The sequence below is a fragment of the Xiphophorus maculatus genome, chromosome 8 (assembly GCF_002775205.1).
Source record: "Xiphophorus maculatus strain JP 163 A chromosome 8, X_maculatus-5.0-male, whole genome shotgun sequence".
Taxonomy (NCBI): domain Eukaryota; kingdom Metazoa; phylum Chordata; class Actinopteri; order Cyprinodontiformes; family Poeciliidae; genus Xiphophorus; species Xiphophorus maculatus.
Genome location: NC_036450.1, coordinates 19,701,435 through 19,757,190, shown reverse-complemented (window position 1 = coordinate 19,757,190; position 55,756 = coordinate 19,701,435). Strand labels below are relative to the sequence as shown.

Sequence of the window (55,756 nt, the reverse complement as noted above, 5' to 3'; positions counted from 1 at the left end):
TTGTCTAACACAACCGTGACAGTTTAAGACTTAACAAAGCAGCATCTGTACCAATTACTGTTATCTATTTTAGCTTGTTGCTATTCTTAATATATTCACTTTAACCTGGGGTTTCTAGCTCAGATTTAGAAATCATTCTCGCTGTTATGATCATGTTGCCATGACAAACGGCAACATTAGTGCAGAGGCTGAATCAGGTGGTGACAGGTGTAATAATCTAACCATAACCTTAACCACTGAGAACATATTCATAGTCCGCTTTGTTGTTTTTCAGTTGATTGATTGTATGTACACTAAATACACTTAAATGAGGAGCAGATTTACAATTGTGCAAACGCGCTCTCTGCTGACAATTAAATTAGGTATTATGAAATGCCCCCCTGCCAAAGCAAATGATATGGATTGTGCGGAAAAATAAAAAAAGAAAGCTAGTGATAAATTTGAAGCTCGGGAAAACATGGAAAATGTAACTTGTTAGACTTCTTTCCAGTTAAAATTGGATGGGGAAACTATACAACTTGGAAGTGGTTTGCCTGAAATCTTTGTGAATTTGTTTATTTTTTTTAATCAAGCAATGTTTATGTTTAAATTACATGCTACACTGTAATCATGATCAAGAAAGTGTTACATTTTATTTTTATTCTGAGATCATGTTGGAAATCAGAACAATATATTTGTATAAACTACTGTATATTTAACTGAAGTCAGTCCTTATTTGTCTTTCCTAACGGAGTTTAAGGGATGAATCATTTCACTGTCTTTTACAGTCTGCAGCGATGCATTATAAAGATTCATATCTCTGATTTAGAAACACCATCCGGAACACGATTCCTCTCTGATACGGTCATTTGTTGTTGTTAATGTAAGAGGAGTGCCTCGATCTTATCAGGACCTGGAGCTATCTGTTAGGAAAGATGTTTTTTTTTTTTATTCTGGATCTCTCTGTTCACTTCTGCACCTGCTTCATTAAAGAGAGGGCAGCTGCGACGTGATGCAAAAACAGCTGCAAACTATTTGCACCTGCCCAAGCCAATGGACAAGTTTGCATCCGTATGCATTTCTCAATCTTTATTGTGGGTCCTGTGGAGAAATCAGGTGAAATCGAATAATGAATGTAAAAAAAAATGGAGAAGATGGCACCGCTGTGACAGTGTCTTGCTGAGTTGTCCCTGGTTTGTATTGGTGGTGAGCAAAATCTGTCCTAATTTCTTGTTGTTTTCTGAGCAAGCCATATTTACTTATCAAAAACCTTTTTTGTACCTGCAAAAAAGGTCAAAACACATCACAACAAGGTCTGAAATAATTTCAGTTATTCAGAATTCGCTTTATTTGGTAGGTAATATTGCAAATGGACACTAATCATCAATTCTCACATGGCCACAAATACAAACCGATAACAAATTTAAGCAGTGAGTTTCAAAAGTCGTGTCATAAAGCTCCAATGTCTACTGGTGGGAAAGAAGACCAGAAAGGCTAAGTTTGAATTCTAGTTTAATTAAAGTGTTGCTACTTTCTTTATGGGGCTTTTTCATTTTGGATCAAAAAGTTATTGATTGATAATAGAAATGAATGCTTGCTATAGAAACTCTACAAAGTTACAGTCATCTGGAAATGTTTGGAAGCAAGAATATCTTCTATGAACTTTACTTTGAAAAATTATGTGCATCAATAATATTATTTTATTTAAGTATATTTCACAAATTGCTTAGACGTGTCTGAACCACAGCTGCTCAGGATCTCAACTGGACATGAATCAGAAATGAGACTGAAGGTTTCTGTTGTCGGGACTGTTATCGGCGTCGATGCTGAATGCGGCTGTATTTGCTTTGTGAACAATTGATTGACACGATTCGATGGGTTTTAGAGGAGAAACAGGCCCAGAGCATCACAGGTCCTCCACTATGCTTAACAATGAACGTTTATGTCGCCCGTCTGACCTAAACACACTGGTTCCGACTTAAGTGACTGTAGCTTTTAGCAATCTTAACAAATTAGGAGTTGTGTGATATGGTTAATTGTATTATATTTCTAAAACAACTTTTTGGCATTTAGATATTTTTGAATAGATCTAGTTATTTCTTACTTATTAAAATGTTTCTAGACATTTTATTAAGTAAGACATTTCTCAGTTCTGCTTATGTCAGAATTGAGTAAAGAAAAGGAAGGGTGTGTGCCAATATGTGACCCATTTCCTCACAGACATGTGAGGTTCCTGTCCATCTGGCCTAAACTGCAGTTCCTTGGGAAGACATTCATCTTTCATTTCCCCCCACAGTGACTTTTTTAAATTTTTTTAGAGATATGTAAATTGGAGATTGAATAGTTTCAGACTGAAAATAAACTTCAGCAAGCTGAGCTGAATCTAATTTGAGACTTTTTGCACATCGTTAGCAGGACGGACAAAAGTGTGTATGTTATGTTATTTTAACATAACACGTTATTTTAAAAGAGGCTTCGACTTTTTGAGCTGCTGAAGTTCTAAATGTAAACATCGACGTCCCTTTTAAAATATCAATTCCATCTACATTATTCTTTATCCTCTATTCAGGGTACGTAAAACTGAATATTTCTTCTACAGTATCTGGCAAGAAATAATAAATTCTAAAATGCACAAAGTACATAGCTGTCCCAAAACAAACAAACAAATCCCCCAAGAAGTAGAAAACATAGCATTTAAAAAATGTTTTCAGAAAGTTTTATGAAAGTAAAAATCATCTTTTGGAATTATTTCATTTTAGGATCTCTTTGTTCAAAAGAAAAAAGCAAGTTTTAACTCTCAATATAACTGATTTGGATCCTTATTGCTCACTTGTACATCATGAATCCAATCTTCATGAGCACATGCTATTAATGATTAATTTATAGGTACTAACTTAAAACTCAAATAAATGTTTAAGGGCGTTTATATCTGCACATGTCTGTTTTCTCATTTCCCACAACTGAGATTAATTTCAAAAGGTGAAGTTAAGAACTCAAACTGTAAAAACATGTAGATTCATTTACCTCTTTAAACACTAAGAATGTTTTCTTATTAATCCTTCATCCCTGGAGGCGTACCACAGGTTTCAAAACACACCAAACTTCTACCTGAGGGGAGCAAAAAGCAAACTTTGTCTAAACAAGCCACCAATCAGACATCTGATTGGCACCCTTTGCTGGGAAAATGATTAGCTGAGCTTCAGAGTATTCCAGGTTTTCCCCAGGCACCTGGGTTTTCCCACAGACCTTAGCCAACAAATTAAAAGAGGTCATTTATAGAGACACACCAAACGTCTGCTGTTTATTTGTCTGGTATTAGGTGTTTGTGGCTGAAAATGTTCTTGGCAGAGTTGCTCCTAAAAGGCAAAAGCTGAGATAATTGCAGAGCATTAAACTCAATTTGCACTGAATTAGAGCTGCAAACTTCTTTCCTATCCTAGAGGTGTAGGGGTCATCGTTTCAACTTCAATCTCAGCCAAAAAAATAAAAAATGTCTGTTTTGAATTAACATGAAAAGCGGTGATATGTTTATTTTTATACTGGACAAATAGTGGGGAAATTAAGAATGCAACCTTGATTGTTACACTAGATAAATATTCTCGGGGCGGTTATTCTGCAGGGGACCTTGAAAATGCACCCCTGATGTTGTTGGGTTTTAGCATACCTTCTATGACCAAAACCGCTGATAAAGTTAAATTTACTTGCTTTCCTTAACATTTAAAAAAAACATAAACAAAGAAACAGCAGGATAGAATCATAAAAAAGTATCAAACCAAGTTGTAGGTGGTTTCAAAGGCAATTATTGGAAATTAAAAAGAAGGATGTGCATGTAAAACAGATCAATTTCAGAGGTTGAGTGCATTTAGAAAAAGAAACTAATTGAATTTTCCATCGTTAAACTTTATGTTGATTATACCGATTTTTTTTATTCCTGCTTTTTCGATAATTGTGTTAATGAGTTGGACAATAAGTGCCAGGCACAGTTTCATCTCAACGTGCTTGCAGAAGTTAATGCAAATTAACCATCTATGCTGGACATTAGCCCTATGTTTAGACCAGTGGACATTTCCTGCCCTGTCCATGTTAAATAATTATGATTTGTTTTGCAGTACACCGCTGACTCACACATTTATGCTTAGCAGCTGATGAATTATTACTTTTGTAAATGTACAGACCTTGTTTGCAAGCGGTTGCCGAGTTACGGATTCAGAAAAACATAGAACAGAGCACAGAAACCTATTTCTCTTTCCACTCACCTTTGACCTCCACTAATTCCTTCTTTGTGCCATTTCATGCTGCGCGAAAATCCAATTATTGAGGATATTTGCATTTTACTGCACACAGCTGTCTAATGTTACTAAGAATTAAACAATAATAAGCCACAGGAGAAACATGAGAGAATTTAGATTTACTTATGTGGAGTTGTAAAGGAGTATTTTTTCAGAATATTTCTACTGATATTATTCATTTAAAATAAAATAGAACAATTGTATCATTTTAGAAGTAAACTGTCACATATTAAACAAGATGCTTGAGTATTTTATTTTTAAATGGGACAGCTCTAGTAGATAAATCTACTGCAGTTATAAACAGTGCTTTGAAGAAGAATTTGCATCGTTTAGCTTTTGCAAATTTTGTCACACATTGGATTTAGGTCTGGACTTTGACTAGGCCGTATGCTTTCTGTTGCACCTCCCAATGTGTGTTTAGGGTCTCTGTCCGTGCTAAAGGAATTCCTGCCCCAACCTTTTCTGCAACCCTCAACTGATTTTCTAGGGTGAAAATTGTAATAAATAGCATCCGTATCACCATATTGAAAAACAAAGCTATTCGTCCGCGTGCGTTCCAGGCCGAGGGGGAAAGGCGTGATCCACTTTTCTACAACTTTCTAGAATAGAATAGAATAGAATAGAATTACTTTATTCATCCCAGCAGGGAAATTATTTGACCTCCTTTCCTGACGGACAGGTGAGGTTTCTGTCCATCTGGCAAAAACGATGGTTCCCTGGAAAGACCTTCATCTTTCACACCCTAACTAACATCTGACAGGAAAGGGATGTGTGTCATCACCATGAAGAGCATTTCGTTGTGAGGCCTGTCAGAAGCTTAGCCACCCCGTTCCCCGATTTAATCTGTGTTGTTTTCTGCATGAGAAACAAATGATCCATGATGTGTCGCTTAAATTTATTTCACATCCCAACAAATCTGATGCCATCATCACAGGTGAGTGAGGGAAGAAATAAGTCAGATAGCAAGAATTAAAATAGTTGAATAAAGTTTAAAAACAAGGCTAATGGGTTAGCATCATTGAGTTGCACGGACTACATCTTTGTTTGGCTGCGTCAGAACAGGTAAATAAAAGTAGGCAACAGATCGTTCTGTTCTGCAAACCTTTTTGCCGTTTCAGATAAATACTGGCAGTGCTTCGTGTTGACAACAGCAGATTCTTTCTTAACGGCACTTTCCCATGACTGTTTCAACTTTGATGGTGGTATTTGTACTATAAATATTAGGATAAATAGAATATAAAAATAATAAAAAAAAACATTCTGTTTCTGTTTTTGCCAAAACACAAAGGCAAAAAATTCAGGTGCATCATTGTTGCAGATGCATAATATCTGGCTGCAGAAAGCTTTAGTTTGAGTTTATTTAACCAGCGGGGGGAAGTGATATGTTTTCACCTAATCAGTCTTTAAATTTACAATTTTCTATGCATCCAGCATAAAACTTTAGGACAGCCCAGATAATGATGATGTCGTTCTATTCTTGTTATTGGTTAATTCACAACACTTGTGGTAAATTGAGGCACACCTGACTTTGCATTTTAAGGGCCTTAAACACTTTGCTTCCTTGTGTAACAACACGGGAGAGCTAAAGGTAGGTTGGCCCTCCGTGCGCTTCATATGTTGAGTGTGAGCATACGTTGATAATTGGATACAATTCCTAGATGCCTGAAATCATCATGGTCATCTGTTCAAACAGTGATATGAACAGTACAGGAATGTCCAGCCATTATAATTTGAGATAGGTTCCGAATCCCAGATAAACGTCCCACAACAAAGACATTTCCACTCAGAGAGGAAAGAGCCACTCATTTTTGGTGGTGTGTGTTGTAGCCTGGTGAAACTAAAATTAAAGTGCTTGGTTACATAATGACCATTGCTACATTTGGAGGGGAATAAAAGAAGAAACTTCAAATGTGAAGTACGGAGGTGGCAGCATCATCTCATCTCATCATCTCAAGACAGATCAGGCAGAAAACTGAATCTTGAGAACAAATTGAGCTTCCAGTTGGAGGATACCTCCCAATTAGAATAGAGACAATAAAGTTAAAGTTTTTGAAGTCGCCAGTGAATTAAATATGCCATTTTCTAAATTCTGAATAAATAAATAAATATATATATATATATTGCATATACTGCATTTAGCATAACTGATTAAAACAGAATACTATTATTATTCTTATTTAACGTCAGATAGAGGAAGAAAAACAAGGGAGTGGGTCTTATCGTACAGTGTATGTGAAAAACAGGTTTCAACTGGATTTAGGTCTGAACTCATCCCTTGCCAGTTTACCCAGCCTGAATTTATACATGACCTCATGGGAGAATGTTTTACAGCATGTGCGGAGTAATAAAAATATGAGCTGATTCACATGACCTTAATGAGAAAGGCAGTAAAATGACTTCAAATCGAGTTATCACTCTGTGGTAGAGTTGCACAGAAAATGTACGACATGGCAGACAGAATATGCTACATCTTCTAGAGCGGACACGTTTGTTCGTTTTCCTTTCAGAACACCAAACAGCCGTTGGCTCATACAGACAGAGTGATGAAATATTTCCTGGAATAAAAAAAACATAGCACTTCCCATTTGAAGTGGCCTGCCTTCACAGGGGACTTCCTGACTATGACACCGGCCTGCAAAGGTTGTTCGCAGCAGCCCAAAATTCAGGGAGAGTTCTGCTGAAGCGGTATCTCTCAGATCTTGAAAAACAAGCACCGCAGTATGGAAAACTGAAAGCTAATGAATGTCTCCCGGTATGTCCAACCTGTGTCACTGGCATTCATGCGTGAAAGGAGATAGCGTTAGAGGAGCGCACCGTCACAGTTTATCAGGAGGTCTTTTTTTTTTTTTTTCGCCAATACACAGCTCGCTGTGTTGATTGTTTTTGCAACTCAGCGACATCTTTCAAAAATATATGCAAAGCCTTCAACTGTTGCCCCAGATGCTAAGGCTGCTAGTACATTACTAACGTCCGTGCAGGTCATGTTGGAGGGAATATCCGCGCAGTCCACCTGCTGGTTCTCACACTGAATCCAACAGCCTGAAACAGAAAGCTTGTTTGAGATTACTACACAGCTGGATCAACTGATGTTTGTGTGAAATCTAAATACATGATGTTGACTGACACGAAAGCTAAATGTAAGACAGTAGTCGGGTATGGAGACAAATGTAATGTTGTCTTTAACAACATCATGACACTACACTTTTAAAAAAAACTGAGTAGTCTCATGGTTTTAATTCACTATAATGTATTATGTCGGCTGTAGATCCATCCTGAGCATCTTGTGCACCTGCCCTATAACTGCACCTAATTCACAAAGCAGGTAGCTCTGATTGAGTGCTGGTGCAAAATGTTATTCTCTTGCATGCGGCCAAAGTTATTTTTTTCTCTCAAAGATGTTCTGACACAAACAGAAGTGGTGCAAAAGTGACAAAAGATAGAGAATTTTTTTTTTCCCTCACAGAAACTTTCAGTTCCTGTCGGTATAAGAACCACTCACTCTGTATAAGAAATGAATCCAAGTGTAGATGGTGGTTTTTAAATTATTAAAGGACGTGGATATTTTTTTTACACACAGGAAAACAAGGTAGAACAACTTATTCCTTTCACCAATTTACAGGAAAACACAACAAATATGAAAGTTTACACAAATTTGAACAGCTACAATTAGTGATATACTGTGAGAATAGAGAAGTACTTTCATGACTGTGGTATTTTTTCCATATATTTTTTTTCACCTGGTAAAAAAGATGTCTTTATGTTCCAACCTGGGCTACATGTTGGTTCTCTTCCAGTGAGTCTCAGATAGTCGGATCACTTTCAGAAACCTCCGACACGACGGTCCTGAGTGCGTCAGAGCACCCAGCGTAACGAGGACGGAGTGAAATACTTTGCTTTCTGTTCATTAATCTCCAAAATATTAAGCATTGCATTATAGTTTTTTTTATCATAAGTATGTTCTTAGCAAAAATATAACAACATGATTGTACACTTCATGGAAACCTTGTTTAGGATGACATCTGACGCTCTTCTGAGATTGATGTGCACAATGCTGTGAAAACTAATTTTCTCCTTATATTTTCTGTTTTTGACTTTTTTTTTACAGGTTTCAAACAATCAAACAAATATACACAGAGGAAATTAAAAATTCCTTTTTTGAATATTGATTTGATTTAAGGGGAAAAGTTCATTTTATTCTTCTAACAGTATACTTTATTATGTTTGTACAAATTAAATATGTTATCGTAAAGTGATTATGCATTGTCCAAACATGAAAATTGTATTAAAAGAACAATAAAGCCTTCACTTTAAACACGGCACTTTTTATTGTAAGAACATAACATATAATTAAATCTATCAATCTATATTTAGAAGCCTCAAGAGAAACTATTCCTACATCACAGCTCTCGGTGTGCCCTGATGCATCTGTTGCAAAAGCTCCAAATTTGATCATTCTGTTTGACTTTTTCTCTTTTTTATATTCGCATTACAAGTTTCTCTTAACCTGGAGAGAGCGGATGTCAGTGAAAGTATTAAAGAGTTAAAAAGTGTCAGGTTTGAATCCTCAGTGGACTCTAAGTTTGTTTCAGTTCCTTGATCTCATTTCCTGTTTGGACAGTTTAGGCACATTTTGGTTCTAAGGTGCTTTACTTTTGAATATTTCTCTCTCTAGCTCCTCAGTGACTAAATTAAGTAGATTGAATTGCTTAACTAAACCGGTGTGATTTTCTGTGGCAGACCTGCACGACATCATTCTGAAATGAAAAATTCAAGACAAATCTTTTTTATATATATGCAGATAAAAATCAAATAAGTCAGATATAATCCAGTCCAATCAATTACCTTCAGGAGTCCGATAAGTAAGTACAGTTCACCTCTGTGTAATTTATTCTCAATATTAGCACGGCTGTTCTGTGGAGGCCTTAAAGCAGTGGTCTCAAACTCCAGTCCTCCAGGGCCAGTGTCCTGCAACTTTTAGATGCATCTCTGCTTCAGCACACCTGGCTCCAATATTGTCTCATTAGCAGGGCTTTGTAGATCTTGACTACATGCTAGCGAGGGAGTCATTTAATTCAAGCGTGTTGGACAAGGAACATGTCTAAAAGTTGCGGTTTGAGGCCACTGCCTTAGAGGTTTGAAGGAGAGCATTGGTGTTCAAACAGCATAAAGATCAAAGAACACACCAGAAATAATTAAAGCAGGGTGACATTGTGAAGCAACATCTCAGAATTTGAACATCTCAATCAGACAATTATGAAAAAGTACAACTGCAAATCCCTTCGGAGAAGTTGATACGTAAAAGTTTTAGTATGTTCTGGACCCAAAATGGACGCCACGACTGAGAAAATGTTAAACAGTCTTTGTTGACAACAGCTGAGATAATGTGTGAAAAGAAACGTGATTGCTTCTTGGGGCAGCTTTCAGGTCAGACTCTACAAAAGAGACAGGGCAATTAGTGATTCGTAAGACAAACAGGAAGTGAAGGCTACCAACAAGAGATGGTTTCCCAAGCTTTCCTTTTCTGAGAATCGGAACCTTACTGGATTGGAATACTTTACGTTTTGAGAGCGACGTGTCTGTTTATCAGGGATTGTTTCACAAGAAATGGCAGCACAAAGAAGCAAACTCTTTACGATGGAAACTGGGGCAGAGAATCCACAGACGGCAGGAACTCAGGTAGCAAGATTTGCTTATTTCTACTCACCACTGCAATGGCCTGGTTTCACCATGAGAACGTGAATGGTCACTTTGTTCGTAATCCTTTGTTCAGCAGTTGGATAAACGGTTCGGGTTGAGGACAGAGAAGGGCGGTGAGCCAGAACAATCCAATATGGATGAGATAGAAATCTGGTGACATGAAACAGGAGTCGAAGACACAGGCAGAGATACAATCAGAGCAGACAGGGAGCAGGAAAAGGTAAGGGTCAGAGGTCAGGCACGAGGTGAGGATATCAGGCATCGATGCTTAAAGGCTGTGACAAGGATGATGACATACGATCTTGAACTGAGTGAGCGCAGAGCAGGAGTTTGTATAGACAGAAGCACATGTTAGCCTTCAGCAGGAACAGGAAGAGCAGTGAGCTAATCAGCCTGTCAGGGAGGAATCGCATCCGCCTGCACTGACAAACTGGGCAGAAATAAAAACAATCAGAGAAACATCCTGTATAGTGTCAGTAGGTGAGCTGTAGAGGTCCACAGCTCAGGTGGAACCCTACAGCTTCTCTGTTAAGAGGACAACTATTAGTGGGGAAATCCAGCCTCTGTTGAAAAATGATACATGAAAGTCATGGGCACACAGACGGCGTGGAGGAAATTTAATCACCTTGAACAAGCTACCACTGTAGTGAAATAAGATGGTGGCAGCTTTACGCAGCGGGAAAGGTTTACATTTTATTCTTAACTCGTGAAAACACCACAAACACTTCCAGCTGTAATGGCAGAGATTAGTAGTTGCACAAAGCATTGACTCTTGGGGGACAATTTTTGTTTGTTTAATTTTTAGTTACATTTTTTTTAAGCTAATGCGTCCTTTTCCTTCTGCTCCATAAGTATGTCCTACTGTGTTTTAAATGATCTTATAAAATCCCAATAGAGCACAAAGGGGATTGTGTATATTAACATGACCAAATGTTTATAGGTGTGAATATTTTTGTAATTGTAGTTAATTGAGATTTTTCTGGATGTTTGATTAATTTAATTACAAGATATCCAGATGGTTAAGGTCAAAATGTCCACTGTGTGTGCTGAAGAGGACACTTGGTAAACCCACTGAGACCTCTCTTGTACTCCTATAATCACCAGTTTGTTTTTTTGTTAATCATTTGCCAAATTCTCTTTGCCTTGTTCTTAGTTTGTGAAACGCCTCCTTGCTCCTGTGTTTGCCGGAAGATCAACATGTCTTTGGTGTCCTTTCCCCTCTTCACATCATAATTCACCGTTGTGTTTCCGCCTGACTGCTCCTGTGTCCTCCTCTTACTAAGGCTAAGTCAACACGGCCGAAACGTATATGTCTGTGTACGTCATTGCACCTGGGTGAACGGGAGGACTCGGACACAAAGCAGGATTACTGGCTTAGCGCAGCGGGTTTGGCTTTCAAATCCAGTTTCTCCTAAAAGCGCTTCGCTTTTCATCAGGGCACACAGGCATGGCAGCTTATGCTTGAAATCGACACCGTTTTGAAGCAGGTTATGTTCAAACTAAGCAGCCGGGCTGTCTTAGGTGACAGCTGATCTCACTTAAAGGATTTTCATTAACCTCTTGGGAATTCTTGAAGCGAATGATACTGTGTGGAATAAATTATATTTTGCAGAATGTCCTCACATGTTCAGGTCTTGCTGTGCAACATTTACCCAATTGAATAATTGCCATATTGTTCTGCTGCATTTCTTAATTTTTCTTTTGAATAGGTTTAACCAAAGTGTAAATTGATTTGAAATCGTCAAGGTTTGGCTAAGCACATTTCTTCCTTCATGTACATATGCTTCACCTGATTTTAATATTGCAAAGAACAAAACCTCAGCAAACTGAAGCTGATTTTCCACATCAGCATATTTGATGGAACAGGTTTTAGCATCGTTACCAGTGCTGACCCAGCTTTTGATCTTGGATTTACTGTTATTCTTTACAAGCGTTGACTCCAAATTGATCAGATTTTAACCAAAAGAGGAAAGATTTAAGTATTACATAGGAACTGTGATGGTGTGGTTTTGTTTTTGTTCCAAGTGCCCTGGAAATCTTGTGCAAATAGATGGCTTCATGAACTCTGAAAGTTAAAAATCTTGTTAAAAAAACTGAATCTCGGTCAGTATTTAAGCAGAATAATGATCCAAAAATCTAAATTTTTGTTGTAAAAAGTGAATTTATGGCCTTTTATATGTCTTTGCCAAGTGTGCTAAAAGACCCATAGGTTGCTGTAGATGGGCTGGTGTCAAACCTTTTCTTGAAGGAATGTCCTTGTTTATTAACAAAAGCAGAATGGAAAGAACTGCTCCCTGATAAGGCTCTAAACAGATTAATTGATAAGCCAGGCTTTACAAAGACCACAAACACGCTCTTAGATTGGTTTGTTTGTGTTTTCTTTCTTTAGAAAATGTGATTCTAAGTAGATTCTTCTCAGCGCCAGAACACATTAGACTGCATGTCCGATTTGTTTCAGCACTAAATTATCTTTTTTTTATGTTTGTTTTTTTACATGTGAGAATCACATCAGCACTTGCAGTCCAGGAAAGAGATAATGAGAGATGAGCAGGGTTTGAGGTTGTGTTTATTTTGCTTGATAAGGAGCAAAATTAGTGCTTGAATCAGGAGCCAGAGCTACACTTGCACCACTTTGACCAGTGCAGTAGCCACGAACATTTTATTGTTAACAGCAGAAAATTGCAATTTTCCCAGTTTATCATCTACAGTACACCATCAAAATGGATGTGCGAGACTATATTTAAAACGACTTCCTTTCTGCTGAACTCATTACGTTTGATGATTCCAAAGAAAATTGTTCTCAGCAACCTTTTCTTAAGAACTAATCTTGGAACATTAGGAATCCCTTGAGACAATGAGCAGGTTCTGGACTAAATCCATTTCACAGAATGAGCAGCAGAGATCAAATCCAATCACTCCTATTCTATTCATGTGCTGCATTTGTATTTTGCGCCAAGATCATGTACTGCATGACTGAACTGGACTGAATAAAACAGAAAATAATTCAGTGTTCTTCTTTTTGTTTGTTTGTTTTTTGAAACACAAATCTGAACGGTGTGGTGTGGGAACCACATTTCTTCATAAGTAGGTCACTCAGGGTGTGTCCCTGTGAGGTTTACTCATCTGGAAATTGTTCTCCATTGTGATTTTTCAAATCAACTTGGTCAAACTGGACGGGAACTGGGTGTGAGCAACATTTGTTAAAGTCTTGCCAGATTTTTGAGTGCAGTTAAACGCAAATCTTATTGGGTATTTCAAACATATGAGCATTTCTATTGTAGCGACATGTTTAGTGATGTCCAGCTGAAAAATGAACCTTAACCCCTGGTAGCAGCTTTCTCCATTTTGTCTTCTAGAATTATTGTATATTTTGTTTCATTGTCCTCTCAACAAACCTGTCCCTGCTTTCAATGAACTGCTAAAATCTGTGGAACTGAAATTTTCCAAATTCCAATTTAAATGTGCCTTATTTTTATATTCAAAAATAAAGTGTAACACTCAGAGTCTATGATGTTATGTATTCTAAAAAATATATAAATAAAAATACCTCTTTGTCTTTGGAAGTGATGCAGGCCCACAGCATCACAGATCCTCCACTGTGTTTTCATAGTGGGCATGCGATGCTTTCAAACATATTATTCTCATACCCACCTGGAGTGTTTGTTGTCAAAAAGTTAAACTCAGTCTCAGCTGACCACAGCACACAGATCTAGTTAGATTTGAGCTTAGCGAACTCTGCATGTTTACATTTGTGATGGTTGGACAGAAATTGTTTTGTTGCTGACAACCAGTTAGCATGTGCATAGTATTTATCAGTGGACTCAAACTGCATTCCTCGAGGGCCAGAGTCCTGCATCTTTTAGATGTGTCCCTTGTCCTACACGCTTGAATTAAATGACTCACCTGCCTCACTAGCATCCAGTCAAGCTCTACAGAGCTCTGCGAGTGAGCTAATATTGGAGCCAGGTGCACAGACATGTGAAAGATGCAGGACACCAGCCCTTGACGCGTGAAGTATGAGTCCCCTTATTTAATGATTGTTATGGAGACTTCTTGACCCAAAGATGGCGCTGTAGATCTCTAAGTATGAGCTTTGGACATGTTTTCTGCTGTTACTGTCCTCCAAAGTGCCAAGATAACATTTTGTCACCATTTATTCTTGGGTATCACACTTCCAGCTGCTTTAATTTTTTTTCTTTTTCTTCTTTTTTATTGACACTGCGGCTTTCTGATGTTCACTTTTTACCCATTGTTTCAAAAATCCCCTACCATTAAAGACTTATTCAGCAAACAACAACAAATCTGTGAAAATTAGTGTCCGTGCGAATTCAGCTGTCAAGCTGAATTTGTGAACGTTGATTGTTGGCATCATTATTGTTTTCTGTTCATGTGCTGCGCAGTCGATCAGATACAACAAAAGGGGCCATTAGTACAAAATCGAGCAGCAGACCACATCTGTTCCATTTATCTGTGGGAAAGGGGTTGAAACTCAGGGTGGAGGCTCTGATGCCCCCTCCTAGCCACAAAAATATCCACGCTAACCTTCTGTTTGTGATCTGTGAAAGATAAATGCTTTCCCAGAGAAGGGAGGGAAATTTAATGCCACTGCGGCCGAGTGCATTTGGGGCTGAGTCTGATGACAGATCTTTTAAGACCGACAACTCTGCGTGTCGGAGGGCGAAAATTTATGCAAGATTGTTGGAGAGGCATGGTGCTGTTCATTATTTTTGACAGGAGGGATTGGAATGTACGTATTATGTAATATATGTGTTATTGTTAATGGATTAAGGTTATTATTCAGCTAATTTTGTCCATGGAGTACTTCCAGAGAAATGTAGCCCAATCCAAAGTCTCCGGATTTATTTTAAATGCATTTAGAGACGCGCTACACCAGTATTTACCTGTCCAGTCACCCTGACATAGGAATTTTGATTGTAACAAACGATGTTCTCTTCTTTACCAGCAATGCTTGATGTGGTCCCACTCAGTTTGAGCTACAGGAGATTAATGAGAAGCATAATTGTGGTTCTTGAGGATAAACTTAGAAAACATGATACGCCAATCAGCTTTTTTTTTCTTTTTTTTTTGTTTGGGGTCAGAGAGTGCACATTTTGTTTTTCAAAAACTATTCCCAGTGATTCTTATCTTTATAAAAAAAAACAAAAAAAAAAACGTCCCTCCGCACTAATCCCACTGTAGACTTGGAAATAAACAGAGTTCCGTCACGTATTGGCAGGTCTAGACGGATGAAACGTGCACAATGCAGATCCTGCGTTGCTGCTTTGGGGATATGATGGGGGCGAGGGGGAAAGTACAGCAAGAGACAAACTGACCATTGAAGAGGTCAGTTTGACTTATTAAATGCTGACAGATGTGAGACGCAGGTCATCTGTCAGAAACATCCATGGCCCTCGGAAGAGCGGGATCCATCTAAAGTTCATACAAATGCTCTCTCTGCTTACATGTGCGTATGACAGTCTTACTGACGTGTGTATAATACCACAAAGCAACTGTGCACATCACATTTCAACTCGTCTTAACATCCTTGACACTGAAAACATTTGGCAAATTTCAACTTGACTTTGAGTGGTTCCATCTTGTAGATGGGAGTATGCTCAGTGTTGCTGTCCTGCTGGAAGCTGAGCCTTCGCTCCTCTCTCAAATCGTTTTGCAGCCTTTAGCAGATTTTTTTTTCATTGCAGTATTTAGCTCCATGCATCTTCCCACGATGCTGCCACCATCATGTTTCATTCTGGGATTCTGGGGTTGATCTGTAGATGTTGTTAGTTTTCGGCCTCACAAAGAGTTTTCTTATTGGCTTAATAAAGTTACATTTTGGTCTCATCAGACCACATGTTTGTTGTGCTTTCCACCTAAAAAGCCTTCACTTTCAGTTTTTTATTTTTCCTGTTTTACAAACACTAGGAAACATTACAGAGCGATTAAAAAAGACTGAGAGGTCAGCTCTGGCTGCTAATCTATGCAGATGCTGAACTCCGTTCGCCTGCTTCAGTGTCAGAGCATCACCAGTAACCTAAATCTATTCAAATATCCTTGGAGGTGCTGCCTAATGCTGAACAAGCAGAATGTTACCTTCCCTCCTATTGGGACTTTGCACTGCAGAAGGAAATCAATAAACATTTCATCGAGCAAATAAAACGGTTTTAGGTAGAAGGGAGGATAATTTACAGTTTCTGCTATAAAATTGTAGTCAGGAGAAATTGAGTAGCTTAAAGTCCGTCGATAATTTTATCTACAACGCTGAAGATTGTGCTCTTTTTTTTTTTTTTTTTTTTTACAGCAAGATGTGCACTTTCTGCAGTTTGGTGTCCGACCTCTGGCTTTACCAGATAAGCACCTCTGTCCATTTCATATTCTTCCTCTTGAGTCCATGGCAGAGAGGGGATGCCATGGATCCCCTCTCTTTGGTTTTCATTGCTACAACCGTGCGGTGGGTGAACCTCCGAGCATTGCTGACAGCTACCTGAACAGCCTCATTGGGCAGGTCAATGAAATAAAGTTTTCCAAACGAAAGCTTATTTTGCGTGTGCACCCACGTCGTGTGAATGCGTGAGTGGGAGGTTTGTAGGAAACTTTTGGATGAACATCAGTCAGCTTGTTGGCAGATAACTTGAAGCAAAGCAGTCAGATAAGATACAGCTGAGCCTTTGAAGTGATAGGAACCAGGATGGAGAGCCAAAGAGCGGCAGACAGGACAGAATTGATGTTGTGTTGGAACAGAGCAACACGCATTTTAAGTATGTGAGATAAGCACAGTTGGATCTGGGCGGATAAATAGGAGGACTTGCAGAGTGTAGCAAAGTTATAACCATAAACTAACAAACATATAGTGTTTAATACATGCATTTGATACGGCTATTTCTTTAAAAGAGGCAGAGGTGCAGGAGGAAGAAGGGAGTGATCCGATACCCGCTGGGTTGCAGGTTCAAACCCCCATTCTGTTGATCTGAGTAGCTGTGACCTTGAGCAAGACACTTCACTGGCTGCTGGTGCAGGTCAGAGGCGCCGACGCATGGCAGCCTCCGTTCTGTCAGTCTGCCCCAGGGCAGCTGTGGCTACAATAAACACACACCATAAGCGTGTGAATGTGTGTCTGAATGCATTTGAACTATTTTCTATAAAAATTCAAAAGGCTTGGGAAACGTGTGCTGTGAGTGAAAATATATTTTGCCCTCTCACGGATGTCTTGCGGTTTTGCTATTTTGTGAAATATTTAAGGTTTTACAATAAAATTTTAATACCTAGCAAAGAAAATCTGGTTCATACAAAATGTAGTTTTATAAATGTAGTTTTATTAAGTGGAAAAGAAAACACTAGTTTTCCAAACCAACTGGCCAAAAGCCGTAATTGGCCAGCTTGGTACAAGAAAAGCAGACTGGGCTTTTCTTGTACCAAGCTCTGCTCCTTGTGCCTGTATGTTATTTTGACTGCAACGCTCTGATGTCATCCGAGTGCCAGCCTGGTACGTGTCCACAGATATCAAGAAGAAGGAGAACATTGTGAGGCCTCACTATCTGGAACTGTTGACTCCAGCTCAAACAAAAGAGCTCTGACCTGGAAGAGCAAAAGGAGTAAAAGCTGAGTCTTAAAAGCAATGGACAATAGTTTGTATGTTTTCATATTGCAAAATTATTTGCTAATATACAATTGTAATTGTATTTTTGTACACTTCGAAAAAGTGAGATGAAGCTATTAACATCACACTAGATCCAGAAATTCGGAAAACTTTATTAATCCCAGAAGGCGATTCAATTGTAGTTAAACCCCTTTGTTACAAAGACTAAAGACTACATCATAGTTAAAAAGACATCAAGCCAGAAATCTAGCAATGCCGTCAACATGCCAGTGACACAGTGCAGCTCAGATGAGTCCAGTGTCAGGTTTCCCAATTACACTAATAAAAAAACAGTAAACAGGAAATATTCGACCTGCAGGGCTCATAGAGTTTGTGGTAGGGGATAAAAGCCCAATGGGGAAGATTTTATGAAAGGCAAATAAATAGTTTAAAACCCTTGTTTGCAACTGACTACAATTGCTTTAGCAATCAATAACTTGGAAGCTGAAGGAATAAAGGAATTTCCATATGGTTTTGTTTTCTAAAAACGACCATGAAAACACAGACTGACGGACATGAGGGAGACGTATCCTGCCAATACGTGATCTGGTTGGGTCATAATTATTCTCACCGTTTAGACAGCTCTGATTTTATATCGGATATAACTGTAAGAACACCTTCCTCCAAGTTACCCTCTTGTCTCTTAATGCCACAGAATATTTTCCAATAAAGTCTCGGGAATTATCAATTTTTTTTGTTTTTTTTTTGTTAAATTTGTGATCTTTTTGGTCAGCAGTGATTTTCTCAAATCATGATCACTGAGCTTAAATGAATTAAGTGGGTCCTGTTGTGTTTGAGATGTGCTGGGTTATTTTTTCATCTCCTGGATGAGTCAGCTTGGGGGCCGTAGCCTGGGAGAGTTTCCACTGTTCCATGTTTTCTCTATTTCTAGATGATGGTGTGGTTCATTATTGTTCACACTTTCCAAAATGACAGATGTTAGTGACTTTTGTTTCTCATTTGGCATTTCCTTTGAATGTGGCATAAGGTGTCACTTTCCTGGTCATTTAGACTACTTGTCCATATCCGTGTTGACAGAAAGGATATAAAATCTGGCAGTAAAATAAAGAATGCTTAACCAAATCTCACTTTTGATTTATGCAAGTTCTTGCGTAAATCAAGGTTAATAATTGTAAGTTTAGTTGTATTAAGTGGTTTTAACTTTGGACCATAACCAAAGTTCAATACCCAGGACACATCTAAAGGTTGCAGGACACTGGCCCTTGATACCTGATATTTGAGGACCCCTGATCAAAAACATGTGGAGCAGTGTCTCATTACTACAACAATGGTGAATGCATTTTTAAAACACTTTAGACATTGCTCACATCAACTGTTAGCTGTCGGCCACGGTGGAAATGTGTCATCACTCTGTAAACCTGACCAACATTTGATGCTTTCTGAATTGGAAACAAAGTTTGGCACTGCACATGAGTCCAAGGGTTTTCTGACTCACATGTGTGGCATAGATAAATGGCAGTAAATTATGGAATAGGATCATTCATAATTTATTTGCATAGAACACAAAAGGAAAAAAGAATAAATATGAGTTATAGTACATGCAGAGAATTCTGTCCTGCAATCATTTTATAGGTACATTTTATTCTCATAAATAAGTAATTCTGCACAGGCTTTTCTCTCCCCCAAACATCCTAATTATGAAGATTTTTATCGTGCTTGAGTTTCCCACCGATGTGTCATCATAATAGGCATTAAAGCACTGTGGTGATGTCCCTAGAGCTCTGATGGGGATTGGCATAGACAGTAAATTTAAATTTGTTCCTTTTCGTGCTGCAGCGCTTCAGCGCCACCCTGTGGTAGTTCCAAACTTTTACACAATCAAGAACACATAAGGTCTTCTCTGCTTGAAACTTATGTCTGAGTCAAAAAATAAAGAAATTGAAAAAGAGTAATATTCTGAGTGGCTGTTTGTGGTGAAATAAAGGTAGCTGACAATATTGTAAAGATCCAGATAATATTTATTCCCTCCTTTAGTCAAACCTTGTTCAATAAAGGTGACAAAAGGGGAAAAAAGTAAAAAGCTTTTGATTCAAAATTCATAAACAAAAACTGATGTTCCTCAAAGACGAATCAGCCAAAAGTAATCAAAATAAAAACATTGTTAAAACCGTAATGTAAATGATCTCTACAGGGAATGACAGAGTTTGTATTCAGGAATCAGTTGTATACCAACTCAAGCACACCTGTTCTTATTTAATAAGGCACTGCTTAGCTCACAGATGTCCAGCTCCAGTCATCAAGGGCCGATGTCCAGCCAGTTTTAGATGTTTATCTGCTCCAACACAGCTGATTCAAATGGCCCAACTCCCTCCTCATGAAGTTCTGCAATGCTGCTGCTACTGACCATCATTTGGTTCAGGTGTGTTGTACCAGAGAGAGAACGAAAACATGCAAATAATGGTCTCTGAGGACTATTGGATACAAGCTGCGCAGTGATGGAGAGGAGGTCAATATGTGCGTGAGTTCCTCAAAAATTAGGGTTATCCACCCCATGCTGATTAATGAGCTCCTTCTAGGACAAGTCAATACTTGATTTAGATTTTTTCTTATTATTTATTTATTTATTTTTTGCAATATTCAAGACCATGTGTGAAATGTCAAGATTTTATCTGGAATTTAGGGGAAATATTGTCAAAAGGCTATAGAGCTAAAAGCAAAAACTGATATTTTCTGCAGTGGTCTCTTATTTTCTTCCCCAGGGTTTTTGTTATGTTTTGAACAGACTTGTCAGATAAAGAAATTATTAGAAAGTCACACAATGATGCACGATGCACAAGTTTTCAGCCTGAATTGATACTGTATGTGTCATGCTCTTCATAGTTCTGTCTTGGCGAAAGGGATTTAATTTACTATTAAAGAACGTATAGTTTTTCTGCAGTTCTTAAAGATTACCACAAGAGGGTGCTGTTATTAAACGTTGATTCTGAACATGTACCACCAAAACTACCAGTACTATACAGATTATGGGTAAAAGGAAAATATTTTCATTTAGAGGTAAGAGGGTTTGTCTTATTTTTATCACTAAAAACATCCAACTATTTTTATTTTTTTTGTAATTTCATTATAATTATATGTGACCTCATAGTAAAACATTTGACCCACTGGCCTGCTGTGAGCTAGTGGGTATTTCTTTCTTTCTGTTTTAATCAAAAAATGAATTAATCGCGAAAAGCTACTTTAACTTGTCTTTTACAAGATTCTCCTGAGGCATTTATTGTAATTTTTTTTAATCAACTTTCACGGTTGTGCGTCTCTGTTTTAATTGTTTCTCATGTTGATGTGATCTAACAGCTGGGATGGTTTGTTGACATTTATAATTTTACATCAAAGTATTAAATCAAAGCCAGGATTTTTGCTGAACCAAGACGTTTTTAATATTTAAAAAGATTAAGAAGTCAATTGAGTTGTAAGTGGACTAAAGCATTTTGTGCTAGTGGGCTGAGTAGATGTTTAAATGTCATAAGGAAAATGTTTGCTCCCACCAAAATGTCCGAGAGAGCCAGGAACACCCAGCTCTCCGAGGAGCAAAACTATCTGCACTTTGAAAAGTAAGACAAACAGATTCTGAGGCGTTTAAGTTTAAATTAAATCCAAGAAGCAACGGAGCAGAAATGTGTTGGCTGAAGCAGTCTGCTAGGCAGCCAGTGTCTTACTGCACAGGAGTCGACAATCACAAATAGAACAGGGTTTAGCTGTGTGCCCACACACACACACACACACACACTGTTAACTGTGCAGTTAGCTTGTCTCTGTGCAGCACGTCTAGTAAAGCAGGTCAGACTCTTTTTTTTTTTTCTGCTTGGCATTTGTAAATCATTCAGTGCTTTAGCCTAACAATAGGCTTCCAAACAATGTATTAAGAAAGGGCAAATAGATGAACAGTTTTGATATTTTTAATGATGTGTTGAATATATATCATAGCTGCTTGTAAAATATCCTAAGCTAGGTTTTCACATATCTTTCATCCAGTCAGAAATCTTTGTTTAGCCAAATACATGAGAGCCAAAGCATTGCAAAATGATAAAAATAGCATTAACTTTGAATACCCTCATTAAACCTGTGCAACCAAGTTGTCCCAAGTTTACTTGCATTTCAACGTTGTTGTGTTGCATATTTGCCCTTCATTTCAAAGGTATATAGAAATGAGAAAAAGGTACATTGCTTTTGGTAAAGAACCCTTTAAAATCAAGCTTCATGGTTTTAAAAGACGGAGACGGTTGATATCCGTCTCTCTACGGGAGTTTGTCTCTGTGTTGCCTGTTTGTGATGAGATGGGGTTGGGCTGCTGCTGCTGATGGACCGGCAACCTGCCAGCAGTGAACTTCTTTTAGTGACCACTGAAGATAGCCACCAGCCCCCTTCCTTGCTGAATCCTGCATAGTTATGACTGTCTCATAATTTACGCAAGGGCGACGCAATGGTTGCAGCAAAAAAAAAAAATGTTTTCAATCTCCTTCTGCACTCTGCCAGCGTTCTGTCTGCACTAATGAAGATCCACTATCCTCAGCATTCCTAATGCGTTAAGAAGCTGCAGCAGCTGTTTTCTGATTAATTCAGCTAATAATTTGATACACTGATCATTCCCTGATAGTTAGATGTTCATTACCTACGGAAAAATCCAGCCAGTGTAAGATGATGTCACACTGCAACCACCCTTTCATTAAAACACTCACGTCATGTTCAAAGCACATGTTTAGAAGAAGTGACACATACTTCAGAGACAGAAGTTGTTTTCATAAAGTATTCTTTAGTCTCCCTTTGGACTCATATAAAGGACATTTTTAAATACTCAACTTGTGGCAAAGTTAGGTGGCAGGAAGAGTGGGGTCAAACATTACTTTCAGTAGTGATATTTCTAAAGTAGGGGACTGCATGTGAAAAAATAAATGAAATATTAGTAATCTATGCAAAAAAAAAAATAGGAGGTAAAAAGTATTTATTAAAATGCCTTTAACTGAGCTGATTGTAATGTTTATACAGATTTGCTCAGAGATGTTCCTGGTGTATTGAATTTCTCTGTGTCCCTGACTCACTCAGCACATTACACTGTAAACTGAACAGGGCAGAGAACCAAAGTGCTTTGGTTGATGTTTTTTGATGAACCCAAAAGACTTTGAGCTGTTTTGAATTATTAAAATCCCTCCATTTCAGTTTTAAGACATTGTGTCTCTGAGCAAACGCAGATGTGTAAGCAAAACCCTCACTGTTCAGTCTATCAACCACTGACCTAAAATCAACAACACTCCTCAGCCCCCATCCTCACACATCCACCTCACCCCTGCCTCTGTCTTAGAGACTACTGGTGGCACCTTGTTGTATTTTTAATGTCTCCTCATTTTCCAGAGGTGTGTAATAAATGTTTTATACAACCCCCCATGGCCTTGGGAGACTGAGAGCAACCCCAGCCCACCAGGCCACACAGGCTGTGAAATATTCACATTCAGCAGCCTGCACTGCAAAGTCAATAACACACCAGCAGTGAACCCCCCATCTGTATTCTGACACAACACAAAGGACCAAAGAAAACCTAAGAAAAAGTCAAGATTCATGTGCACATCTTTGCATGTATGATTATGCCAACTCATTGTTTAAGGTTTTCTGCATTTACGCATTTGATCTTGTTTCTTTAACACCAGCATCAATATTATCGAGACCGACCACAACCCCCGAACACTGCAAGACTCCCCCCAGCAGGATTATGTAGCCCTTCTTTGTGCAAAACCTGTGCACAGCTAAAGATGCCTAAGGCATTGATTCCTCCTGATAATTCCCAGTCCCATCGAGCATCCCTGGTATGCTCTGCAGGAAGACTCAGAAGATCGGCTGCTGATTTTTCAGAGACAAACTCCCCATGAACCATTCTCATCTCTAAGGCTGATGGAGAAGAGACAGTTGTCTGTGTAACAATATGAATAATAAACCACATGTCACGTTCCAGAAAACTTTATTGTATTTTAGCTGGGTTTTGTGTGATAGACCAACATAAACTTATCACTGGTAAAGTAGAAAGAAAGGGATACATGCATACTTTTTTCCACAAATAAGCCTTTTAGAGCTTCTCCGCACCAGCGTTGCCTTTAAGTTTTCAAGGCTAATCACAGACTCTTTAGAAATTTTGTTTACGACTTTGGGGCACTGTAACGCATGAAAGTAATTTGATTAAAACCTTTAACAGTAGCTCTGGCTGGATGTTTAGTTTGACATTTAGTGACATTTTGAGAATTAATTCTCACTAACAACACCGACCTGGGCAGTGCTGCTGAAGGGTGGACCCCTCCACCCTACTCTAACATTTTTGCAGCCTCTGGCAGTTTTTCTTCAGACTCTGCCCATCTCCCCATCAACTCAGACCGTTTTCCCTCTATGAGGATGCTCTGAGCATGAGTCTGCCACCAGTGTGGATGGTGGATGACTGTTTCATCTGACTGGAACTCCTTTTTCCACATTGTCTCCAATATAGGTTGTGTACACTTTAAACGGGATTTCTTATTTCCTTTTCTTCAGAGTTCAAACATTAGGATATTGTTAAACTGCCTTACCCGGCTGTAAAGGAAATCTGTATTGGTCTTTATGATGCTGCTTGTCTTCTATTGCTTTACCATAAACTTCTATGGCCTTCACAAAACAGCTGGATTTATACCGAGATTTACTATCTAGGTGATAATTGGTTGCACTGAAATGTGAGGTATCAGAGTAAAGGAGGCTTGCCACAGTTTAAATACTATATTATTTTATTTTTGTATTTATTTATTATAGTTTTTATTTCTTCAAAGTTGAAAACAATATATAATTTTCATTTCGCTTCAAATTTATCCCATACTGTGATTATTATCTCTTTTTTTTTTCAAGAAAATACAATGACAGTTGTGGTTATTACACTGCGAGAAGTGGGGGTTTTTTTGTTTGTTTTTTTCAGTGCTCTTCCATTCTCCTCTGGGGAAAACCGAGAAACTTTTAACGCTCTTATCAAAGGCTAGGATTTCACTGCTTTTACCATCTACAGACAGGGAAATACACATACACACACTCCCACACACGCTTTCACACACTTCCTGTCTAATGAAACATGACAGAGGAGAAGCCTGTGATCTCAGTGCTTTTCATTTGCAATTCATTGTAGTTGCCCATCTTTAACCTTCTCTCTGATCAGATGTTTCTTTCATATAAACACTTGTTGTGTGCTGGGAGGAAGCTTTCCACAATCAAAGAGAATCTCTCGAAGCTCCCTGTTAGACTGGGGGATTGAAGCACAATGCTGCATGTCTTCCTGCATTACAGCATATAACAAAAGGAAAACTCATCATTCAGGACATCTAGTAGAACAGAATATTTTTAAGTAACTGTGGAAAAGTCATCATACCCCTTGAATATTTTCCCAATTTCTGTATTTTATTTTGTAAAAAAAAACAAACAACACAATGTAATGCATAGTTATGAATTCTTACGGTTTTCATAAGTCTTTTGGTAAACAGAATCTTTATGATGAGCTTTTTCATTCAGCATCACGGATACCAGAGATCACTTCTTCTACAGCTCCTGTGGTAAAATCGGTATAACTGTTAGTTGCACACTTTGCAAATCTGGCATTTATGAAGTGCTCAAAATTGACCAAAATTGAAGTTTTTGGTATATATGCTTGGAAAAGCAACGCTATTACATAAGCATGACACACCCAAATTGTGGTGGCAGCATCATGCCGTGGTGAGGTTGTTCTTCAACAGGGTTGGGGAAGCTGGTCAGAGTTGATTAAAAGAAATAGTTTGAAGTTTGTGGTTTGTAGTCTAAAATATATAAAAGGGATTAGAGAGGTGTGAAAACACTTTTTGAGAAACTGGGCAGCATAAAATATTAAGAATTTCAACACATTTTTTTTTTGTTAAGTTCATAAAATCAATGATTTTCAATCAATAAACTGAATTCCCACAACACAGTTTACGAGTGGGGCCTCAGTTCAGGGCATTTTGTTTGCCATTTTTGTTTTTTCCTTTTTTTTTCCCTTTCAGACTTATAAAAGTGTCTCGATTTAACTTGGAGATTTTTTCATACACATAAATCACATACCCAAGGATCTGACAATAGTTCTAACATGTTTTGTTTTTGTCTGTTGTGATTAAAAAAGTAATAAAATGATACAATTGTCAAAGTGTAGCTGCTGTTTAAACTGTTGAACAGAAATCTTTCAGGTATTAACTTTGCTTTCCTTGTTTCTTTGATGGCGCTTTTCGTTGGGGAATTTATTTTTTATTACTGTTTTTTTTTTTTTTTTTTTTTTGTCTTCTGCCAGTGGAATGTTAGTATGTGAGGGACAAATGATAACTCCAGCTCCACGGTGAATATGCGAAAACCATCATCTCGCTGACTTCCGGCGGCATTTGATTCGTCGCGTATGACATCAGCTGTGGAGTGAGTGTGCAGAAAAAAAGAAAAGCCCCGGCGCCCTCTTCTCTCCCCGGTTACTGAGCATGACACAATGTCTGCCGGTATAAAAAGCTAGAGCCACTCCTATCAGCGCTCCACTCGCATGTCTGGCTCTTTTGCGAGGAGTAGGCTAAGATAGAAAAAATAGAAGAAGAGGGGAGGGGACAGGCTGCTGGTGGGATCCATAGGATAAGCGCAGACACGTATAGAAAACAGAAAGGAGAGGATGGCCACGCTAGTAGAATCTGCAGAAATGGAGACCTTGGCCGCCCAGAGCAACACCACCGGGGCTTCTCCGACGTCCTCCAGCCCCTCACAGCACTTCAACGACAGCAAATTTTACCTGCTGGTGGTCATCGGGGAGATCATATCAGAAGATCACCTCAAGTGTGCCATTGCGGACATAGAGAAAGGTGAGGTGGAGCTCATGACTTTACATTTTTCCCCATCTGTTTGCTTTGCAGGACTTTACTCACGGCGCAAATTACGCGGATGTAAAGACCCTCACCCACTTCTCTTAGGGTTTAATTTTACGATGATTTTACTCAATATATCAGCGCACCACCTTATAGGATCTGAGCCGTTTGCATCAGTGGGGTTTCCTTTGTATCCCTCTCGGCCTGGTTGTTGTCATCCACACCTGGGAGACAGCTGACGGTAATGATTCAGCACCATATCTGGACATTGCGTCAGAAATCAGCGCATCATCGCTACAAGTCCAGTGCAGCTGCGATTATGTCCCCTTATTGGGGCTCTTTGCAGATGCGTAGGCTTTTGTTCCTCACTCCACAGTCAGAGCTGACAGCAGGGTGGTGGTGGGGGGGGATGTGGCCGCTCATTTTGTGCTCGGAGTTTGCGCTACCCTTTGTGTCCTCAGACTGATCTGATTTCCCTGTAAATCAATCAATCCCCTCGTGCATCCTGCGGGAGCATGTTTCCATCATCATCATCATCCTTATCCCGCATCCAGGTCTCTCATCCCCACACCGGCTTGTGGGCGTGGCTCAGTCCGCACTGCGGTCCCTACGGAAAGCCATGAGGACCCATCTTTGGGCTGAGTGGGGCGGGTGTTTTTTTAAAATTATTATTATTATTTGAAATACAGTTGCTGCCGAGGCCTGCCTTCTGGGTCAGAGTGCATTGTGTTGTTTTGAAGAGGAGTAGGAGGAGAACAATATGGCGCAGTAACTGTGTAGGAGGAAGATCAAGTTCTTTTTATACACTAAGACCATCACAGAGCTTTCTATAAAGGACATCCTGACTTTCTTGTTATCTTAAAATGCTGATTATGCTTCTTCATAAGGAACACCTTTTTTTAATTTGGATAAGCTGTGGTAGTGCCACCCTAAATTTCTATGTTTTGGTCATGTTCATTGTAAACATGGACACTTAAAGCTTATTCTTGGCCTTGTTAAATTAGAGTGAAAAAAAATGTGTGCACTATAAAAATGAATGTTGGACTGTATTTAATGTTGGATATTAAAATTGTTGAACTTTTAATAATGCATTCCAGTTTGTGAATTTTATGTTTATTTATTTTTTTATTCTTTAGCTACTTCATTTTTAAAACAAAGCCTTTATAAACATTGTGATTAGAATTTATATTAAATAGTCAAAGTTTAGGCTGGTAGTCTGTATGAGTTGTATTATCATGGAATGATGATAATTAACAACTAAGTTAACAACTCTCTGTGAGAGTTTCTGTGCTACAAGAAGAATTTGAGTTGATTCTTCAGCTTTAGCTAGCTTAGCGACAATGCTAATGCTAAAGTAAAATTTGCTAGCAAGCTGGGTTTTTAAGTCTTAATTAAGCAATTGTTGTTATTCTACTGCCCAGCCATATGATGTTAATGTTAATGCTTATGTGTATTTAACATTTCTTTCACATGTTATAGGTCATCCATGAATATTGATTAATAACCTAATATAATGTAGAAATTGTTACATCAATGTAACTGGTAAAATTCTTACCATGTGTTTCATCAGTGTAATTACTCCTATGTTAAACTTATGTTATTTTTCACATTTAATGATGTTATCATTGTGTTCCAACAAACTATCGTTGAAATAGAGCCTCATTCCTCAAACAAATTTGCCATTTGAGTTCCAAAAACATATTTTTTTTAAATTATTTTTTTTAATCATGAGGTTATTGCAAGGCATAATTTATTCACTTAGAAAACAAATGATCAAGCTAAGCAATAAAACTGGTGCAACAATTTGCCTGCATTTTTTGGGGGGGTTATTTCAATTAATATTTCTGGATAGAAGTGAGGTAAACTCATCAAATTCCAAATACTTGTTAGAAATATATTTGATTATCTGATTTGTCCTCCCATCTTAAAAACAAGAAATTAAGAATAAATTTGCAATGAAGACAGAAAATGTCTCTGAAATGGTAATAAGCTTTTGAAATTTGTTTTTACCAATTCGGTAAAATCAACCTTTTCTCCAGCATCCATCCAGTTAGATGGATTTTCCTTTGGCAGCACCTGTTTCAGACGTTATATATATATATATATATATATATATATATATATATATATATATATATATATATATATATATACATTCAGTACTGTAGATCGGATGATACTATGATTCAGCACAACTGAGGCCATCATCGCCTTGGGCATTATAGATATTTCCTACTATGGATCCCTTTGCTCGTGTCAAATCTGTAGCAAGTCTAGACACGATCGCTCCAAGATTTTCCAATGAACCGGAAGCAGAGGATCAACATCATAGACGTGTGGGTGGAGAGGTTTCTAAGTGTTATACATGCTGTGTGATCTGAATGATTCCTACGCAGAAGATCAATTTCTCTGTGTGTTCCAGGGATCCGTTCATGGGACACCAACCTCATCGACTGCAACCTGGACCAGGAGCTCAAGCTGTTTGTCTCCAGACACTCGGCTCGATTCTCCGCAGACGTCAAAGGTAAACTGGAGCTAAGATTGAGTGTGTGCTGGTATAATTTCACACATGCTGCTTAGTTTCCTGCACAGATGGGAGACGGATTAAAGGGAAAAGACGGGAATTCCAATCTTTCCCTACTGTGTGGGGAGCTGCTGGCTCTGTGGGCGGCATTTTACTGGCAAGGTTTGTGTCCATTTGTCCTCTTAGAGGGATCGATTGCTGTAGATGAACAGAAAGATTTAGATTTTTATCAAGGAATATGGGGTTTCTGTGAGGTCAGTCTCTCTTCCCAAAAGCTGTTGCCAAGATTTAAAAAATGTTCATCTGAGAGCTTAATGAATGAGTCCAAAAAATTATGTTGTTGAAAAGATTTTCGACTTGAAATCTTACTAAATTAAAAATGGTAATTAAGATGCAGTCTTTGTGGCTTTTCCAATTTATAGATAACTTGAAAATCATTCACATCCCACGCTGATTTAAGTTTAATATAGTCTTTTAATTTGTCCCACATTTTCATTTAGATTGTAAATAATGTGAACTTTTTGGGATGATTTAGGCAGGGTCCAAAAATGAACCTGAAAGAGAATCTTTGGAAGAAGCCTGTTGATTATTGAGAAGGGAATTAAATGAATAATAAAAAATTATCATTTTATTTGTTTTTAATAAAATGTAACTAGAAAACAGATTTGTTTTGTTTTGTTTTAGGTTGAATAAAAAAAAACATCTAAATTTGCCAGGGGGATGCATAAATTGAACATTATATCCATCAATATTTTTCTCTTTCATTTTGGACAAAGAGTTTGTTTGTCTGGAAATAAAAACCTCTCAATTGCTACACATTAAAAATGATAAATCCAGGTTATAAAAACAACAATATTCTCTGAATTGTTTAAACCTTCAATTTCGCAATAAAAGCTGTTTTGTAGTTTACAGTTGTACAGACTATCATGAGATGAATGGGAGAAGATTTTGCATATCTAGGATTTTCCTACAAGGTGAATCTTAGAGGCTGATCAGCCACGCCCGTTGCTGCTGGATGCTGCAGGGGTTGGCTGTTCAGATGAGTACAAAGCAAAGTGCAGCTGTGTTGCCTCTGTTCAGTCTAAAGCGCCTTCTTTAGTGAATCCCACCCAAGCCGTTATCTTTCTGTCTGTTTATTTATTTCTTGGCACAGTAACACAATAACTAATGGGAACATATTTTTCCAGGCGTTGGTGATGAAATCTTCGGCGTCTTAATAAAACGACTGCAAAGACATCTTAGCAAACCTGTTATGTGGATTTAGTTATTTATTTATTTTTTTTCATCTTAAGTGGCTTGGACAGAAAACCAAGAAAAAACAACTGATTGATGTCGTTGGCTTGTCTTTTCTATGCAACTGAGGTCTGTCTGAAAAAGGGCGTGGTCGAGGGACACACTGTCAGACTACAGAGCTTTCAGCACAAAAAAAGGCACATCACCAGACTGCAATGTGACTACAATCATTACGAGCTGATTGTAGTTGTGTTAATGATAACATATTTTTAACTAAAGTCCAGTGACACTAGATTGAGAACCCCCATGCCATAAAAGTATTCAAAACAGCTCATTTCTCATCATTTCATGCTTCTGTTTCAGCTAGAAACTGAAGCAACCTTCACTCAGATTTGCCCTCTCAACTTTTTGTGATGTAGTGCTTTAACATTTCTACCCTTTGCAAAGTAAAAATCAAATAGCCACTGCAAAGACAGAGCAGCTCCATTAAACCAACCCAGACATGTGGTCTGTCAGTGTGTAACATGGCCTTGACCCTCGGCGGCAATGAAAGCTTCTGTCTGTCTCTGCTTCACGCTGGAAATGACCAGCAGGATTTAACACTTCCTTGACGCGACCTACCCTCATCCAGCCAACAAACGCAGCAGATGAAAGGACAAGTTCTATTTTGTCCTGAAATTATTGCTAAAGATCTAGACTACACCAAATGCAGAAATCAATCTAAAATGAAGTTTAGTGGCGCTCCAGTTTTCCCCATCCTATCCTCCATTCCTTGCTCTCCATTTTTCTCCCGATGTGCTGTTGCCTGGATGCACAGTTGATTTGGGAGTAATTAGCAGCGCGGGATCCCCAGTGGCGAGGGTCTGTCCGTGAGCATAAAGAGGGAGGGGGAGGTTGTAAAAGCGAGAGAAGAGGCAAGCAGGGGACCAGGGGGAGGTGACTGCAAGGGGGATAAAATGCAAAAGATTAGGGGGAAAGATGAAGATGAAGACAAAATGACAGATTAAAATCTGATAAAGAAGCCATGGCTTTATCACCCATAGCTGTCTAAGAGTAAAAGTCGGATTAATATATTTTCTTGTACTGTTTACTGTGGAAATTCAAATCTTTTCTCAAATTGAATTTGAACTCAACTCTAAAATGATTAAATCATGTTCTTAAAACCTTTTGTTTAAAATTTGCTTTGTTCTGAGAATTACTGGAGATTTTTGCCACTTGAGTCAGTTGTGATCTCATGCAATAATAATATAGCTTAAAGGAACAAAACAAGGTTGTTTTATTTTTTACGGCAAAATAAATGGTGCAAAAATATTTTCTGTTATACTTCATGGTTATGAGAACTTAGAAATTTGTAGGCTCTCATTCTTTAGTTTAAATAATGAAAATAATTTAAATAGTATCTTAGCTTATATTTTACAAGCTAAGATACATTTAGCTTGTATCTTATGGTTGTTATGGCGACCTAGTGACCCCCCAGCAAGATGCAACTCTTTGCTGTAATCTTCTAAAACAAATCAGTGTGAGATGTTTTATTTTATGTCAATAGGTTTGGAGGGTGCTGTGTATCCCACAAGAAAAAGGTTGTTGGACAAAACAAAAACATTAATCACAATGGTTTTTAAATAAATTAGCATAATCCATAATAACCTTTTACAGAAGCAGCTTCTCATCAATCTAAAAGCCAAAGTGTAAATCTGCTTATCCCAAAATGTCAACCAAATAGTCTCCAAGCAACCACTGCATCCCTCACTTATAGTCATCTGAAGAAAAGCAATTAACGCCAATAAAGAAAAAAAAAAAAAAGAATTTTATTTAATATCTTCCCGTTTTTCAGCAGTCATATAGCTTTAAGCACCTTCACTGGTACAGGAACAGTATTTAGAAGAACCCAGGGATCAGCTGCAACCATCCATCAGCCTGACGGAGGACAGAGCATCCATTACGATGTGTGCAGGAAGCCTTGACCCTTACCAGGAGCCCCTCAGTCTCCTCCTGCTGGATATTAGATGCTTCAGCTATAGATTTCCCAGCCCTGTGCTTTAGGTGGAGAAAATAATGAAACCTCAGTGTTGTCTCTATACCTCTACTCCATTAAGGATGCTTGCTTGCCTCTGGGATTTCAAGTGTTTTTGGTTATAATTAGTTAGTTTGAAAATAGGTCATAAAAGAATATGAAAATTGCTTGTGGAACTGTGACCAGATGATGGAAACAAAAATGAGATAATTTTTTGTTTTACTTTTCTTTTTCTAAAAGGGTTTGATAGGATATAATGAGTTAACACCAAACGACAATGACTGCTCTAGATGCTCTTGATAAGCTTCAATAACATGGTGCAGTGGATTGATGGATTGATCAGTAAGTCAGGCCACTCAAAAGCAGCGGCGGTGCCATTATCTCCATGAACTGGCCATGTTAGATGTGCTGGTTCTCTTTCTAACCCGGTTGTTTGGGGACACAGGAACAAGCGATACTGAAAGTCCGTTGGGATAAAGCCAAAGAAAAAGAGAATGAATCTGAGTGGATGTTATGATGAATTTCCTTTACCATCCTGAAATATGTAAGAAAGCCAAACAGAAGCAGTAGGCAGCTATTGTAAGAATTGGTTTTATTTTTTGTTGTGGTGCCATCCTGATCAATGTTCCCATCCGGTTCAGTCCGGAGCGGGATCGCTGTGCCAGCCTCGCATTTTCTATTCAGCCCGAAGGAGAATGCTTGGCGATGCATGTCGCATTACCTTGACTCCTGCTGAGACAGAGTCTCTCTGGTTGTTTTTATTTTGATCAAAGTAATGGCAGAGTCGAACGAGCTTCACGGCAGAATCTGTCATTTCTGATGAAGTGGCTCAGACTAACAGTGATGGTGGCTGCCTTGTGGCATTCCATGTTATTTAAGGGTTTCTGTGTTTTATGTTTCATACCAGTAGCTGGTGCGGAACTAACGGCGAGAGGCATCGGGAAATGAGATGCTCCTTATAAATACATTATCGATCACAGATTTATATATTGTTTGGGTATAGAAGCATGAGTGGGATGAAAATTAGCCTAGGGAGATTGCTTATTCTCCTATTTCACTGACACTGTGATAAGAGTTTTCTCGTTTGTTCTCGGAAGAGCTCAGATCATCAGTTTGGACTGCTACTTTCTCAGAACAAGTCACAGCGATCCTGGCCAACCCGACACTTGACTCCAGTTGAGATCAAGCTTTCATCATACTGACGCAAAAATGATACTCTCACATTTGGCTCTTTGATCTTGCTGAGCACCAACCACACCCAAAAACACCACTACTAATTTCCCAAACACTGATTGTGGTCACATAGCTTGCCAACCTATTTCTAGTCCAGCTATATCTTCTGGTATAGACTTTGAAAAGCAAAAACATATATACAATTGAAAACAGATCTTTACATACATTGAATATAAAGTTATTTTTGTAATTCTCATAGTCTGATATTAAACTAAACATTCCCTGTTTTGCATCAATTATAATGGCCAATATAAAGAGTAAAAGTATTACAATCACTTACATGCATTTCATCATAATTTGTTAGCAAAAGCCATTGTTTTTACTTTGAATGCTTAATCTGTGAGTTCAAACATAAAAAGAGGGACTGTGGGATTGATTCAGTAAAGGTTCACTAGGAACTGTTTCCACCCACCCCCACTAACCCCTAATCAACACATTCATTATCAAAATCAATCACCAAGAACCAGAGATGATTGAGAGCCTTTCACTTATAGTCCCATTGTTGTCCAGATTGACAGATTTGCTATGTGAAAAGAAATGTTAGATAATCCCTAAAGGAGAAACTATATTGATGTTTAAAATTAAACCATTAAAACGAGGCAAACTGTTGAAATTGTTCTTCTTTTTGCCATGATACTCTCAAAGGCTGAAACACAGATCTTTGCAGTTCCTACATCTTTTCTAATCAACAATATTTGCTTAATTCCTTATATGTTTGTTTCTGATATTTGTTTTCATTCTGGTATTTTATTTTCTCTTTATTAGTTTAATTTAAAATGTCTTGGTCCAAAAATGTAACTATGAGTTAAAACATTAATTTCCAGTGTTTATGTAATTTTAAGATTACAATGAGTAAAGGGTATTTTGTGCTGTTTATATTACACGATAAATATAGTAATATGATTTTATTTACAGTTTTAATATGAGAACCTTTTCTTCACATTTTTTTTCCATATAAGTACATTGTGAACATACTAAAAGAGTTTCTATGAGCTAAATATTGAATAAAAAACTCCCAAAATAAAACTTATTGTATTTGAACTTGTTTAAATATATTACATTTTATGAATTTTTTTGCAATTTCATTGTAGCATATCTTAGCGTCATTGTGTGGTTGTCCTGTTTTTTAATTTACAGAGCTGTTTTTGAAATATTAAATGTATGATACTAGCAGATTTTTAAACCGCTGTAATAATTAATCTTACTTTTGTTTTAAGAGAAATTTTGTCATTCAACAGCATGGACACCTATTTCCAAGAAAGAGAAATTTAATCTTGAGACAGTTTTTAATGTCAAGAACTCATATTAAAAAATGTGCTGTCCTTCCCCCTTCAGAGATCTCATCCATCTTGCTGATGAAGAGCTTCCCACTGCAGAGGCCGTTAACATTTACACAGTCACGTTGTTGCTGTCAGGACAACCATAGTTGATAAATTAGATGATAAACTCATTTGGGCACAGCTCCTCCTAACAATAACAGAGTTCAGTGTGACTTTGAAAGGCTTTTTGTTTGTTCATTGTGATTCTGAAACAAACAGAATCATGATTATTTTCTTGTTTAATCACCAAAATGTTTGCTTAAATTATCAAACCAAAAGTACAAAAAGTCAAGATGTTGAATGTTATTTACATGACTTAAAGGTTAAAGTGAATCTCCCATGATAGGTAGCATCAAACAAACAATACAACCAGGCAAAGATAACTTAAGTGAACAAAAAACTGTTTTTGTTATCCAGAAATCACTAAAGTAGCATTAGTCTGATAACATAAAGATGGCAAAAATATCATAGCAAAAGAATAGATGACAACTAGAAAATTCCTGAAGAAATTTAACCGGGGCCTGCCAAAGTGTGCCTGTCGGTTTGGACCCAGTGTTCGGATGCTAAAAATTAGCATCAATGCTAAGATTAGCTACTGCGCAAGACAGTGACCTGACCTGAGAGAAAAAGATAATGCAAGGTAATATTATTGCATCACCTATGGCGGTGCACTAGTGGAGGGCAGTGAAGTGCTAATGTTTGTGCTAATGTTAATGTACTGCCTTGCTATGAAAGGCAGCGCACTAACCTAAGAGAGAAAGATAATACAGGCTAAAATTATTGCACCGCCTACGGCCGTGCACTAACCAGAGGGGAGTATTAAGGCTTTTATTTTGAAATTTTAAGTATACTTCATTTTAAATGTCCAAACTAATCCCATGAGTAACAGTGATTGGGTTAAATCGTTTCTATAATGCCCAAAAGAGCAATTACCTGATGTAAAAATTGTCAATGCTTTTATTTTGAAATGTTTAATAAGCTTCATTTTAAATGGCCACACTAATCCCATGTGTAACAATGGTTGGGTAAAATCAATTATAAAATGCCCAAAACACAAGTAGTTCTAAAGGCCAGCTCAGTCCTCCTCTGTAGTAACTGACAGTTCCGCCATGTTGTAGTCCTAACCTTGAGTCATTGTAGTTCTAAAGAGCAGCCCAGCTGTCGCGTGATGAAGCAGACAGGAAGAGACAGAATTCCAGTAGTTTGAAGTAGTTTGTTTTTCTGAAAGATCTGAGAGGAATATTCAGGCTTTTATTTTGAAATGTTCAGTAAGCTTCATTTTAAATGTCCAAACTAATCCCATGAGTAACAGCGATTGGGTGAAATCAGTTATATAATGCCCGAAAGAGCAATTACCTGATGTAAAAACTGTCAAGGCTTTTATTTTGACATTTTTATTAAGATTAATTTAAAATGGCCACACTAATCCCATGTGTAACAATGGTTGGGTAAAATCAGCTATAAAATGCCCAAAACACAAGTAGTTCTAAAGGCAGACTCAGTCCTCCTCTGTAGTAACTGACAGTTCTGCCATGTCGTAGTTCTAACCTGCATGTTCTGCCATAGTTAGAACTACAGTGATGCGTTTTTGTAGTCCTAATCAGCTGCACTGCTCTGTCCTGTTCTTTGTTCTGTTGCTATGGTAATGAAGCCTGTCTGTCAGACACTCAGGGCTGACAGAATTCCATTTCTTTGAGCCAGCCAGTTTGACTGAAAAAAGCAGTCCTAACAACTCCTTCCCGTTCGGGAACCGTGATACGTACTTGAAAACCGTTTGAAGCATCTGAGAGGGCTATTTGTCATCTCCAATAGTACCGCGATTCATATTCTCTACCTCACTCACAGTAATAACAGCGATGAGAGAAAGATGGTGTGTGCTGAGCTCAGAAATTTTTCAGAAATGCATGGAAGTCAATCTGTGACTATCCTCAGAGGGATATTGAGGCTTTTATCTTGAAATTTTCAGTAAGCTTCATATAGAATTGTTGTTTAGGTTAAATGAGTTATTTACTGGCAAAACAGCCAGTAGTTCTACATGGCAGCTCAGCCCTCTGTTTTAATTCAGTGTTAGTTAGAACTAGAGATATGGCGTTTTTGTAGTCCTATCTATTAGCATTAGGTTAAAGGCTAAAGCTAATAGATAGGCACTATCTGCGCAAGCCAGTGCCTTAACCTGAAATAACAAGATAATGCAGGCTAATATTAGGCCCCAATAAAGAGAAGTTTTATTAGGTGTGGAACAATAGGTGCCTGCCATGCAAGACATTCTTGTTTTAACCTTCTTGTTTTCAAGAAGGTTAGGGATACAAATTTTCTAACCTTGAAATGTTGAAGATTTTAGAAATTTGGAATGAAGATGATGTCATGGAAAAGAGAACTTCCAACTACAAACACTTGTTTGGATTCTTGTTGGAAAGAAAGAAAATGGTTAAAATACTAGTGGAAGCCATTTTTAAAAAAAAAAAATAGTACTTAACAGTTGATTTCTTTTTACATAAAATCATGGTAAGTCTGGCTATTTTTAGACCAGGGGTCACCAACCTTTTTGAGACTGGGAGCTACTTCACAGGTTCAGAGTAACACGAAGGGCTACTTGTTTAATACAGACATAAATTTTCTTTACAACAAAAATTCATTTAAGTAAATATGATTACATGCTGCCTGATCATATTAATGTTAGGGACTATGCACAATAGTTATCAGTAAGGACAGCTATGGTTAATTGCTATATTGTGGTCAGAGTTTTAAGTTGGTGAGGTGGGGAACGCCGTAGCCTAAATCTTATAGGTCAGTTTTCTTTTTCTGTGAGTTAAAAATGATGACTGGAGTTTGAACCACTCATCATTTGAACCTCAGGTTCTGCCTGAGCTTTTTACAGTGCGCGGTTCTGGCGGGTTGTCGGTTTATTAGCTTTTTTGTGATTTTGTGAACTGAACAGCTGACGGGTCACCTGCGGGCTGACACAAGCAGATGTCGAAAAAAAATGTCTGACAGATTGGAAGGTACAAAACTATCACTGCACCTGACCTGCAGGAGCACAACCACCTCTCCAACGCGCAAACATCGGCACAAAACTAAACCACTAAAGCAGCGCACCCTTTTATTTCTTTTTTCTTTTTTTTTACACAAACGATGCTAAATAATAAAGACATTGAAGCGAAGCAGTGAGATCCACGGAAAGAGGAGGATTGGCGAAATCTTATAACTACGGGAGGTTCAAACTCCACTCATCATTTTTAGCTCACAGAAAAAGCAAACTGACCAATAAGATTTAGGCTTTGGGTGCCCTTTGACCCCCACAGACTCACACTGATGCGCGCTACATACAAGATGTTTTGGCACAAAAGAACTTTTTCTTCTCCATAATTTTGTTATTAGTAAACAGGGTTGGATAATAGAAATACAATAACTTTTCTTTTTTTAATTTAAAGGAAAATCTCTCAGTGCGTCCAGCTGTACAGCTGCTGCTGCAACAATCCAAACTCTCAGTCACTTGTGGGCAATTTAGAATCACACAGAAAAGCTCCAAAAGGGAATCAAACTCAAAACTCTGAACTAAGAACTTCTGATCACATAATAGCAATTAACCATAGCTGCCATGGTAAATTATTACTGATAACTACTGTCAGTAGTCCCTAACATTAACATGATCAGGCAGCATGTAATCATATATATATATATATATATATATATATATATATATATATATATATATATATATATAGCCAAGACAATTTATGTCTGTATCAGACAAGTAGCCCTTCGTGTTACTCTGGACCCGTGAAGTAGCTCCCAGTCTCTAAAAGGTTGGTGACCCCTGATCTAAGGAATCTGGGTGAATGAGAAAGACAACGGTATACTTTAAACTTCTACTTTAATAATTCTGTCTTTTCCACTTTTCCTTCTCTAATGTCTCCTCCCACTTAGTTAATTAAGAAAACAGAGAAATAAATATATGGTAAACTGCTCTAATATTCCCTAAGTAAACATGCTCTGATCTGCATCCAGAAGAGCTTAGAAAGTTCTCAATTAACTATTGTTCTATTGTCTTTTCTGCAAAGAAAATGTAAAGCATAACTTATTTTAAATACTTCATGTGAATAGCTGCACATTTAATATGCATGTCTTAAAAGTCTTAACTGTGACATTTGTAAAGCATTTCTTGAGGAAACAATGATAGTTCCCCTCTCTGCTGTCGCTATCCCCAAACATCCTGGTACCAGCAACCCCCCAAGCTCCCCTCTCTGCTGTCGCTATCCCCAAACATCCTGGTACCAGCAACCCCCCAAGCGCCCCTCTCTGCTGGCGCTATCCCCAAACATCCTGGTACCAGCAACCCCCCAAGCTCCCCTCTCTGCTGTCGCTATCCCCAAACATCCTGGTACCAGCAACCCCCCAAGCTCCCCTCTCTGCTGGCGCTATCCCCAAACATCCTGGTACCAGCAACCCCCCAAGCTCCCCTCTCTGCTGGCGCTATCCTCAAACATCCTGGTACCAGCTACCCCCCAAGTTCTCCTCTCTGCTGTCGCTAACCCCACAGCGTTATGGTACCAGCTGTCGTTACGCAATAGTCAGCCCCGCCCTCAACCTCACAACATCCAAGGAGTGACTACTGACCAGCTCTCCGTCCAACGGGTCCAAAAAATCTCTAAGCCTTCGAGTATTACCCTGAAGCAAGTCTAGTAGAGATGATCTATCTAAGCTGGTGTGGAAGGAGACTCAACTAGCCTTTAACTACCTACAGTCCAAGAGTTATGGCCTTTTCCAGTTAAGAAGCAATCAGCTGAGTAGCCCTCACACCTGCACAACCTCAATAACCACTCCAATTAACGGTAGCGCCCCCTCTAAGTACAACGTGCGCTTGTTACAGACTAGTCAAAATCCTCTTTGAAATAGAAGCAAAGCAGACCTGGCTGTTGTCCTTCGAACACTTCAGATCTTCATCACTCAGTCACCTTTGTCTTTTCTCCAAGTCTGTTGCTGCAACTTTGAGATCCTAGGGTTGAGGCAGAGTAAGGCAGCCAAATCAGGAACCAGGGCTGAGGGTCAAGGGGTCTTGTCCCTTCTGGCGGTGCGAAGTCTCAACTTCCCCATGGCTCCAGGGTGCCAGACCTCTCTTCTTGGTCCCCTTGGCCTTATATACCCTTTCAACCCATGCCTCTATAAGGCGTACGTGACCTCTTGAGCATGCAACTACCTCATCGGAAAGTCCCAGCCATTCCCACATATACCCTGCTTCCCTCCCTTACTTTCCTCGTGACCATCTTAGTTTCAGATCCTTAATTGGGACACAGCTCTGGGGCAAGTCCAGACATGTTCGGACTTGCCTTTTTCCCTTGCCTCTGTATCTAACACATTGTTTGATTATTACTTCAATTACAGTTTTATATATGGTGTATGATCATCATAAGTAAATTCAAAATATCTTGTCCCATAATCATCAAAAAATCAAAATGCAAGATTCACTTGCTCAGGCCTTCATGATCTGTTGTCTGCATTAGTCTGGAATGATCCCACCTCCTCATACCAGTTTTCACAACACAGTGACCCCCCAATACTTACGTCCAGTTACCTGAAATTTTTTTCAGTTATTAAAAAATCCAGGGTGGCACCCAGTACCTCAGCGTTCCCGAATTATACATGTCAACAAAAATACGCCCAACTCTCCGGAATATATTCGGTTTTGGTGTTTCTTCCTCCTGTGTTTGATCAATTTGTGGCTCAATCTTGGTTTTTTCCACCCTGGATTCCATTCTGTCTATCTTGATTTTTAAAGCCACGATCTCCTTATTTAATTCCTCGTTCTCCCTAGTAAGGCACAGCAGTTTTTCTGACTTTTCTTTTAAAGATTTTTCCGCGTCATTTTTTACCATGGCCCGCTTCCGTTCTAGTTTAATTGTTAATTGTTGCATGTTGCAATAATCATTTTGCATTCTTTCAATTGTTGTTCTCGCTTCCTCCAATTCCAAATTAACTTTAATCATTTGTTTTTTATAATACCCATTCGAACTTATGAGTTTGCAATTCTCTACATGCCAATTTGTTGAGTCATCGGTCCTGTTCAGTCTCTCTAGTTTCCTCTTCAGACTCTCCACTGTTTTCTGAAGCTGCTCATTTTCACTGTTCAGCTTCATCTGGTTCTTCTGGAGAATCTCTAACTTTTGTAACGTGAAATCTTTCTCCGCCATTGTTTCTTTCTCGTTCGAACCTTAAACTGCAAATGAATTTCTCTGTGGAATCTGGGAATACAAAGACAGTCACCAGTGATGTCACAAACAGGATGTGTGACATCACAGTTCAACATCATAGCCACAAGAAGTCTGTTGGGTGTGGGGGGGAAGGGGGGATGTTTTAAAAAAAAAAAAACTTTATTAACACTGTATAACGACAGAGAGAAACATTTGTTCTGCCTCAAGAAAAAACAAATACAGATAAACATGTTCAAGAAAAAGAAAAAGCTAAGGGGCTTCGGTTCCCAACTGTACATTCAAAGCAATACAGATTTCAATTGTTTTAATATCTATTTTTTGTCTTTGATGGTCGGGATATAAAACTTAACTTCATGGTAAAATGCAGCAAGGCATGGCTTCCCCTACCTGGAACAGTGAATATGATATTTAGCTAGTGACAATAAAGGATTTATCAGAAACTCTGAATTGTTGAGCTTCTAGTGAGGCCAAGTAAGAATCTTCCCATAACAGCATAAATTGTGCTTCTATGTTGTTGTGGATAAAGTCACATGTATTGCTAACTAAGGCTAGGCACCTGACTACAAATATGGTAATAGGCAGTCAGAAAGGTTCGGCTGAGGAGCCGAGTGTGAATAAAACACCAAGAGACAGGTAGTAAGTTTAAGTTATTGTATTCAAGCTTACAGTTTTGCATAAATTTATGGACCAGTTCGGCAAACATCAAAGAAGCTCATAAACCGACGACCCACCAGAACCGCACACGGTAAAAAGCTCTGCCAGGATCCAAACAACTGCTCTCTTAGAACTACGGGAGGTTCAAACTCCTGTCATTCATTTTTATGTCGTGTCTCCCAGTCCTCCCTCATCGCCCCCTGGTGGTCCCAGTGCTCCCTTGTCCCTTCGCAAGTCAGTCACTGCTCTCCTTATGCATTGCTATGGGCAGGCCCCAATTATCTTGAGACATTTTATTTAAATTGAATGGAAACAAAAATCAAAGAAGGCAAAACATATATATGTATCACCACATGCTTTTTGAGGAATTAGGAAGCTACAGCAGAAAAAAGCTTCTGATCCCAGCAAACAAAGAGGGCTGAGACTTCAGAGAGGACCAGCAGCAAGTTCTATACCCATACCAACTTATACCAAGTTGTATTACCTATGCTGAAACGTTTTCTAAAAAAAACACACAGATGCAGACTATTCAGGCAAAAACTTCTTCTGTTTGACAGTTTTTTTCCCATAGTGTTTCACAGTTGTTGCTTTAAGTTTTATCGTGACTCTGCTTCCTGTCTTCTACATAATAAGTAGATAAATACATGAATAAGTAAATTAATAAAATTTGCATCATTCACTAAGAGAGCAATAATGTTAACGTACAATGTTTTTTGTGAGCCATATGAGCCAAGAGCTGCCTGCTTTTTCCTATCTTTTACTCATGTTGGTTTATCTGACGCCCCATTAAAGGTAGATTCAAATGTGAAGTTAAAAGTTTTCTGAAACATCAACTTCCGTCAAATCTATATGTAGGCTATTTCTCATTTGCAATACATCCTGTTACATACTTTGCACGTGCCTTAGAATGAATGATGTACAATTGACAGTGTGATACCATCATTTTTTTTTCTTATGACATACTTAATCGTTGCTTGACCAATTCAATTTGAGCCAGCTGGCATTACAAACTAACTTAATTGTAATACAACTGAGATTGAATTGGAATGTATGTAACCTGTCTTTACAGCTAGATTGATTTGAAAAAATTGTTTCTATATGAAATAGAAATGTTTGTTTTGATATGTCTTGTTGTAAACCAGCTCTGTATAAATAAACTCAGTAATTTGACTACGAAACGTTGCCGTTTTAGGAAAGCAGACTGATGCAAATATGGTTTATCCAAAACTTGAGGTCATCCATCATCGACGGCCTGCTTGTGTGCATCCATGTAGGCAAAATCACACTCGCAGCTCTTTAACCAACTGTGTCATGTACATGCGTGATTTAGAGACAGATTTTAAACAGAGGCACTCAGGATCATTAAACTCAGTGGATGCTGCGTTTTGCCTTTAGCACATCCCATGACAACACAATTCTGTCAACTCCTGTGCATAACCTTTTTTGTTGCTGTAGTAATTGCCGATTAAGAGTCTGTTAGAAAAACAAGAATAAGTCAAGTGTGGAGGTTGAAACTGAGAGACACCGTAAGAGGATGGCAAAGGAAAGAAAAGAAAATGAGTAAGCTCCGAAATAAAACAATCTTGTATCTGAAAAGTAAGACAGAGAAAACTGGACAAATAAGACAATAAAACTACAGATAGTCAGAATCAACTATTGCTGATGACAGGCTATTGTAATCAATCTATTAGAGAAAAAGCAATCATATAAGCATTCATGGCTAGATTTAATAGAATTTGTTAAAGAGCTCCAACAAGAACACAAGCATTCACCTGCTTTCACATCAATATTTAAATATCAAAGTACATCAAGTCTATCATCAAGTGTCAAAGAGTTTTAAAGAAAGCGTAAACTTCCAAACAGTCACATCGTGCCTCAAACAAAAACAGCCAAAGCGGTTCGCTTCAGCCTTCCTGTGATTTTTGATCTCAGAGGGGTTCAACTCCTGAAGAGCCTGACGTCCTGTCACCATGGCCACCCTGAGTGTTATGCATGAAGCCCACTTTAATTTGAATCTCCATGCACAGAAAACTTTCTGCTGCCTTTGTTGGTTTTCAGGAAGAGGCACAATCCCTTGGTGAAACTAAAAACAAACATTTATTCATCCATTATAATTATAAGGCTATTAAGTCGTTGTAATGTCAATTGATTATTGAAAGAAATTCACAATAGAGGGACCAGTCTCTCTATAAGAAAAATTTAAAACTGAACACATAAACACCCATTAATGATAAGAAGCAACAGGAGGAATGACTGCTTAGAAAGACACAGACCGATCGGATGCGTATCCGATTCAAAGGTGATCTAACGTCCTGGTGGGATTCATCCAACCTGAATGTCATTGATACTCGACAAACGTCACTATTCTGCGTCCTGATACGTGTAAGCAGGAAGAAAAGCAACAACCATGGCGTACTGTAAGCCCAGATCTGAAATTTTAGTCAAATACATGGGAGACAGCCTCAGAAAATCCTGTCGCATGACTTTGCTCTGAAGCACCGTGACAGAAAACCGTACGGTCTAGATAAATTTCGAAAACATTTTACCGGAGCAGGCATGCATATCAATGTCAGGACCGATTTTGATACCAATCGTGCGATATTTGTGGGCGTGATGGCGTGATTTCAAAATTATTTTGGGGTCAAAAATTCTCTTCATTTCTCACTCTAGCAGAGGGGCAATCAGTCTGAGGCACACTCTAATTTTAGGAAAAATGAAAAACGTTGGGTCGCTTAGAGACAAATTGTGGACAAACCGTAATTGGTATGGACGAGCCGTCTTCACTTTCGAAGAAATCACGGACATATCTACAAAATGAAATTTGAATGGTATTTCTACGTGAATTCGTGATGACACAGAAAATCCTCAAAAATAGGGTATTTCCAGGATTTTTCCCATTGACTTATAATGGGGTTTTTTCCGTAGTTTTTTGCGAATTATGTCGCCACGTTAAGCCCAAATCCCACCAAAAGTAATAGCTCCAATGGCGTGAATTTTCTGCACGTTTTGATACCTCATTTGTAGGTGTGCACCCAGCGGTATGAGCCGCATTAACGGTTACGGATGAAAAATAAAGAATTGGGAGAATAGCAATAGGTTCCTGCCATTGCTTTGCATGGCAGGCCCCAAATATAGTCATTGACATCTATCAGCCTGGAAAAATTCACAAACCATTCTTAAGGACTCCAGAGAACCAAAGTGAACCATTATTCTGGTTTACAGAAAATACGGGAATGTAGAGCATCGTTCTAAAAATGTGGCAGGCTCACAAAAATTACTCCAAAACCAATGGCTCATACAGGAGGTAAAAAAAAACAAAACAAAGCAGAACATCGAAAGGACTGCAGGCCTCACTTGCTGCAGTTAAGGCAAGTGTTCATGAAATAGAAAGAGAACTGGACCAAAACGGCCATAGCAACAACCTCTACAGTTCAGAAATAACACAAATACCTTGTGCATGATGCATGGGAAACCAAGGGGAATATTTTTTTCACTTCATATAATGTGTCATTTACTCATGTTAACCTTTGACGGATTATCTGAAACATCAACAAAAACACAGAGAATGAATCTCTTAGGAAGCAAATACATATAGCCCAAATCGTCACTGATTATATTTTGTCATTTGGTTCTTTTCAGGGCAACGAATTCTTCACCATAAAAGTAACATCCTCGAGACGGTTGTGCTCATTAACCCTTCAGATGAAGCCGTCAGCACCGAGGTAAAATGAGCCAAATCCGCAGCTGGCATCGTCTCATTTCCGTTTATCTTCCTCTGTTGTCTTTTTTTATTTAAAAAGAATCACATAATTAGCTTGACTTCCTATTGTTTTGTCCATTAAGACGTTCTCAGACGATTTACTGCGCGACAAGAATGATTGCTCTAGTAGTTAATGCTGGTGGCTGGTATGAAAAAGACGGGAGAAATTAAATCTACAGGGAGGATTAATGCTTCATTATGCAGCTTATCTATGTTTTTGGTTCTTAGCACTTCAGCAGAGGTCAAACATGAGTTTATTTTGTGTCATTGCTCTAACTGGCGCCTCCAGCCCCTCATCTATGTCTATAGTCTAATATCCATTAATAATATGCCACAGCACTGCAAGAATGACTGGGCTTGTCGCCAGAGTGGCTAATGCTGCTGAGGTGGCGCAAAATACAAGGAGGGAGGGAAAGGCAGATACAGTAGACGGATGAGTGGACAGTGAGAGAGTGCGTCAGCTAATTAGCTAATGGATCTGACTGACACATAACTGGTGGTGTCTAAGACAAACCTCACTGCTAAGCTGATTGCAATAAGCTTAGCAACAATAAGGCTTAGCATTAATGTACCCCTCCCTGTTATGCTCGCATGTGTCACCACTTGTCTTTCTAAAAAAAGTAAGTGGAAATTCATTGTTACTTAGGCAGTTCAAGATGTTGTAATTTATCTTTTGTTTTTTCTCCCCAACTATATTCCTATCACTACAGCTGTTATTTTTGCTTTCTCTCTCTCTCAATTTGCAGGCTCGCTTAATGATCTCTGACACAGCCAGACACAAGCTACTGGTCCTCTCAGGGCAGTGCTCAGAAAAAACGGGGGAACTGATTCTTCAGTCTGGATCTTTCTCTTTCTGCAATTTCATAGACATATTCACTGATCAAGAGGTGAGGCTACATGCAAAAACATATCAATATGACTTATGTCTTGCACGGCTAAGGTGACCTGAAACAAGACGAAAATCATTACAATGAATGCATAATTCATTGTGTTCATTGTCTATATTAAATATGATGTGACTCAATTGGAAATAAATAAAAGAAGAAATCTTGGAAATTTATGATGAAATTATTTTATTTATCTTGTTGCTTGATTTCAATATTATTTATTGAGATATTAAAGTCTACATGCCCCAATGTGTTTCAAATGGGCAGCAGTGACATGCTATATAAAATCTAATACACAGGTGGGTCTAAATTATTCCTGAAGCATTTATTTAGGGTAAAGTAAAACATGCACTAACCTGCTAAAAGAGCATTCAGCAACTTTAAAAAAAACAACATTAAAGTGGCTTTGGAACTTGCCATTATCATTATGTTTTGAAGATGGAGTTGAACAGTGAATGGAGCAAAACTCAGCTAATGTATTCATAAAAATAAAAATGTATAAAAATGTAAGACTATTGATGTTGAAGAATTATTACAGTGAACATCATCGATTATCATGACTGGCAGAGTTCATTTATGTGGAAATGGCCATGGTCTTTGGTCTTTTCATTTCAGACCATATTGTATGACAGTAGGTCAGGAACCAGGTACAGTAGCTTGACAGTAAAACTGATCACTACACTTTCCAAACATCACCAAAAATCTCTACAGTGATACTCTGCTAACAGTGGCATTATAATTATAAAAGTATAGATGACAGTTGGAGGATCAGATGTAGTCTAAATTCAAATGTTGTGAAAAAGATTGTAGTGTTTGTTTTAAGATTTACTGAGATATACAATGTGGATTCATTTCTTGTTCAAAAATAAAACTCCATTTATTTATTTTCCTTGCACAGATTGGTGAATTACTCAGCACTATCCCTCCAGCAAACAAAGCCAACCTTACACTCTCCTGCCCTGAACAAGGAGATTGGAAAAACTCCAACTTGGACAAACACAACCTACAGGACTTCATCAACATGAAACTAAACTCGGCTCTCATCCTCCCAGAAATGGAGGGTCTCTCAGAGTTCACTGAGTATTTATCAGAATCAGTAGAAATCCCTTCTCCTTTTGACATGTTGGAGCCCCCAACCTCAGGTGGATTTCTCAAACTTTCTAAGCCATGCTGTTATATTTTCCCCGGTGGTCGAGGAGACTCTGCTCTCTTTGCTGTAAATGGCTTCAACATGCTCATTAACGGTGGCTCCGACAGGAGGTCGTGCTTCTGGAAGCTGGTGAGACATCTAGATCGGGTAGACTCCATCCTCTTGACTCATATTGGTGAAGACAATTTGCCAGGCATCAACAGTATGCTGCAGAGGAAAATTGCAGAGCTTGAGGAGGAGCAATCGCAGGGTTCGACAGCTAACAGTGACTGGGTGAAGAACATGATTTCTCCAGATATTGGCATTGTCTTTGTGAATTTTCCCGAGAACCTGGAAAACCCTGAACCTGATTACAAAGTGCGTAGGAATGTTGAGGAGGCAGCATTCACCCAGTTGTTCCTCAACAAGCTAAATTTAAGGATCGAGCCTTTGCAGAAGCCTGTAGGAAACACTATAGAACCAATCACACTTTTTCAGAAAATGGGTGTTGGGAGGCTTGAAATGTATGTGTTCAATCCTTCAAAAAACAGCAAGGAGATGCAGCACTTTATGAAGCAGTGGACAGGAAGTGAAAATGACACTACCTCCATTCTTCTACCAAATGGAAAAGAGTCCGAATTCCCTCTTTCCTACTTGACTTCAATCTCTTCACTCATTGTGTGGCATCCCGCAAATCCCTCCGATAAGGTTGTACGGGTTCTATTTCCTGGAAATGCCATCCAGGACCACATATTTGAAGGCTTAGAGAAGCTAAAGCATTTAGAGTTCCTGAAACAGCCAGTTGTCACTCAAAAAACTATGCCTTCCAGTATCCCATCCACACCAACGCTGAAGCAAGCAAAGATGAAACACAGAACGGACAGTAAAGAGAGCCTAAAGTCTACCCCAAAGCCATCACCAAGCAAAGCCATGCGAAAGATTTCAAAGGAGGAAACACCAGAGAAGGCAAAGACAGACACAGAATCAATTAATGAGAAAACACTGAAGTTAGATAAAAAGGAAAAGATCCCCTTGAAAAAGGAAAAGGCAAAGCCACAGGAGAAAGAACCAAAAGCAAATGCAGATCAAACTGGACAAAATGAAACTCCCGAAAAAAAATCTGAAGCAAAGTCCAAAATGGAAAAAATTAAAAAGGCCAAACCATCAGCAGAAAAGAAAAATGAGGTTAAAAAAGAAGCAGCAAGGAAGGATGAAGCTAAAAAGGAAGAAAAAATAAAGAAGGACGAGACAAAGAAAGTTTTAAAAAAGGATACAAGAAGAGATTCTCCAATGAAGGAGAAGAAGGAAGAAAAGAAGGAACAAAAGAAAGATGCAAAAAGACTCTCCAAAGATGTTAAAAAGACTTCCAATGCAGCTGAGGAAAATAATCTAAAACCAAAGCCACTGAAAAAGGATGACTCTTCAAAGAGAGATCTGGGAGCTCCATCCAAGTTAAAAGATAAAGGAAAGTCGAAGGTGATAAAAAAAGAAACGAAGGTAGAAACCAAACTAGCAGCAAGTACTGCCATTGTTGCAGAAGACCCAGAGGCAGAAAGATTTCTGATGTCCTCCCCAGAAGACCTCACAAAAGACTTTGAGGAACTTAGAGCTGAAGAGTTTGTTGAGGATGATGCAACTGTACAGCAAGATGAGGAGAAAGCAGCTTTGGTGGCCCAAAATGAACAAGTGATACAGACCAAAGAGTCCCCTGAAGGATTAGAGTCTGTGGATGAGGGCATAACAACAGAGGCAGAAGGTGACAGTGGAGGGACTCCAGATGAGCAAGTCCTGAAAGGCAAGCTCAATGGCAATGCTTGTGAGAAGTTTGAGGATGAGGGCACTGTAATGGAGGAGACATCTGAGGGAGGGGACTATGATGACAAAGCAGAGACAGAGGAGACTTATGCGCCACAGGAAGCAGAATCAGATAAAAATAACCACCAAAATGAGCACCAAGCCAAATATGATAAACTGGAACAAAGAGATGAAACAGAGGACAATGATGATATCACAAATAAAAATGTAGTAGAGGAGCATCTAAGTCCTAACACAACAGAGAAGCAAAAACTCTTTGAATCAGCTTCACCCAAAGTGTCTTCCCCAATTTCTCCTGCTGCATGTACCCAGGATGAAATCCCTCTTGTTGGCTTTGAGAGCTTCACAACTTCAGATGAAGAGAACCGAGATGACCCACCAGAAGAGTATACAGTCACATCAGGTTACACGCAGTCCACTATGGAAATCTCCAGTTTGCCCACTCCCATGGATGAGATGTTGACTCCCAGGGACATTTTGAGTGATGAAACACCCAATGATGAGACAGGATCTCCATCACAGGATGCTGAAAGGTTTGGGAAATCAGAGTCAGGAGAGTTTGAGAAAAAGAACCTCTCTCCACTTCAAGATATACCGGGTACAGGTTTTTCTCAGAGTGATGTCACAGAAGGCCAAGACTACCACCATTCTGCTTTAACAGTATCCCCCCCTTTACCTCTAAAAGAAGATCAATCCTGTGAAGAGCTTCCATCAGGTGGAAAAGCTGAAGAATTTCCATCTGATCAAGAGTCAAATGAAAGACATGACTCAGTCAAGCTTAGTTTGGTATCCACAACATCTCCTGTTGTTCGTTCTCCCTCAGTGGAAGTTAAGAACATCATTCATTCTTCTTCAACGATGGGTGCTCCAATAGAACTGTCATCCACCCTGGCAAGTTGCACCCAAGCTGCAGCTGATTCCTACAAGAGCCCTGATGACAAACCTTTGGAAGGAGCTATTTCGCCTCAGTCCTCTGGTCACACACCTTACTATCAGTCACCAGTTGATGAGAAAGTAGAAACTCTACCACCTCTTTCAGATGAAAGCTCACAGGGTCCAGTTATTGTGGAGGTCACAAGTGATAAAGAAGACTCCTACAGTAGAGTTACTCCTGAGCCTAATGATCCAGTAGTAGAACAATCATCACCAGTAGATAGGACAGATTCCGCTCCAAGAAGCCCATCTATACCTGAGCCTGAATCCCCACAGGAGTCATCACCCATCGATGCAGAAGCTAAGAAACAGGAAGAGATCAGCCATTCACTGTTGTCCTCAGCACCACTGAACAAACATGAATCTGACTCTGGGGCTTTTACAACTTTTAAAGAAGAGAGTAAAATGTCTATTTCGGAGGGCACTACATCAGACAAGTCTGAAACTCCCCTGGAAGAAGTGGTTGCAGAAGATACATTTTCACACTTGGCCTCAGCATCCACAGCTTCTCTGGCCACTAGTTCGTTGCCAGAACCGACTACTGGTTCTCCTTCTCTGCATGCTGAGGTAGGCTCACCTCACTCAACAGAGGTTGATGACTCTTTGTCTGTCTCAGTGGTTCAGACTCCAACCACCTTTCATGAGGCAGAGGGATCACCAACTAAGGAAGACAGTCCAAGGCCTATGTCTATCTCCCCAGAAATCTCACCCAAGACTAAAAGCAAAATGCAGACACAGGACACAAAATCTCCAGAGCATTCCACTATGTCTTTAGAGTTTGGCCAGGAGTCACCCGATCATTCCTTAGCCCTGGATTTCAGTAAGCAATCTCCAGAGCACCAGTCACTGGGCAGCAATTCTCATGCTACAGAAAATGGTCCAACTGAAGTGGACTACAGTCCCTCAGATGTAACAGAGGTAAAGGCATCTAGAGAACCAAAATGTGCAGAAAACCCCTTGCTTTTAGAAGGAGGTGATTCAGCCCGAGCCACTTCGGCAACCCCTTCAGATGCATCTCAGTCTTCTGTTACAACTCCATGTCAAATGACAGAGAACCTACATGCTGCTGTGGAGCAGACAGATAAGTCTCCATCCACCCCAAGGGCCTCATCTCTCACTCTGTCTCCCCATTCCAATGAACCCTCCCCAGTGTTAGGAGGTCCCCCAGCTAATACAAGCATCAGTCCAGTCTTGGAAACAACAGCCGAATTGGATTCAGAGCAGAAACCTGACAAGTCACCATCACCTCCCAAAGCCCCTTCTCCATCTACATCTTTCAATATTTCAAAAGAAGATATTCCTTCCCCCAAAACAGAAATGAATCCATTCAAATGTGATGACTCTATACTTGAAAAAAATTCTACAAGTCCAAAAGTTCCTTCACCATCAGAACTACCTCTCTCCTTTGAGCCTTACGATTTTAATTCTCCCTGTGGCTCTAGGGAACCAGACTCCCTTAAAAAGAGCCCCTGTGCTCCATCTAAGACAGATGTTGATCTTTGCCTTGTGAAATCTTGTGAGTACCGTCACCCCAAGACTGAGTTGTCACCATCATTCATCAACCCAAACCCTTTAGAATACTTTATTAATGAAGAAAACGCCTTGGATGAGGAGAAACCCCTGGCCAAGTCAGGTGGTGGACCCCCGCCACCAGGAGGTAAGCTTTCTGCCAAGCAATGTGAGGATACCCCACCCACATCCATCAGTGAATCTGCCCCATCACAGACAGACTCAGACGTACCTCCGGGAACAGAAGAGTGCCCTTCCATCACAGCAGATGCAAACATTGACTCTGAAGATGACTCTGAAACTTTGCCCAGTGACAGAACTCTGACATACAGGCATGCTGATCCACCTCCACTGACACTCAGGGACTCTGCTCCAACTTCAGGTAATCATGATGTTTGTATGGTGGACCCGGAAGCCCTAAAGGCTGAAGAAAACCTTCACAATGCAAATACAGATGGCGGAGACAAGACCAGAAAGAAAAAGCTATCAAAAAAGTCCTCATCGCCAGCCAGGAAGAGTGGTCTGTCAAAGATTAAGGACTCAAAGACTGCTTCTCCAAAGAAGGGTGCTGGAGAAGGAAAAGATGTCAAAAATGCAACCAATACTTCGGCATCCAAAGGTGTGAAAAGCTCTGCATTAGGTGTGTATTATTTTAATCAGAATCGTCTTTTATGCTTGTGTTGTCATACATACAGTATTTGATGCAGTTGAGAATTTGATTAATTGACAAAAAAATCTATTTCAGGTACCGGAAGTGGGAAAGTGCCACCGCTGTCCAACTGCCCTCCTATGTACATGGATTTGGTTTACATTCCCAATCACTGCAGTGCCAAAAATGTGGATGCTGAATTCTTTAAACGTGTCCGCTCCTCTTACTATGTAGTCAGTGGCAACAATCAATCAGCTCAGGAACCCAGTAGAGCTGTCCTGGATGCTTTACTTGAAGGAAAAACCCAGTGGGGAAACGGCATGCAGGTAAGTTTTAAGTAACCAGTGAGCTTGTAAATATATTCAGTGCTAAAACCTGTAAAAATTGGAACAAATTCATCATTGATTTAAAAAAAAAAAACTAAATTGTTTTTGAAGAAGGATTTTCTTGGACTAATTAAGATTAATCAGAATCTTAACTGTGGTGTAATGGTGGAAAACCTTGACATTAAAAAAGTCTTATAAATTCAAAGTAGAATAATTGTCCAGTAAATATTCTATGAGAATGTTAAGTAAATTAGAAAGCAATAAAATCATGGCAAATGATTTAGATGAAACTGATAAACATGCATTGAATTTGTGGTTTTATATTCCTTGCTTTTACCAATGTCCTGCACAATATTGATTTTTTTAATTTGCATATCATAAAATGAGACAATTTTGTGTTTGTCTCATGACAAACTTGCTAATAAATTCTGAGATTAATAATACTCGGAGTAACTTCATGATAAAAACGAACAAGTACAACACTCGAGGTTTGAGGTGCTGTCCATTGCATTTAAGTCACTGACAACTCAAAACTACTCCACACAACCCCACAGCAGAAATATGCACTATTCCTTTAAACCTGCAATCAGTGTACTGACCAGATTGAGAAATGCACTCTCATCAAATAATTTCCCTTTGCTTCCTTAAGGTTACTCTAATTCCAACCCATGACACAGATGTGATGAGGGAGTGGTACCAGGAGACCCATGACAAGCAGCAGGAGCTGAACATCATGGTTCTGGCCAGCAGCAGCACAGTTGTCATGCAAGATGAGTCCTTCCCAGCTTGTAAGATAGAGCTGTAGCCTTGTACTAAACACCAGAAAGGAATGTTGTCTTCAAAGAAAACCAAACTCATGTAGCACTAAGCTTGAACTGACACAAAAACACTGAATGAAATGAAAACCTGTAATGACCATTAACTAATGTTACCAAAAGAAGAAGATTAGGGCCTTCATGTTTCGGCTTGATCCTAATAAAAGGATCAAACGGCAAAGAGATGAAAACCCAAATAAACCAGCAGCACCCCTTGAATGTCCAGACCTGCCGGTTTTAATATAGTCTCATAATGATAGTACTTAATTTATTTTTTTCCTCAGAGCCTCCTGGTCAATATTTATTGATTCTGTTGTATTATCGTAAAGCTCTGTAATATTCAGTTAGAGCTTTTTGGCAAGCTCTAACTCTAACGAGCTCCATTTGGTGTGGGAGGAAACCATATTTGGTGTGGTTTCCTCCCACACCAAATGGGAGGAAAAAGTCTTTCTGTAACTGCCTTATAGAGTCACAGTGAATGTAGAAGACCTGATTGGATGAACAACTCTGAAGACCCAATAATTACTAAATGGTGATAGCTACAGTGAGAAATGATGATAATAGACTGGGATGCTTGAGATTGATGATCATTAATATAATGACAGCTGCTAAAAATAGAATATTTTTTTTCCTTTAATTTTTAAGTTAGCTGAATTTTATTATTTATTTAACTATGCCACTAATATGTTTTGCAATGAGCTATAACAGTAAATTAAAACTTTTGTTTATGATTATTTAATTTTTTTTATTCAATGGGTTCAGAAAACTAGTGTGTACAAAATCATTTTATAGACTTTGTCTGTAAAAGAAATATTGAAGAACGGCTTTAATTTTGGAATATCTGTTTTACTTACAGATTTTATGCTAATTCAAGAAAAAGGGAACCTTACCTTATTTCTTAGAAGTGTTTTTTTAAGGTGATCAGTGAGCTAAAGCCTTTTCCCATTGTAAAGCTGGCAAAGCAGGATATTTTCATAATCCTTACAAATGTCTTGTTTTTCTAAATTGTACTATAATTATAAATAGCTTTGTGGCCAATAGAGTGGTTGGGAGGCATGCATGAGTTATGCTATACTGGAACTTTTCTTACTTTTAATGAGGTTTTTGCTCACACTTGCTTTTAGGAGCTACAAGAAATTGCTATGATAGAACAAAAGACTAATTTTGAAAAGGGGGGAAAAAGCACTCAATCAATGATTTTTGCAAGTTTTCAGTGACATATGTGCTCCACACAAATTCCAACAAAACCAGTGGCACCGTAGTAACAGAAAACATGACTTAGGGCACAATGTGTCATACATTTTCATTCTCAGCCAAAAAAAAACATGGGTGAGAACGACAACAAACCAACTTCTTGAAGAATCTCGGTCACGAGGGAGGCAGCACACAGAGGTGAGAGTGAATGGCTTGTGTGTTTTTTGACAAAAGTATGTAAAACTCAACACTAGACACTTTAAAGAACAAACATGGCTCACATCAAGCTTACAGTAAACTGGCCACTAATCATCTCTGACAGGCCAGCATATGGAGGAACATTTAAGCAACCACATACTGATTACATGCTCTGGTATTTTGGGCTATCCAATGAAATCTCACTGGGTATTTCTTAAATGACGTCAGTTTTTCATGATACCACCACAGACTGGTTTTCCCGCAGGGGAACCTCAAAACCACCACATCACCACGAACGTACTGTCAAACTGAACTGATATTTTCTCTTCTCTATTCTCTGGTTCCTTCCCTACACTTCCTCTATATCTCTCTCTCTCTCTCTGTCTCTCTGACTCTCTATCTGCCTTTTCTCCCACCATGTCTTTCTCTCGGAAGAAGTTTAAAAATGTTTGTCTGCAGCTGTGTGATATATTTGTCTTGTGATGGCATCCCTTCTGCCCTTTCCCCAGACTCATATGTAACCTATAGCAATTAGTTTCCTTAGTGCTTTCAGATATTTGTGTGCTATCTGTCCTCTACAGTACCTGTTATGGCAAATCTTATGTAAGAGTAACCACAAATTAAAGGACAGCCACAATAAAATCTGTTGTGAAAGAATAAAGATTTGTCTTTTGAGTTTGTTTTCGGTGTTTAAAGCCAATTTTTTCTTAACAAATAATACAAAGAAAGTTGAGAAAATGAGTAAATGTATAACACCATCCTGACCATGGCTGGTTCATGTTAAAATGATGTTCTTTCGTCTTTGGGAATGTGGGAAATGCAACCAGTACCATTTGAAAGTTTTACAACAAAACGGTTGCAAAGATCTTAAAGAAGCTTTTAGGTTTTACCCAACATGC

The 55,756-nt window shown here is 38.8% G+C and overlaps 1 protein-coding gene across 1 annotated transcript; it reads left to right on the top strand.

Annotated features, from left to right (window-relative positions):
• Window positions 1-25,902: 25,902 nt before the first annotated feature.
• map1b (microtubule associated protein 1B) lies at window positions 25,903-55,518 on the top strand. Its single transcript, XM_023338265.1, has 7 exons — window positions 25,903-26,453; window positions 28,879-28,980; window positions 45,282-45,364; window positions 46,149-46,289; window positions 47,188-52,315; window positions 52,421-52,650; window positions 53,300-55,518. Exons 1-7 carry the CDS (start codon window positions 26,267-26,269, stop codon window positions 53,453-53,455), a joined length of 6,027 nt encoding a protein of 2,008 aa, XP_023194033.1. The 5' UTR covers window positions 25,903-26,266; the 3' UTR covers window positions 53,456-55,518.
• Window positions 55,519-55,756: the final 238 nt, after the last annotated feature.

Coding starts and splice junctions, on each gene's coding strand:
- map1b (XM_023338265.1), top strand. CDS start 26,267: ATGGCCACGCTAGTAGAATCTGCAGAAATGGAGACCTTGGCCGCCCAG. Junction 46,290..47,187: donor ACATATTCACTGATCAAGAG/GTGAGGCTACAT, acceptor TTCCTTGCACAG/ATTGGTGAATTACTCAGCAC. Junction 52,651..53,299: donor AGTGGGGAAACGGCATGCAG/GTAAGTTTTAAG, acceptor TGCTTCCTTAAG/GTTACTCTAATTCCAACCCA.